Source organism: Pristis pectinata, chromosome 1 (genome assembly GCF_009764475.1).
Source record: "Pristis pectinata isolate sPriPec2 chromosome 1, sPriPec2.1.pri, whole genome shotgun sequence".
Classification (NCBI taxonomy): domain Eukaryota; kingdom Metazoa; phylum Chordata; class Chondrichthyes; order Rhinopristiformes; family Pristidae; genus Pristis; species Pristis pectinata.
Genome location: NC_067405.1, coordinates 1,148,308 through 1,213,536, shown reverse-complemented (window position 1 = coordinate 1,213,536; position 65,229 = coordinate 1,148,308). Strand labels below are relative to the sequence as shown.

The 65,229-nt window shown below is 51.6% G+C and overlaps 2 protein-coding genes across 5 annotated transcripts; one reads left to right on the top strand and one right to left on the bottom strand.

Moving 5' to 3' along the window:
- The first annotated feature begins 33,599 nt into the window (after positions 1–33,599).
- Positions 33,600–49,056, top strand: LOC127575895 (basic phospholipase A2 acanthin-1-like). The gene is made up of 4 exons (XM_052026113.1): positions 33,600–33,729; positions 39,509–39,683; positions 47,241–47,365; positions 48,326–49,056. Exons 1-4 carry the CDS (start codon positions 33,690–33,692, stop codon positions 48,451–48,453), a joined length of 468 nt encoding a protein of 155 aa, XP_051882073.1. The 5' UTR covers positions 33,600–33,689; the 3' UTR covers positions 48,454–49,056.
- A 1,907-nt stretch (positions 49,057–50,963) lies between these two features.
- Positions 50,964–64,235, bottom strand: LOC127575853 (uncharacterized). 4 transcript variants are annotated; one of them, XM_052026047.1, is made up of 4 exons: positions 64,090–64,235; positions 62,020–62,248; positions 59,799–59,870; positions 51,537–54,670 (listed from the first exon to the last, which is right to left on the bottom strand). In XM_052026047.1, the coding sequence occupies exon 4, from the start codon at positions 54,662–54,664 to the stop codon at positions 53,363–53,365; it is 1,302 nt and encodes a 433-aa protein (XP_051882007.1). In that variant the 5' UTR covers positions 54,665–54,670; positions 59,799–59,870; positions 62,020–62,248; positions 64,090–64,235; the 3' UTR covers positions 51,537–53,362. The 4 variants fall into 4 exon arrangements, 3 of the variants coding, with proteins under 3 accessions (XP_051882007.1, XP_051882025.1, XP_051882017.1); XM_052026065.1 differs by having other exon boundaries at positions 59,799–59,866; XM_052026057.1 differs by having other exon boundaries at positions 64,104–64,202.
- Between the last annotated feature and the right edge of the window lie 994 nt (positions 64,236–65,229).

Below are 65,229 nucleotides of genomic sequence, written 5' to 3'. Positions count from 1 at the left end.
ACCACACTTGGAGTATTGTGTTCATTTCTGATCACCTCATTATAGGAAGGATGTGGAAGCTTTCGAGAGGGTGCAGAGGAGATTTACCAGGATGCTGCCTGGATTGGAAAGCATGACTTATGAGGAAAGGTTGAGCGAGCTAGGGCTTTTCTCTTTGAAGCAACGCAGGATGAGAGGCGACTTGATAGAGGTGTATAAGATTATGAAGGGCATAGACAGAGTGAACAGCCAGCACCTTTTCTCCAGGGCGGTAATAGCCAATACCAGAGAACATCCGTTTAAGGTCAGAGAAGGAATCTTTAGGGGGCATGTCAGAGGTAGGGTCTTTACACAGAGAGTGGTGGGTGCCTGGAACACACTGCCAGGGGTGGGGATAGGGTGGGGATACAATGGAGATATTTAGAAGATTCTTAGACAGGCACATGGATGTAAGAAAAACGGAGGGTGATGAGCTGTGTAAGGGGGAAGGGTTAGATTGATCACGGATGGGTTTATATAGGTCGGCACAACATGGTGGGCTGAAGGGCCCGTACTGTGCTGTACTGTGAGGTGCTGCCAGGTCCTAGCATCCACTGATTAACAGGTCATGCTGGATCCTTCTGCCAGGTGGATTATAGGATAACAACCCCTATTATGTCAGTGCCCAATTAATTACAGTGCAATGCTGGGTCCTAGTGCCAGCTGAGTTGGTGGGAAAGGACCCAACTGCAGGCAGGATTACAGGTGAACTGGCAGAATCGTGGCCATGGCCGTACAGCACAGAGACAGGCCCTTCGGCCCATCATGTCTATGCCAACCATCAAGTACTTATCCCTCCATTTCCCACCACTCCTGTAGCCTTCTCTGTCTTGGTGATTCAAGTGCTCATCCAGATACTACTTCAGCACTGTGAGGGTCTCTGCCTCCACCACCCCCTCAGGCAGTGTGTCCAGACTCCAACCCCCACCCCAGCGGAAATATCCTCCTCAGGCTCCATATATACCTCCTACCCTTTTACCCTCAACCTCCGCCCTCTAGTTTCAGACGTCGTTATGGACAATCCTCCCTATCTCTGCCCCTCCTGATTTTGTGCACCTCCATCAGGTCCGCACTCAGCCTCCTCTGCTCCAAACAATATTCTGCTGAATTTTCTCTGGGTCGTAGTGCCCTGCATGTTGCAGGGGAATGTGCTTTTCTGGGTCCTAGTGTCCACCTCAGCCCCGCGTTGTGCCGCGTGGGGACACCTGCCAGTGACTGAGAAATGTTGGGTCCTAGCCCTAGCTGTATTACAGGGGAAAGGGCTGCTCTGGACTGCAGAGCTGGCTGTGTTGCTGGGGAAAGAGCATGTCATAGCACCTATCGACTTACTGCAGATAGGTCCGTCCGGGGCTCCAGTGTCTGCATAGTTAATGGGCCATGTTGGGTCCTAGTGCCCACTGGATTACCGGACTGAGGGCTTGCTGGGTACTAGCAGCTGCCAGGCTACAGAGAAAAGAGCCAGTTGTGTCCTAGTGCCCACCAAGTTATGGAGGGGGGAAGGCCATGCTGGATCCTAGCACTGCCTTATATTCACTACTGGACAGGGATTATGAAGTCTGTGCCTCTCAATACAAATTTTAATTTGGCATTCTGTTTAGCACAGACATGGTGGGCCGAAGGGCCTGTTCCTGTGCTGTACTGTTCTATGTTCTAAATGCAAGTGCTCTCTCTCCAGAGGCAGATACTGTTGTAGTAGTTTATCTGCCTCTGTCCCAATGCCCAGCAGATTAATTACCAGGACATTTAGAATCATAAACAAACAGCAGAAGAGACCGTTCTGCCCATCGAGCCTATGCCAGTTCTTTGAAGGAACTCTCTCTCCAATCATTCCCACTTCCGGGACACCTACCTGTGGTGTGGGCCAGAATCGGACACAGGCTGAGCTGCAGGTAGACCAGTGAACTGATGGCCACCGGCAAAACGCTGCAGATGTTGTCAATCTGAGATAAAAAACTGAAAATGCTGGAGTGTCCAGCAGTCAGGCAGCAGCTGTGGGGAAACGTGTGGGGTTAACATTTTGAGACCATGACCTTTCATCACATACATTGCAGCAGTTGGGTTCAAGGGTCAATGGTCATTGTTGAGAAGGTGACCCAGAATAGAGGTCATTTTAGAACCATAGAACAATACAGCACAATACAGGCCCTTCGGCCCACCATGTTGTGCCGACCTTTAAACCACACCTATGACTCTCTAACCCCTTCCTCCCACATATCCCTCTAACTTAAATTCCTCCAAGACTCCTATCTTAAATTTTCTTGCCAAGTTGCATGGCAACGCTATCTTGTGTAAAACTGTATCTGCCCATTTCACCAGAAAAAGTCATCAAGGTGAAATGTTGATTCTGCTTCTCTCCCCACAGAGGCTGACTGACCTGCTAAGTGTTTCCAGCACTCCCTGTTTTATTTCATATTTCCAGCATCTGCAGGATATTACCTTTGAACTCTATAAGTTTCTGGCTGACTGTAAGCAGTGTAAGTGACCCTGCCAACCGATTGGCTGAGTTGGCAATGCCCAGTGGGAGCTGATTGGCTGAACTGGCCATGCCCAGTGGGAGCTGATTGGCTGATTTGGCAATGCCCAGCAGGAGCTGATTGGCTGAGCTAGCAGTGCCCAGTGGGAGCTGACAGACATGGATGTAACTTCAATATGTTCCCCCGACTAATTCCTCCCACACCAGACAGACAGTGCTGTCTCCACAGCTCTGTGGCAAAGCCCAGAAACTGCTGCAACTTCCTGCCGTTGACGTGGCTCCATCTCCTGCTGGTCAGGTCTATCTCTCTGCCTCTCCACACCCATTCATTCACTGAACCTTGTGAGCTGCTTCATCAGAATGCTTGTCTGCACCCGTCATTAACGGACTGAACGCAGTAGTTCGAACCAGGCTCTGTCACCAGGACAAGCTGGGGCTGAGAGAGTAAGTGTGCCCAGCTTGGGTGCGAGAGTGAGCTCGAGGGAGCAGAAAATATGGACAACACACACACACACACACACACACACACACACTCACACTCACACTCTCACACTACACACACACACACACACACACACACACTCACACACGGACACGGAGTCACAAACACACAGAAAATCACACACAAACCCACCCCCCCCCCCCCCACACGCGCACACACGCGCTCTGATTTCTCTCTCACTCCCTCCCTGTCGTCTCTCTCTCTCGGTCTTTCATCGCTCCCTCCCATTACCCCTGTCTGTCTGCTTTTTGTCACGACTTCTCTCAGTTCTAAGAAAATCAAAACATTCATAACTAATAATCAGAGAACAGCAGTTATCAGGATAATTCCAGCTTGTTCTAATAGTTATTGTTACAAGGGTGATAATTAAATAGTAAATGCACCTTGTTCACCCAGTTGGGAGACACCAGGTGGTAATTAACAAATACTTGCTTCAAAATTCAGCTCATTTTTTTTGAAAAATGTACCCGAATGATGACGGTGTACTTGCTCAACACTCTCAGCTTAACGTTCCTGAACTTTGGAACATTTACCAGTGTCAACAAATAATACTCAATGCAAACACCTGTTAAGCTCCCACCCCCACACACACCCATATATATACACACACACACACACACACACACACACACACACACACAGACGCGTGCACACACACACACGCACACACACATGTGCACACACACACACGCACACACACACACAGATGCACCCACACACACGCACACACACAGACACACTCAGACATGCACACACACACACACACAGACACACACACGAACACACACATGCGCGCACACACACGCGCACATACAATTTACAAGAATGGCTACTGGGATGAGGGGTTGGAGAGGCTGGGACTGTTTTCTTTGGAGAGGAAACTCTTTGCCGGAGGAAGTGGTTGGGCAGGTACAATAACAACATTTAAAAGGTAGTTGGACAGGTACATTGATAGGAAAGGTTTAGAAGGTTATGGGCCAAACATGGGCAAATGGGACTAGCTTGGATGGGACAGCTTGGTCCATGATTCTTGGAATCAAGCTGACAAAGTTGTTAATGTACCTGCCTCACCCACTTCCTCTGGCAGCTCGTTCCACATAGATACCACCCATTGTGTAAAATAAGTTGTCCCTCAGGTTCCTATTAAATCTCTGCCCTCTCACCTTAAACCTGCACCCTCTAGTTCTTGATTCCCCAACTCTGGGAAAAAGACTGAGTGCATTCATCCTATCTGTGTCCCTCATGATTTTATACACCTCTTTAAGATCACCACTCAGTCTCCTACACTCCAAGGAATAAAGTCCCAACCTGTCCAACCTCTCCCTATAACTGTTGTGTGAAATCGTTCTTTACAGTCTTAAGGATCAAGGACTCTGAACACGAGCTTTGTAGACCAAAAACTAGTTTAATCACAAAGGTAAATGCGGGACAGAATAGATGGGAACAGACACACGCTCACTCACGCACAGGATATCACGAACACAAGAGGAAAATACACTCACTCACACACACACACACACACACACACACACACACACACACAGATACAAACAAGCACACAATAACAATATACAACTTCAGGATATAACATCCCACACTAGCATTGGCCCTTAACGCTCCCTGAGTCTGAGTGAAATGCTCCCTGACCATGTGGTGATGCACTCTTACCAATGATCTCTGCAGCGTTGTCTCACTACTCCTGGGGTCGTCAAAAGAGGAAGGGCTAGTGGATGCAGCCCTTTTTATGGTGCCAGGAGGTTAGGTGGAGCCTCACTGTTGTGATTTAAACGAGCCAATGGTGTGGGAGTCAAAGACAAAGGTTCCTGCCACAGCCAATGGTCAGGCAGGTTCAGAGACAAAAGGTACTGGTCAGGCAAGTTCAGAGGCAAAAGGTACTCTCACACCTGAGGGGTGGGTGGAGCCACACCTTGATTGACAGTGGTATCACTTCCGATCAGAGGAGCAATGCTGTCCTCTGGTCAGCGGGGTCAGTGTCGTTACTGTCACGTGACAGCCATGTGGATTTCTCACTACGTTCCACCCCTTGGAAGTTAAACGACGTACCAATCAAGGGAGGAGCAATCAGGGTACACAGAAACCATAATCAACAAAAGGAGGGCATTGGCCAGTGGGTGACAGTAGCCCAACATCCCCCAGTGACCCAAACGGCCACTTGTTTCCCATAAGGTGTCGTGCTGGAGGAGCTGGTTCCTTGGTTCTTTGAGTTTTGGCCACCGAGTCCCTGAAGTGAGCAGCCAGGTTGGAGGGGTTGCTGTAATCACCGCACATGTACCAACATTCGCAGCGAGTGGACCATCCAGGGCCGTCTGATACCACCCGGTTACCAGCCGGACTGCAGCCAGCTCCGCTGCCGTCGTCGTTTCTCATGGGACAGTCTGGCCGTGCAATACAGGGGGGCAGGCTATCCTCTCGAGCCTCTCCGCCTCCGCGATGGCCCTGCTATCCCTGTACCCGCTGTGTGCTGGGTGCTCCCTTTGTTCATCGAGTGTGGATTCAGGTCACCGTCAAACACTGGATGACAGCAGCTGTACCAGCCCATGGGGCGCCACGGGTAGGTACTGCAGCCGGAGATTCAGTGGGTCACGTTCGGAATTTAGGGAGCCCCAGCTTAGCGGCACCATCAGCAGTGGTCATGGGGCACCTGGACACCAGTCTCGCTCAAACTCACAATGGCCAACTGAAAAGGTGGAACTGTGCTAATCCAGGAGTCTACACCAGCATTCCCTTGGCGTGCTCAGTAACTGCGGAATACTCTGAGGTCAGCACTCGCGTGGAGGTCAAGTTGTATGAAGGGAAATACCAGATCCTAAAACACCCACCCCATTCGGAATCCCTGGAAGGAATGTGCAGTGGTGGGGGAAATGATGAGGAACTGCCATCCAGCCCCCCCAGAACACAGACATAACGAGCCCGACCGGCGCAGCAGCGAGACTGAACCGCACAGCCCCGACGCAACAAAGGTGAAAGGAAAACTGATAAAAACAAGAGAGTCCATGTAAACAGTCCATTCTGACAAGTAGCCGAAGGAATCAATGTCGATGGCATGAACGGCATGTGCCAGGATTCAGGGGTAGGTTCAACCGTTCCACATGCTCCATGGTTCCATCTTGAGGTGCTGGCGGATCTGTGAGTAATTTCAAGGGAAGGTTGAGCAGACATCTCATCAATCATCACAGTCAGCAGAAAGAGATGGAGGGTGGAGGGAGCAGTGCCATCGTCCTGTAGCAGGGGAAACAAACTCATTCCTGGTGGGTCAGGTGTCGGGTCAGGGACAGGACAGGTTAGTTCGACCCGGAATTGCGACCCAACAAGTGTCCCCAGGACTGCGCGCAACGACTTCCCCCTTCTGAGGGGGGCCTTGTGGCTGTGGGACCCAGACCCTCCCGGACTCCTCAGTCCCGGGGGATTCGGGGTGTTGCAAGTCGGATGGTGGGGAGTGAGCCAGATGGCGGGATAATAGAGACCCCCCTTGGCCAGTGGGCTGTGTGTTCAGCTGATCGACGGCCTGCTGTAGCACGCCCAACCACCCCTGCAGTGTGCGGGAGGGTGTCAGCGTGCGTATCGTCTCCTTCAGCAGGCCGTTCATCCTCTCGATCAGGCCCGATGCCTGGGGATGGTAGGGGATGTGAAACAGCCATGAGATCCCCTCCTCTGCCACCCAGTTTTGTACCTTGGCCCCCACGAAATGGGACCCCTGATCAGACTGTACCTCCCACGGTACTCCATAGATGGAGAAGAGGTACTGCAATCCCTTGATGGTGCTGTTCTGGTCGGCCCTTTCACAGGCACTGCCACCAGGACACCTGAGTACGTGTCCACCATCGTTAGGGTGTATTGCTTTCTGTTATGGCGTGGGAGCGGTCTGATATAATCTATCTGCCACACGCAACCCGCTCCCGTGTCGCGGCGAATATGGCCCGGTGGCCCCGTCGGCCAACCGCGTGGTTTTACCTGCTGGCAGGTGGGGCAGCTCACGGCCGTGGTCATGCTCTGGTCCATTGTAAGGGCGACCCCGAACTGTTCTGCCCAGCGACGTGTACCGTCGGCCCCTAAGTGGCCGCTCTTACGGTGCACCCATGCAGCTAGGGAGCTGAAGTCAGGTTCATCGGGCGAAGGGTAGCGCAACATATCTGGGCAGCCTGGTCCACCGTGGCATTATGGATGGCCTCCTGGGTCTTTCTGTGTGTTTGGGCATCCACGTGGTGGACCGATATGCGTCTCTGGGCCACTCGGTCCCAGATATAGCGCCAATGTTCCTCGCCCCAGAGGGGGCGTCCATGAATTTCCCACCCCGTTTCGTGCCACCGCGCCATCCACACTGCTGTACCGTTGGCCACTGCCCAAGAGTCGGTATGGATGTGGACCAGCCCGGTGGAGTTCCGTAGCGTGAGTGCCACTGCTGGCTTGGCCAATTGACTGGACCCTCCCGCTCCCTCTTTTGTCACTGTTTTCCCCGTGGCAGGATGAGGTGCCGCCGCCTTCCAATGTTGCTTCCCATTTTTCCAGAGGCTGGAGCCGTCTGTGAACCAGGCATGTCGCTTCTGCTCGGGATTGAGGGATTCGAAAGGTTGGCCCCAGGACACGGGGAAGGGCGTGATCTCGAGAATGTCTGGGAGTGATTCCTGGGATTGGGGAAAGGACATGACCTCTTCGTGGAGGCGGCTGACCCCTTCCGGACTGGGCTCGGCCTGGTCTGCGACCTACCGCTTCCACTTCACCACCGAGGACCCCTGGGCTCGGCCCTCTTTGTGAGTGGAGTCGGGGGACTTGACCCATTGCATGATGGGCAGATGGGGGCGAAGGATGATGGGGTCAGTGCCAGTTTGGTGTTCTGTGGCGAGGAGCACCAGGTAACAGGCCAGCAGCTGGCACTCGAAAAGGCTGTAGCGGGTAGCAGCCTCCGGCAAGGACTTTGTCCAGAAGCCAAGCAGGACTCTGCGCCCCTGGGTCCTTTGCCAGAGGCGCCATTCAGCGACCGACTCGCTACTGGAGACTTGTAATTCAAAGGGGACCCCTTCCTGATGGGGGGCAAGGGGCAGAGTTTGCTCCACAGCTTGCTTCACTATCTCAAAGGCAGCCTGCTGTTCAGGCCCCCAGGAAAAGGTGGCCTTTTTTCGGGAAACCCTATGGAGGGGTCTCAGGATCATAGTAAGGTGCAGGATATGCTGTCTCCAGTAACCCAAGGAGTCCCACAAACCTCTGTGTGTCGGTTTTGTTCTTGGGGATGGCAAAGTTCAAAGTTTTGTTCCGTGCGGGCTCAGGGATCTCTCTCCCGCCAGCGTGCCATCGGATTCCCAAGAACAATACATCCTGGGCTGGGCCTTGCACCTTTTCTATATTAATGGCCCAGCCCCGCTCTCTGAGAGAGGAAATTACCATGTCAAGGGCTTCTGCAACAATGGCCTCAGAATGGCCTTGCAGCAAGACATCATCGATGTAATGGGTGGCTACCACCCCTGGGGGGAGTTCAATGGTCTGCAAGTAATTTTGCAATTAACCCATGGCATATGGTGGGACTGTGGATGTACCCTTGGGGGAGGCGTCTAAATGAATATTGCCTCCCGTCCCAGGTAAAGGCAAACTGATCCTGGGAGGTATCGTGGAGGGGGATGGAGAAGAAAGCATTGGCCAGATCTATAATGGCGTACCATGACTTGTCTGGGCGCCCTGACACATTCTCCACGAGGGTGACTATATCGGGTACTGCGGAAGCGAGGGGGCTCGGGGGCAGCCTTGTTCAACTGCCGGTGGTCCACCCTCATGCACCAGGTCCCATTCTTTTTCCGGACGGGCCAGACGGGGCTATTGAAAGGGGAGGCTGCGGGCCCAATAACTCCCTCCCGCAGCAAGGCTCGCACAGCCTCTGTGATATCCTGGTGTCCTCCCCGTACCCTATACTGTCGCCTGTAGACTACCTGCGAGGGAGGGGGATGACAACCGGCTCCAATTTAGCCGCCCCGACTACCACCGTGACTCAGGCGACTCCGAAAGTAAACTTGCCCCGACTAGTGTGTAGGGACCGTCCCTTTAGGACATTTATCCCTAGTATACACTCGGGCGAGTCCGCAATTAAAACGGCCACCGTTCAGGAGGGGGGTTGGTTCCCGACAGCCATGCGGACCTTGACTTCCTTTGCTGGCAAAAGGGAACCCCCCAAACCCTCAATTTGCATCTGTGGCCCCTTCCAAATCGCGGGCTTCCCTGGTACGATGGTGTGCTGGGCACCCGTGTCGACGAGTGCCATCCACCTCTGGACGTTCCTTTTTCCCCAGTGTATTGCTACAGGTATGTGTGGCCTCAGATCCCCCGGGCATGGAAGAGTGACGGACCAGACCCGCTGGGGACCCTGGCCTTCCATCCTATGGGAGGGGGCTGGGGGTCTGCCACTCCGTGGGTGAGGGCTCTTGTGGGTAGAACTGGGCCATCTCCTACTGCAACAGGTCCCGTAGCTGAGCTATGAATGCAGGAGAGACCGTTTCAGGTAAGGGAGGAGCAGAGGCAATGTCACCCTCTGCAGGGGCAGCCCACGTGGCCCGGCGGTTGGGGGCACCCCGAGTCAGGCTTTGAGCCGGGGTGGCCCCGGGTCTTTCTGTGGCCGGGCTTCTCCCCGCAAAGTTCCTTCCAGCCCGCGTGGAGAGCGGAGATCAGAGCTCCATCTATACTCGTGCCATCAACACCTGCGCGCAACAGATCTAAGTACAGCTGCCTGCGCGCGGGACAGGGGGGAGGCGTCCCCGGCCCTCATCTCTGCTCTGCAGACCTTGGCAGGCATCCCCCGCTTCATGTACTCCAATCCCTCCAGGAGGGTGATGGCATCCCGTACGGTCTTCCCCCCGATTGGTCCCATGAGGGACAGGACCACTGGTCTCAATTCGGGGCACGCGGTGGCGACTAGGTAGCCTGCTAGCGCACTGGTCGCCACGGTATTTTCTAAAAGCTCTAGGTCACCTGCCCTCTCGTAAATACCTGTCACCCGCGCCCACTCTCTAACGACCCCTGTGCCCTCGCTGACTGTACTCCACTGGGGTCTCCCAAATAGCTCCCATTCTAGGAGGGTAGGGTACCGGGTCCTTACTGCAGTCACTACCTGGTTCCACAGCATGGCATCGCTCCCAGCCCTCCCCGGTGGCACCCGCAGGGCGTTGTTGATGCTTTGCTGGTCGGACAGGCTCCCCAGGGCACACGCCTCCTGGTGGGAGGGGCTCACGTTGGAGGACCCCCCATCCCACAGCCAGAGCAACCACGCGGCCAGGTGCTCGCCCAGCTGCTGGAGGTACCGGTCCGCCAGCTGCGTTAACGCCTTGACGGAGAAGTCCCGGGACTCCGTGACCTCGGAGGAGCTCCTTGCATTCTCCCCCGGGGCTGCCTCATCCCCGTTCCCCTCCCTCGTGGTGCGGACCCGGGACCGTGTTCGGACGGGTCGAGCCTGCAAGGGCTCGGGGGCACAAGGTGGTGGTGGGGCTTGGAGGGGCTCCTGCTCTTCAAGCGCCCCTTCCTCGTCCGTGTCCATCCATATGTCCCCGTCCCCAAGCCATGTGTCTAGCCGGTCGCCGCGCCAGACCAGGGCTCCGATTTTAAAGGGATCTGGCTGCCAGCCAGCTCTGGGGGCAGCTTGTGTCTGCTGCACCTGGACCAGCCGGCAGGCGACCTCGGTACCCCGGACCTCAAGGTCATTGACAATTTGGACCGCCTCCTGGAGTGTGCAACACCATTGTTGGAGGGTCTCTATCTCTCTTTCCCTCTGCAGGCAGGTATCCTGCAACTGGCCAGTAATCTCGACCTAGAGCCTCAGGACGGATGCTAGGAGCCGGATGGCACCCCTCAGGCTCCCTCTGGCACTGGGGAACCCTAACTGCTGGAGGAGGGCCACCACGTGGTGTCCCAGTTTCTTACCACATGGATCTAACTGCTCAGCCCAGTCCACGGGCTTGCCGTGGTTTGCCAGCAGGCCGGCCAAGCTCCCAAATCCCTCACTCTCGTCTGTCCACCCCGGGATCCTCTCCTCTGTATCTGCGCTAGCCTTGTATCCCCAGTTCCAAAACATTCTCCCCGCATTTGTGTCCAGCCAAAATCCTCAAGACCCTGCTCACTGCGCCAAATGTTGTGTGAAATCGTTCTTTACTGTCTTAAGGATCAAGGACTCTGAACATGAGCTTTGTAGACCAAAAACTAGTTTAATCACAAAGGCAAACGCGGGACAGAATGGATGGGAACAGACACACGCTCACTCACGCACAGGATACCACGAACATGAGAGGGAAATCGCAACGGGGGTAAAATACACACACACACACACACACACACACACACACACACACACACACACACACAGATACAAACAAGCACACAATAACAATGTACAACTTCAGGATATAACACTTCAATGCCTGTCCCACACTAACATTGGCCCTTAACGCTCCCTGAGTCTGAGTGAAACGCTCCCTGACCATGTGGTGATGCATTCTTACCAATGATCTCTGCAGCGTTGTCTCACTAATCCTGGGGTCGTCAAAAGAGGAAGGGCTAGGGGATGCAGCCCTTTTTATGGTGCTAGGAGGCTGGGTGGAGCCTCACTGTTGTGATTTAAACGAGCCAATGGTGTGGGAGTCAAAGACAAAGGTTCCTGCCACAGCCAATGGTCAGGCAAGTTCAGAGGCAAAAGGTACTCTCACACCTGAGGGGTGGGTGGAGCAGCATTTTGATTGACAGTGGTATAAATTCCGATCAGAGGAGTAATGCTGTCCTCCGGTCAGTGGGATTCAGTGTCGTTACTGTCACATGACAGCCATGTGGATTTCTCACAACAATAACTCAGTCCCTCATCTGGGCAGCACCTATCTAAATCTGCTCTGCACTCTCTCCAGTTTATTAACATCTTTCCTGTAGCAGGGCGACCAAAACTGAACACAATACTCCAAGTGCGGCCTCACCAGTGTCCTGTACAACTGCACCATGACCTCCCAACTTTTATATTCAATGCCCCCTGACTTATGAAGACCAGCATGCCAAATGCCTTCTTCACCACCCTGTCCACCTGTGACTTCACTTTCAATGAACCATGTACTTGTACTCCAAAGTCCCTCTGTTCTACAGCACTTCTCAGGGCCCTATCGCTCACTGTGAAAGATCGCTTACTTTCCAAAATGTAACTCCTCATACTTATCAGAATTAAACTTCAGAGAGTCACAGGGCACTACAGCACAGAAGCAGGCCCTTTGGCCCATCTAGTCCATGTCGACCTGATCTTCTGCCTAGTCCCATCTACCTGCGCTCAGACCATATCCCTCCAAACCCCTCCCATCCATGTACCCATCCAAACTTCTCTTAAATGTTACAACTGAACCCACATCCACCACTTCCGCTGGCAGCTCTTCCCACACTCGCACCCGAAACCTATGTCCTCTAGTTCTAGTCTCACCCAACCTGAGGGGAAAAAGCCTGCATGCATTCACCATATCTATACTCCTCATAATTTTGTACACCTCTGTAAGATCTCCCCTCATTCTCCTGCACTCCAGGGAATAAAGTCCTAACCTATTCAACCTTTCCCTGTAACTCAGGTCCTCAAGTCCCGGCAACATCCGTGTAAGTTTTCTCTGCACTCTTTCAAGCTTATTGATATATCTCCTGTAGGTAGGTGACCAGGACTGCACACAATACTCTAAATTTGGCCTCACCAACCACTTGTACAACCTCAGCATAACATCCCAACTCCTGTATTCAGTGCCCTGATTTATGAAGGTCAATGTGCCAAAAGCTCTCTTTATGACCCTCTCTACCTGTGATGCCACTTTCAAGGAACTATGGATCTGTATTCCCAGGTCCCTCTGTTCTACCGCACACCTCAGTGCCCTACCATTCATTGTGTGAGTCTTACCCTGGTTTGTCCTCCCAAAGTGCATCACCTCACACGTGTCTGCATTAAATTCCATCTGCTGTTTTTCAGCCCATTTTCCCAGCTGGTCCAGATCACGCTGCAAGCTTTGATAGCCTTCCTCGCTGTCCACTACACCACCAATCTTGGTGTCATCCACTAGTCACAGGCCGCCAGTCAGAGAGACAACCATCTACTACCACTCGCTGGCTTCTCCCGCTAAGCCAACGTTGAATCCAATTGGCTACTTCATCCTGAATGCCAATGACTTAACCTTCTGGAGCAGCCTCCCATGCGGGACTTTGTCAAAGGCCGTGTTAAAGTTCATGTAGACAACATCTACCGCCTTCCCTTCATCAACCTTCCTGGTAACCTCCTCAAAAAACTCTATAAGATTGGTTAGACATGACCTGCCACACACAAAGCCATGTTGACTATCCCTAATTAGGCCCTGTCTATCCAAATACTTATATGTCCTGTCCCTCAGATTTACCCACGACTGATGTCAGGCTCACCAGCCTATAATTTCCCGGCTTATTCTTAGAGCCTTTCTTGAACAACGGAACAACATGAGCTATCCTCCAGTCCTCTGGCACCTCACCCGTGGCTAAGGACGTTTTAAATATCTCTGTCAGGACGCCCTGCAATTTCTGCACTAGCCTCCCACAAGGTCCGAGGGGATACCTAGTTAGGCCCTGGAGATTTATCCACCTTCATTCGCCTCGAGACAGCCGGCACCTTCTCTTCCGTAATGTAGATACAGTCCATCACCTCACTACTCCTTTTCCTCAGTTCTATAGACTCTGTGTCTGTCTCTCGAGTAAACACAGGTGCAAAAAATTGCTGATCCAGTTTACCACATTATCATCTAAATCATTAATATAGGTGATATACAACAACAACCTCCCCATCTCTCTCGGCTCCATGCAGAGATATCCACGCTGATCTTCAAGAGCACCAATTTTGTCCCTTGCTACCATTTTGCTTTTAATATAGTTATAGAAACCCTTGAGATTCTCTTCCACCCTGTCTGCCAGAGCAACCTCATGTCCTCTTTTTGCCCTCCTGATTTCCCTCTTAAGTGTTCTCCTGCATTTCTTATGCTCCTCAAGCGCCTCTTTTGATCCTAACTGCCTGTACCTGATCCTAACAGCCTATACTCTTTTTTCTTTACCAGGGCCTCAATATCCCTCAATAACAAACGTTCCCTAAACCTGTTAGCCTTGCTTTCCATTCTAACAGGAACATACAGATTCTGTACTCCCAGTGTTTCACTTTTGAAAGCCTCCCACTTACCAAGCATCTCATAGCCAGAAAACAGCCCATCCCAATCCACGCCTGCCAATCCCTTCTGATGCCATCAGAATTGGCCTTCCTCCAGTTTAGAATCTTAACCCGAGGACCAGTCCTGTCCTTCTCCATAATTATCTTGAAACTAATAGAATTATGATCACTGGATCCAAAGTGTTCCCCTACACACACTTCTGTTACCTGCCCTGTCTCGTTCCCTAAGAGGAGATCCAGTATCGCGCTCTCTCTAGTTGGGACCTCTACATATTGAGTAATGAAACTTCCTGAACACATCTGTAGATAAGATAAGATGAGATGAGATATCTTTATTGGTCACATGTACATTGAAACACATGATGAAATGCATCTTTTGTGTAGAGTCTTCTAGGGGCAGCCCACAAGTGTCGCCACACTTCCGGCATCAACATAGCATGCCCACAACTTCCTAACCTGTACGTCTTTGGAATGTGGGAGGAAACCGGAGCACCCGGAGAAAACCCCCACAGACTCAGGGAGAACGTACAAACTCCTTACAGACAGCAGCCAGAGTTGAACCCAGGTCACTGGTGCTGTAATAACGTTTTACACTCTGGGAGTCCCAGTCGATATGTGGAAAGTTAAAGTCACCTCCTATCACAACTTTATATTTCCTACAACTGTCTGCTTTCTGTCTACAAATTTGCTCCTCTAAATCGCACTGACTATTGGGAGGTCAATAATACAGTCCCATTAACGTGGTCATTCCTTTCTTATTCCTCAGTGCACCCAAAATGCCTTGGTAGTGAGCCCTCCAGTATGTCCTCTCTGAGCACTGCCGTGACATTTTCCCTGATGAGTAATGCCACCCCTCCCCCTTTAATACCTCCCCCTCTATCATGTCTAAAGCATCGGAATCCCGGAACGTTGAGCTGCCAGTCCTGCCCCTCCTGCAACCAAGTCTCACTAATGGCTACAACATCATTTAATTCCACGTACGGATCCACGGTCTAAGTTCATCTGCCTCACCTGCAATACTCCTTGCGTTGAAATAGCTGCATCTCAGGACATTAGTCCCACCAGGCTCATCAACCAGTCGATTTCTGTCTCTGCTTGTCGGCTGAACATCTACTTTCCCCACAGCCCCTCCACTTGCTGCCTGCCGCTCTGGTTCCCACCCCCTGCAACTCTAGTTTAACTCCACCCCACCCCCCTCACGAGCAGCACTAGCAAACCGTTTCACTTGCGTCCTCGGCCCACTTACTCAGCTGATCAAGATCCTGCTGTAATATTTGATAACCCTCTTCATTGTCCACTATACCACCTATTTTAGTGTCACCTGCAGACTTACTAACCCTGCCTTGTACATTCTTATCCAAATCATTGATATAGCTGACAAACAACAATGGGCCCAGCACCGATCCCTGAGACACACCACTAGTCACGGACCTCCAGTCCAAGAAACAACCTTCCACCATCCCCCTCCGCTTTCCACCATCAAGCCAGATGTGTATCCTACCAGCCAGCCCTCTCTGGATTCCACACCATCTAACCCAGAGCAGCCTATCATGTGGAACCGTTTCAAAGGCCTGACTGAAGTCCAAATGAACCACGTCTACTGCCCTGTCCTCATCAACTGTCTTGGTCACCTTATCAAAAAACCCAATCAGGTTCAGAAGACATGATCCCCCACACACAACACCTCCCCATTTACTTTTCCTAGTTCTGAGGTCTTCGTCTCTTTCTCCACAGTAAAAAACAGAGGAGAAATGTTCATTAAGGACCTCACCCATCTCCTGCGGCTACAAACAAAGTGTCCCCTTTGGTCTTTGAGGCCCCTATTCTCTCTCCAGTTACTCTTTTTTCCCTTAATATATTTATAATATCTCTGGATTTTCCTTGATCTTCTCTGCCAAAGCGATCTCATGCCTCATTTTTGCCCTCCTGATTTCTTCCTTGAGCAGACTACTACATCCCCTGTACTCCTCCAGAGATTCGCTTGATCCCAGCTGCCTGTACCTGACCCACGCCTCCTTTTACCTGGCCAGGGCCTCAAGATCCCTCATCATCCAGGGTTCCCTACTCCTGCCAGCCTTGCCCTTCACTCTAACAGGAACACACAGACCCTGAGCTCTCACTATCTCAACTTTAAAAGCCTCCCACTTGCCTCTGGTCCCTTTGCCCATAAGCAGCCTACTCCAATCAACCTTTGCAAACTCCTGTCTCTAATCGTTAAAATTCACCTTGCCCCAAATTCACCTTGCCCCAGTTTAGAGCTTGAACCTGTGGACCAGATCTGTCCCTTTCCATGGCTATTTTAAAACTAATAGAACTATGGTCACTGGTCCCAAAGTGCTCCCCCACTGTCACCTCAGTCACCTGCCCCACCCTATTACCCAAGAGTAGGTCGAGCTTTGCCCTCTCCCTGATAGGGCCCTCTATATATTGCCCAAGGAAACTTTCCTGAATGCATTTGACAGATTCCACCCCATCGAAGCCCTTAACAGTACGGCAGTCCCAGTCTGCGTTGGGAAAGTTAAAATCCCCACTATGACAGCCCTATTATTCTGACAGCTCTGCACAATCTGCCTGCATATTTGTTCCTCTAATTCCCGTTGACTATTCGGGGGCCTGTAGTACAACCCCAACGATGTGAGCATCCGCTGCTTATTTCTCAGCTCCACCCATAAAGCCCCACTCGATGATCCTTCAGCAATTTCATCTCTGACCACTGCTGTGACATTCCCCTTAAACAGAAATGCAACTGCCCTCCTCTCTTTCCTCCACCCCTACCCTGCCTCAAGCACCTGTACCCCAGAACGTTGAGCTGCCAGTCCTCTCCCTCCCTTGGTATGTTTCTGTAATGGCTGTAATATCCCAGTCCCACGTAGCTATCCATGCCCTGAGTTCATCAGCTCACCTGTCAGACCTCTCGCATTGAAATAAATGCAATTTAACCCAACAGGCTTTCCTTGCTCCCGGCCATTCTCCTGCCTGTCATGCCCATTCAACTTGCTGTCACTGACTTCTGCATCACTTTCCAGCCTCTCATTTGCCTCCCTGGTGCGTGAGATCCCACCCCCTGCCAATCCAGTGTAAACCCACCTTAGTAGCACCAGCAAATCTGCCTGCCAGGATATTGGTCCCCCTCCAGTTCAGGTGCAACCTGTCCCTCTTGTACAGGTCACCTCTCCCCCAGAAGAGACCCCAGTAGACCAAAAATCTGAAACCCTGCCCCCTACACCAATTTTTCAGCCATGCATTCATTTACCATATCCTCCTGTTCTTACCCTCACCAGCACATGGCACTGGAAGTAATCCAGAGATTACTACCCTCGAGGTCCTGCTTTTTAACTTCTTCCCCAGATCCCTATATTCACTCTGCAGGATCTCATCCCTTTCTCCTCATGAAACAAGCTGCCAGAGGAAGTGCTAGAAGCAGGTACAGTTATGCTTAAAACACACTTGGACAGGTACATGGATAGGAAACGTTTAGGGGAATGTAGGCTAAACGCAGGCAAATGGGACTAGCCCAGGTGGACACCTTGGTCAACATGGACCAGTTGTGCTGAAGGGCCTGTTTCTGTGCTGTGTGACACGATGGCTTTCTGACTTCAAGGAAGGAGCAGAGGGAATGGAAGGTCCGGTGTGGGAGTCGGAGTGGGGGTCACAGTGAGAAGACACACAAAGTTAGAGAGCCTTAAGGAACAAAGTAATTAATTCATGGAATCGAACAATGTAAAATACATCCTATTGTAGCTGTTGTTGTACTTGATAAGTGCTAGTGATCTGTGTTAGGTCTAATATTAACAACTGAAAACACTTAAACAATGTACTATGGTGATGAATAATCCTGGAGAAAGTTGTATTAAGGTCACCAATGCTCCTGATGTGGAGATGTATCTCCAGAGAGGTGATCTACTGGAACTGCTGACACTTCAGAGATGGCAATTATAGCTCATGAAATGCTTTCTGAAAAGAGGGTGTAAAGGTGTGTTTAGATAGATTTATACCTCTGTAAAAACATAGCGATGATTTCATGTCTGTACAGAGTTAACTGATGATATAATTTTCTGTCTGTCAATACACGTTGCATTCAGTTCTTGCCACCCCGTTACAGGAAGGATGTGGAGGCTGTGGAGAGGGTGTAGAACAGGTTCGCCAGGATGCTGCCTGGATTAGAGGGCATGTGCTCTCAGGTGACGTTGGTCAAATTTGGGTAGTTTTCTCTGGAGCGGTGGAGGCTGAGGGGAGACCTGAAAGAAGTTTATAAGATTATGAGAGGCATCGATAGAGGAGACAGCCAGTATCTTTTTCCCATGGTCGAACACTAGACGGTAGCATTTAAGGTGAGAGGGGGAAAACTTAGAGGAGATGTGCAAGGCAAGTTTTTATACAGAGCAGTGGGTGCCTGGAACAGGCTGCCTGGGGTGGTGGTGGAGGCAGGTACGATAGAGGCATTTAATAGGCTGTTAGATAAGCAAAGATATATGCAGAGAATTGAGGGATATGGACAATGTGCTGGCAGAAGGGGTTAGGTGTCATTATCTTAATTAGTTTGACACAACATCATGAGGCAAAAGGCCTGTTCCTATGCTGCACTGCTCCATGTCCTATGATAAGGGGGGCAGTGTAGTGGACATGTGATAATATGACTTTGGATGCATTGTTGTACCAGTCACTGCTGTAAGTGTAGAGTTGACTGCCTTCAGTAAAAGATGTTTGTTGATAGTTCGGTCTCTGTTATTTACCTTCTTGAGAAAAGCACCAAGGAACTTACATCTTAAACTTTTTCGAGGAGGTTACCAAGAAAGTCAGTGACGGGAAGGTGGTGGACGATGTCTACATGGACTTCAGCAAGGCCTTTGACAAAGTCCTGCATGGGAGGCTGGTCCAGAAGGTTAAGTCGCTTGGCATTCAAGATGAAGTAGCCAGTGGCTTTGCTGATCAGGGACAGTGTCACAGCTGTAGAAAGGCAGGATGTCCTGGAGGGATCGTCTACTGAGTCAGTGTGGGTGGAAGTCAGAAACAGGAAGGGAGCGATCACTTTATTGCAAGTATTCTACAGACCCCCCCCCCCAGTAGCAGCAGAGGCACTGAGGAGCAGATCAGGAGGCAGATTTTGGAGAGGTGCAAAAATAACAGGGTTGTTGTCATGGGTGATTTCAACTTCCCGAATATTGATTGGTACCTCCTGAGTGTAAAGGGGATAGATGGGGCGGAGTTTGTTCGGTGTGTCCAGAAAGGATTCCTGACACAGTATTGGACAGGCCAACTAAAGGAAGGGTCATACTGGACCTGGTACCAGGCAATGAGCCTGATCAGGTTTCAGATCTCTCGGTAGGAGAGCATTTAGGAGACAGTGACCATAACTCCTTGGCCTTTACCATAGCCTTGGAGAGGGATAGGAGCAGATGATATGGGAAAGTATTTAACTGGGGAGGGGGAATTATGATGCTATTAGGCAGGAACTTGGGAGTGTAAATTGGGAACAGATGTTCATGGAGAAGTTCACAATGAAAGTGTGGAGGTGGTTTAGGGAGTACACTCTTGGGGGTCTGGAAAGGTTGGTCCCTTTGAGGCAGGGTAAGGATGGTAGAGTGAAGGAACCGTGGTTGACGAGAGACGCAGAATATCTTGTCAAGAGGAAGAAAGAAGCTTAGCTGAGGTTTAGAAAGCATGGATCAGACAGGGCTCTGGAGAGTTACAAGGTAGCCAAGAGGGAGCTTAAGAATGGACTTAGGAGAGCTAGAAGGGGGCATGAGAAGTCCTTGGCGAGTAGGATCAAGGAAAACCCCAAGGTGTTCTACACGTATGTGAAGAACAGGAGGATGACTAGAGTGAGGGTAGGACCGATCAGGGATAAAAGAGGAAACATGAGCCTGGAGTCGGAAGAGGTAGGGGAGGTCCTTAATGAATACTTTGCTTCAGTATTCACCAGTGAGAGAGACCTTGACATTTGTGAGGATGGCGTACGACAGGCTGATACGCTGGGGCATGTCGACGTGAGGAAAGAGGATGTGCTGGAACTATTGAAAAACATTAGGATAGATCAGTCGCCGGGGCCGGACGGGATAATATCCAAGGTTATTACGGGAAGCGAGGGAAGAGATTGCTGTACCTTTGGTGATGATCTTTGCATCCTCACTGGCCACAGGAGTAGTGCCAGATGATCAGAGGGTGGCAAATGTTGTTCCTTTGTTTAAGAAAGGGAGTAGGGACAACCCTGGAAATTACTGAGCAGTGAGTCTTACTTCAGTGGTGGGCAAATTACTGGAGAAGATTCTTAGAAACAGGATTTATGGGAGTTTGGAGAAGGATAGTTATGATACATCTCTATAGAACTCTGGTTAGGCCGCATTTAGAGTATTGCGTGCAGTTCTGGTCACCTCACTACAGGAAGGATGTCAAGGCTTTAGAGAGGGTGCAGAGGAGGTTTACCAGGATGCTGCCTGGATTAGAGGGCATGTGCTATCAGGAGAGGCTGGACAAACTTGGGCTCCTTTCTCTGGAGCAGCGGAGGCTGATCTATTGGAGGTGTATAAAATTATGAGGGGCATAGATAGGGTGGACAAGCAATATCTTTCTCCCATTATTGAGCGATCCAATATCAGAGGGCATGCATTTAAGGTGCGAGGGGCTAGGTTCGGAACAGACATGAGGGGTACGTTTTTTACTGAGAGAGTGGTGGATGCCTGGAATACATTGCCTGATAGGGTAGTGGAGGCAAATTCTTTGGGGGCTTTCAAGAGGGGCTTGGATGGGCACATGAATGAGAGGAAGATAGAGGGATATGGGCATTCTGTAGGTAGGAGGGAATAGCTATGTTGGCACAACATTGTGGGCCAAAGGGCCTGTTCTGTGTTGTACTGTTCTATGTTCTATGTTCATAGGCTGATTAGGGACAGCCAGCATAGCTTTATGAGAGGCAGGTCGTGACTCACGAACCTGACTGAATTCTTTGAGGATGTGACAAAGCACATTGATGATGGTAGAGCAGTGGATGTGGTGCACATGGATTTTAGTAAGGCATTCGACAAGTTTCCTCATGGAAGGCTTATTCAGAAAGTCAGGAGGCATGGGATCCAGGGAAACTTCGCTGCGTGGATTCAGAATTTGCTCACCCATAGAAGAGGGTGGTGGTAGATGGAGCATATTCTGCTTGGAGGTCGATGACCAGTGGTGTTCTGCAGGGATCTGTTCTGGGACCCCTGCTCTTTGTGATTTTTATAAATAATTTGGATGAGGATGTGGAAGGGTGGGTTAGTAAGTTTGCTGATGATACAAAGGTTGGTGGTGTTGTGGATAGTGTAGAAGGTTGCTGTAGATTACAACAGGATATTGATAGAATGCAGAGCTGGGCTGAGATGAGGTAGATGGAGTTCAACCCAGAAAAGTGTGAAGTGATACACATCGGAAGATTGAATTTAATAATAGAGGGATCTTGGGTTCACGTCCATAGGTCCAGAGGTCTCAAGTTTGCTGCGCAGGTTGATAGGGTTGTTAAGAAGGTGTATGGAGTGTTGACCTTCATTAGTTGGGGTATTGAGTTCAAGAGTCACGAGGTAATGTTGCAGTTCTATAAAACTCAGGTTGGACCACATTTGGAGTATTATGTTCAGTTCTGGTTGCCTCATTATAGGAAGGATGTGGCAGCTTTATAGAGGGTGCAGAGGAGATTTACCAGGATGTTGCCCGGATTGGAGAGCATGTCTTATGAGGATAGGTTGAGTGAGTTTGGTCTTTCTCTTTGGAGAGGAGGAGGATGAGAGGTGACTTGATAGAGGTGTACAAGTTGATAAGAGGCATAGATCGAGTGGACAGTCAGAGACTTTTTCTCAGGGCATCAATGGCTAACATGAGGGGATGTAATTTTAAAGTGATTGGAGGAAGGTATAAGGGGGATGTCAGGAGTAAGTTTTTTACACAGAGAGTGGTGGGTGCGTGGAACGCACTGCCGGCAGAGGTTGTGGGGGCAGATACATTCTGGACATTTAAGACACTCTTAGATATTCACATGAATGATAGAAAAATGGGGGGCTATGTGGGAGGAGAGGCTTAGATAGATCTTAGAGCAGGATAAAATGTTGGCACAACATTGTGGGCCGAAAGGCCTGTATTGTGCTGTAATGTTCTCTTTCGATTGAATTCAACACTGGCTTAGCGGGAGAAGCCAGAGAGTGGGAGTAGATGGTTGTCTCTCTGACTGGAGGCCTGTGACTAGTGGTGTGCCGCAGGGACCAGTGTTGGGTCTGTGGTTGTTTATCATCTATATTCATGATTTAGATGAGAATGTGGTAAGCTGGATCGGCAAGTTTGCAGATGACACCAAGACTGGGGGCATAGCGAGGAAGGGTATCAAAGCCTGCAGCGTGATGTTGACCAGCTGGGAAAAGGGGCTGAAAAATGGCTGATGGAATTTAATGCAGACAAGTGTGAGGTGAGAATGCAGACAGGATTCTAGAGCGGGAGGGAGAACAGCCAGAAGTCGTGGTTCATGTTGGTACCAACAACATAGGTGGGAAGAGGGATGAGGTCCTGAAAAGTGAGTTTAGGGAGCTAGGCAGAAGGCTGAAGAACAGGACCTCAAGGGTAGCGATCTCGGGATTGCTGCCAGTGCCACGCAATAGTGAAGGGAGGAATAGGAGGAGATGGCAGATAAATGTGTGGCTGAGAAGTTGGTGCAGGAGGGAGGGTTTTAGATTTTTGGATCATTGGGATCTCTTCTGGGGAAGGTGGCACCTGTACAGAGAGGATGGGTTATACCTGAACCTGAGGGGCCAATATCTTTGCAGCCAGGTTTGCTAGGGTGGTTCAGGAGGGTTTAACCTACATTGCGAGGGGGAAGGGAACTGGAGGAGTAGGTCAGAGGAAGAAGGGGATGGGGGAAAGTCAGATCTGACAGGTAGAGAGGCTTTCACGAAGGAGAAGCAAAGTACAGGCTATAAAAGTAGTAAGGTGGATGGGCTAAAGTGCATTTACTTAAATGCAAGAAGCATTAGGAATAAGGGAGATGAACTGAGGGCTTGGATAAGTACATGGGACTACGATATTGTGGCTATTACAGAGACATGGCTGACATCAGGGCAGGAATGGATATTGAATATTCCTGGTTTTCAGTGTTTTAAAAGGGATAGGGAGGGGGGGAGAAGAGGAGGAGGGGTGGCGATACTGGTCAGGGACACTGTTACAGCTGCAGAAAGGGTGGATAATGTAGAAGGATCCTCTCGAGAGTCAATATGGGTGGAAGTTAGGAATAAGAAAGGGGCAGTTACTCTACTGGGAGTATTCTATAGGCCCCCTGGTAGCAGTAGGGATACTGAGGAGCAGATTGGGAGGCAGTTTTTGGAGAGATGTGAAAATAACAGGGCTATTATAATGGGAGACTTCAACTATCCAAATATTGATTGACACCTGCTTAGTGCCAAAGGTTTAGATGGGGCGCTGTTTGTTAAGTGTGTCCAGGACGGATTCCTGACACAGTATGTTGACAGGCCGACTAGAGGGAATGCCATATTAGATCTAGTTTTAGGTAATGAACCAGGACAGGTGACAGATCTATCGGTGGGTGAGCATTTGGGGGACAGTGACCCCCAAATTCTCATGGACAAGGAGAGGAGCAAAGAGGACGGGAAGATATTTAATTGGGGAAAGGCGAATTATGAGGCTATAAGGCGAGAACTTGGGAGTGTAAATTGGGGTGAAATTTTTAAAGGGAAATGTACTATGGAGATGTGGTCGATGTTCAGGCATCTTTTGCAGGATGTTAGGGATAAATTTGTCCCGGTGAGGCAGAGAAGGAATGGTAGGGTGAAGGAACCGTGGGTGACGAGAGAGGTGGAACAACTAGTTAGGAAGAAGAGGGCAGCATACATTAGATGTAAGCAGCAAGGATCGGACAGAGCTCATGAGGAATATAGAGTAGCAAGGAAGGAGCTTAAGGGCTGAGGAGAGCGAGAAGGGGACATGAAAAGGCTTTGGCGAGTAGGGTTAAGGAGAATCCCAAGGCTTTTTTCTAGTATGTGAAGAGCAGAAGGATGGCTAGAGTAAAGGTGGGTCCGATTAAAGACAAAGGTGGGAGGATGTGTCTGGAAGCTGTGGAAGTGGGTGAGGTTCTCAATGAATACTTCTCTTCAGTATTCACCAAGGAGAGGGATCTTGATGATGCTGAGAACAGTGTAGGTGAGGGTAATGTTCTAGAGTATGTAGATATTAAGAGAGGATGTGTTGGAGTCGTTAAGAAATATTAGGACAGGTAAGTCCCCGGGGCCTGACAGAATATTCCCCAGGCTGCTTCATGAGGCAAGGGAGGAGATTGCTGAACCATTGGTTAGGATCTTTTGAGTCCTCGTTGTCAATGGGGATGGTACCGGAGGATTGGAGGGTGGCGAATGTTGTCCCCTTATTCAAAAAAGGTAGTAGGGATAATCCAGGGAATTACAGACCAGTGAGCCTTACGTCTGTGGTGGGTAAGTTGTTGGAAAGGATTCTAAGAGATAGGACCTATGAGCATTTAGAGAATCGTGGACTGATTAGGGACAGCCAGCATTGCTTTGTGAAGGGAAGATCTTGCCTCACAAGCCTGATAGGGTTCTTTGAGGAGGTGACCAGGAAGATTAATGAGGGTATTGCAGTAGATGTGGTCTACATGGATTTTAGTAAGGCGTTTGACAAGGTTCCACATGGTAGGCTTCTTCAGAAGGTCAGAGGCCAAGCGATCCAGGGAGGCTTGGCTATGTGGATTCAGAATTGGCTTGCCTGTAGAAAGCAGAGGGTTGTAGTGGAGGGAGTGCATTCGGATTGGAGGGTTGTGACTAGTGGTGTCCCACAGGGATCGGTTCTGGGACCTCTACTTTTTGTGATATTTATTAATGACTTAGATTAAGGGGTGGAAGGGTGGGTTAGCAAGTTTGCAGATGACACAAAGATCGGTGGTGTTGTGAATAGTGTGGAGGGCTGTCGAAGCTTGCAGAGGGATATTGATAGGTTGCAGAGCTGGGCTGACAAGTGGCAGATGGAGTTCAATCCGGAGAAGTGTGAGGTGGACAAACTCCAAGGTGGAGTACAAGGTAAATAGTAGGATTCTGGGCAGTGTAGAGGAGCAGAGGGATCTGGGGGTTCATATCCACCGATCACTGAAAGTTGCCTCACAGGTGGATAGGGTAGTTAAGAAAGCTTATAGGATGTTAGCTTTCATGAGTCGGGGGATTGAGTTTAAGAGCCGCGAAGTGATGATGCAGCTTTACAAAACTCTGGTTAGGCCACACTTAGAGTATTGTGTCCAGTTCTGGTCGCCTCATTATAGGAAGGATGTGGAGGTGTTCGAAAGGGTGCAGAGGAGATTTACCAGGATGCTGCCTGGATTAGAGAGTATGGATTATGAGGAGACACTAAAGGAGCTAGGGCTTTACTCATTGGAGAGAAGGAGGATGAGGAGAGACATGATAGAGGTGTACAAGACATTGAGAGGAATAGATAGAGTGGACAGCCAGCGCCTCTTTCCCAGGGCACCAATGCTCAAAACAAGAGGACATGGCTTTAAGGTAATGGGTGGGAAGTTCAAGGGAGATGACAGAGGGAGGTTTTTCACCCAGAGAGTGGTTGGTGCATGGAATGTGCTGCCTGGGGTGGTGGTGGAGGCTGTTACATTGAACAAGTTCAAGAGATTTTTCAATAAGCATATGGAGGAATTTAAGTTAGAGGGATATGTGGGAGGAAGGAGTTAGATAGTCTTAGGTGTTGTTTGAAGGTTGGCACAACATGGTGGGCCGAAGGGCCTGTATTGTGCTGTATTGTTCTATGGTTCTATGCACTTTGGGAGGACAAACCAGGGTAAGATTTACACAGTGAATGGTAGGGCACTGAGGTGTGTGGTAGAACAGAGGGACCTGGGAATACAGATCCATAGTTCCTTGAAAGTGGCGTCACAGGTAGATAGGGTCGTAAAGAGAGCTTTTGGCACATTGGCCTTCATAAATCAGGGCATTGAGTACAGAAGTTGGGATGTTATGTTCAAGTTGTACAAGATGTTGGTGAGGCCAAATTTAGAGTATTGTGTGCAGTTCTGGTCACCTACCTACAGGAAAGATATCAATAAGCTTGAAAGAGTGCAGAGAGAATTTACACCGATGTTGCCGGGACTTGACGACCTGAGTTACAGGGAAAGGTTGAGTAGGTTAGGACTTGATTCCCTGGAGCACAGGAGAATGAGGGGAGATCTTACAGAGGTATACAAAATTATGAGGGGTATAGATAGGGTGAATGCATGCAGGCTGTTTCCCCTCAGGTTGGGTGAGACTAGAACTAGAGGTCATAGGTTTAGGGTGAAAGGTGAAATATTTAAGGGCAATCAGAGGGGGAACTACTTCACCCAGAGGGTGGTGCGAGTGTGGAACGAGCTGCCAGCGGAAGTGGTGGATGTGGGTTCAATTGTAACATGTAAGAGACGTTTGGATAGGTGCATGGATGGGAGGGGTTTGGAGGGTTATGGTCCGGGCGCAGGTAGATGGGACTAAGCAGAAGATCAGGTCGGCATGGACTAGATGGGCCAAAGGGCCTGTTTCTGTGCTGCAGTGCTCTATGAGTCTATGACTCTACACAAGAGCCACTGCAAAACTCCAGCAACCTCTCAATCTCCTAAACTCCAGTGAGTATTGGCCCAGCCTGCCCACTGCTCTTCATACATCAACAGTGTCACCTCTGCCCCCAGTATAAGTTTACAGATAACACCAAGCTGCTGGTGTTGTGGATAGCAAGATTACAGCAGGATATAGATCAGGGGGAAAGCTGGGCAGAGTGTTGGCAGACGGAATTTAATTCTGAAAGTGTGAGGTGATGAAGTTTGGGAAGAAACACACAGTAAATGGTCGGGCACTCAGGAATGCTGATGAGCAGAGGGACTTGAAAGTGGCAACACAGGTAGAAAGTGTGGTGAACAAGGCATTTTGTTCACCTGCCTTCATTGGTCAGGGTATAGAATATAAGAGCTGGGATGTTATGTTGCAACTTTACAAAGCACTGGTTTGGGCCACACTTGGAGCACCGTGTGCAGTTCTGGACACCACACTGTAGCAGGGGTGAGGTTACACTGGAGGGAGTGCAGAGGAGGTTCACCAGGATGTTGTCTAGATGGGAGGACTTGAGTTGTGAGGAGAGACTGGACAGGCTGGGCTTGTCTTTGCTGCAGCGAAGGAGGCTGAGGGGTGACCCGGAGAGTTATATAAGATTATGAGATGGTTTGACAAGGTAGATAGTCAGAATCTTTTTCCCATGGTAGGTGTGTCAAAAACAAGGGGGCACAGGTTTAAGGTGAGTGGAAGGAGTTTTAAATGGGATTTGACAGATAAGTTTTTTTATGAGGAGAGTGGTTGGTGTCTGGAATTTGGAGATGTCCACCTTTGACCCTGTTACCCTGCCCACTACTCTTTCTCCTGTGATGGGGACGTTTTAAATTCCTCCCTCCTGATTAGCCGTTATTATTGTGAAGATCAATGCAAAATAATTATTTAGAATCCCTGTTATTTCTCTGCTTCCCATTACCAATTCCCCAGACGTCGTCTTAAGGATCGTTTACTTAAGCTGCTCTCTCCCTTTCAATGTATCGGTGGAAGTTCTTACTCGTTTCCTCTCGTGCTCCATCTTCTCTCATGTTATAATTTACTGAGTCATCCGTTGCTGGTTTCTCAAATTTCCCAGGCCTCTGGCCCACCACCAATCTTCCCAACACAGTCGCCTTTCCCTTCAGTTTGACCCTCCATGTCCCGTGAGCCACAGACAGTGCGTCCTTCTCCTGGATTGTCCTTCCTCACCAGGGGTACCCTTCCTGAGATTTAGAACACAGAACGTAGAAGAGGACAGCACAGGAACAGGCCCTTCGGCCCACAATGTTGTGCTGAAATAAATTAGTGATCAAATGTCCAACTAAACTAATCCCTTCTGCTGACACACTGTCCATGTCCTTCCATTTCCTGCACATCCATGTGTCTATCTAAAAGCCTCTTGAACACCTCTATCATATCTGCCTCCACCCTCACCCCAGGCAGTGCATTCCAGGCACCCACTGCTCTCTGTGTAAAGAACTTGCCCCACACATCTCCTTTGAATTTACCCCCTCTCTTCTTAAATGCATGTCCTCCAGTATTAGACATTTCAACACTGGGAAAAAGATACCGGCTGTCTGTGCCTCTCATAATTTTATATACATTTTTCAGATCTCCCCTCAGCCTCTGCCGCTCCAGAGAAAACAACCCAAGTTTGTCCAAACTCTCCTTATAGCTCATGCCCTCTAATCCAGGCAGCATCCTGGTGAACCTCTCCTGCACCCTCTCCTAAGCCTCCACATCCTTCCTATAATGGGAAGACCAGAACTGAATGCAATACTTCAGATGCAGCCTAACCAGAGTTTTATAAAGCTGCAACATAACTTCCTGACTCTTGAAAATACCTCGACTAATGAAGGCAAGCGTGCCATATGCTTTCTTCACCGCCCTATCAACCTGTGCAGTCACTTTCAGGGAGCTATGGAGTTGGACCCAAGATCCCTCTGTACATCAGCACTGGTAATGATCCTGCCATTAACAGTGTCCTGTCCCTTTACATTGGATCTCCCAAGGTGCAACACTTCACATTTGGCCGGGTTGAACTCCATCTGCCATTTCTCTGCCCATATCTACAACTGATCTACATCCCACTGTATCCTTTGCCAGCCTTCTACACTATCCACACCACCACCAATCTTCGTATCATCTGCAAACTTACTAACCCACCCATCTACGTTTTCATCCAGTTCGTTCACATTCGTCACAAACAGCAGAGGTCCCAGTACAGATCCCTGCGAGATCTGTACTGGGACCTCCAGCCAGAATAAGTCCCATCAACCACTACCCTCTGTCTTCTATGAGCAAGCCAATTCTGAATCCAAACAGCCAAATCACTATGGATCTCATGCATCTTAATCTTCTGGATGAGCCTCCCATGAGGGAGCTTGTCAAACGCATTACTAAAATCCATGTAGACAACATCCACAGCTCTACCTTCATCAATCACCCTTGTCACCTCCTCGAAAAACTAAATCAAGTTAGTGAGACACAACCTGCCTCGTACAAAGCCATGCTGACTGTCCCTGATTTAGCTGTGGTTTTCCAAATGCTCATTAATCCTAACTCTAAGAATCCTCTCCAGTAACTTGTCCCACTAGGGGCCCAAACATCTCTGACCATTGCTGTACAACCATCAAAGATGCCTTCCAAGCCACCCCTCGCCCTCACTTGGGCAAGTCGGATCACCAGGCTGTGCTCCTCCTCACTGCATATAAACAGAAACTGAAACGGGAGGATCCGGCACAGAGAGTGGTTCAGTGCTGCTCTGAGGAAACAGATGAGCTTCTACGCCACTGCTTTGAGACAGTGGACTGGTCCATGTTCAAAGGCTCAGCTGCCAGCCTAGATGAGTTTGCCACCACCATCATGGACTTTATCAGCAAGTGTGTGGTGGACTGTGTACCAAAGAGGACAATACGGGTGTTCCCAAACAGGGAACCATGGATGAACCAGGAGATCCACTCCCTACTGAAGGAGCACACCCGGTGCTTAGACCAGGGGGGAAGGAGGTGATGGTGACCGCTGTATTCCAATCAGGTGACCCTGACCTTTACAAGAAATCGAGATACAACCTCCATAAAGCTGTCAGAGATGCCAAGAGACAATATCAGTCCAAAATCAAGTCCCAGACCAGCTGTCAGATGTGGCAGGGCTTACATGCTATAATGGGATACAAAACAAAGTCGGGCTGCATCGCCAAAAACAGCGCATCCCTTCCAATGAGCTTAATGCATTCTATTCACGTTTTGAACAGAAGGGGAGTGGTTTGTCACCACCCACCCCGACAGCCTCCAATGCACCTGGATGCACAGTCACCATCGAGGATGTAAGATCAGTCTTCCGGAGAGTGAACCCATGGAAAACATCTGGCCCGGATTGTATCCCTGGCCATGTCCTCAGATGTTGTGCTGATCAGCTGGTGGGGGTGTTTGCAGACATACTTAACCTCTCCCTGCTTCAATCTGAGGTTCCCACCTGTTCTAAGAAGACCACTATCATCCCGGTACCTAAGAAAAACAAGGTAACATGCCTTAATGACTACCACCCAGTGGCTCTGACATCCACCATCATGAAGTGCTTTGAGAGGTTGGTCATAGCACTCATCAACTCCAGCCTCCCAGACAACCTAAACCCACTGTAATTTGCCTATCGTTGTAACAGGTCTACAGCGGATGCCATCTCCCTGGCCCTGCACTCAGTTCTGGAGCATCTGGACAGTAAAGACACCCACGTTAGACTATTGTTTATTGACTACAGCTCTGCCTTCACTACTGTAATTCCAAGCAAACTCATCACCAAACTCCGAGACCTGGGACTCGACACCTCCCTCTGTAACTGGATCCTTGACTTTCTGACCAACAGACCGCAATCAGTGAGGATAGGCAGCAATACCTCCAGCACGATTATTCTCAACACTGATGCCCCACAAGGCTGCATCCTCAGCCCTCTACTCTACTCCCTGTACACTCCTGACTGCGTGGCCAGATTCTGCTCTAACTCCATCTACAAGTTTGCAGATGATACCACCGTAGTGGACCGTATCTCAAATAACGATGAGTCAGAGTACAGGAAGGAGATAGAGAGCTTAGTGGAATGGTGTCACGACAACAACCTTTCCCTCAATGTCAACAAAACAAAAGAGCTGGTCATTGACTTCAGGAAAGGGGGCGGTGTACATGCACCTGTCTACATCAATGGTGCTGAGGTCAAGAGAGTTGAAAGCTTCTAGTTCCTGGGAGTGAACATCACCAACAGCCTGTCCTGGTCCAACCACGTAGACGCCACAGCCAAGAAAATTCACCAGTGCCTCTACTTCCTCAGGAGGCTAAAGAAATTTGGTTTGTTCCCTTTGACACACCAACTTATATTGATGCACCATAGAAACATCCTATCTGGATGCATCCCGATTTGGTATGGCAACTGCAGAGAGTTATGGACACAGCTCAGCACATCACTGAAACCAGCCTCCCCTCCATGGACTCTGTCTACACTTCTCACTGCCTCGGTAAAGCAGCCAACATAATCAAGGACCCCACCCACCCCGGACATTCTCTCTGCTCCCCCCTCCCGTCAGACAGAATATACAAAAGCTGATAGCATGTACCACCAGGCTCAAGGACAGATTCTATCCCACTGTTATAAGACTATTGAACCGTTCCCCAGTACGATAAGATGGACTCTTGACCTCACAACCTACCTTGCGCCTTATTGTCTGCCTGCACTGCACTTTCTCTGTAGCTGGGACACTTCATTCTGCATTCTGTTATTGTTTTACCTTGTACTGCCTCAATGCACATTGTAATAAATTGATCTGTACGATCGGTGTGCAAGACAAGTTTTTCACTGTACCTCAGTACAAGTGACAATAATAAACCAATTCCAATTCCAGTTCCAATCCCTATCACTGATGTGAGAGTCACCGATCTATAGTTACCAGGATTATGCCTGCTTCCCTTCTTGAACAACAGAACAATGTTAGTTACTCGCCTGTCCTCTGGGACCTGGCCTGTGGCTGGAGAGGACACAGAGATCTTGGTCAAGGCCCCAGCAATCTCATCTCTTGCTTCTCTCAATAACCTGGGGTGCATCCCATCAGGCCCTGGGGATTTATCCACCTTAATGCTCTTTAAGAGACCCAACACTGCCTCCTTCCTTATCTCAAAATGCCCCAGCACATCAGCACGCTCCCCACTGATCTACCTGTCCTCCACATCCTTCTCCTTGGTGAATACTGATGCAAAGTACTCACTTAGGACCTCACCCACATCCTCCACCTCCAAGCACATGTTCCCTCCTTTATCCTTGAGTGGCCCTACCCACTCCCTAGTTATCCTCTTGCTCTTGACGTGTGTACAAAATGCCTTGGGATTCTCTTTAATCCCACTTGCCAAGGACTTTCCATGGCCCCTCCTGGCTTTCCTAATTCCCTTCTTGAGTTCCTTTCTGGCTTCTTTATAATCCTCAAGTGCTCCTTTTGATCCTCATTTCCTAAGCTTCACATATGTTTCCTTTCTCTTCTTGACTAAATTTACCACCTCTCTCGACATCCAAGGTTCCCTTCCCCTGCCAACCTTGTCCTTCCTTCTTCCTGGAACATCCCTGCCCTGTACTCTGTGCAGTTGGCCTTAAACACCCTCCACAGGTCCTCAAACATCCTCTGCTGCTGATCTCCCACCTTCCACATCCACTTTGCTAATTCTGTCCACAACCATCAAATTACCTTTATCGAAATTTAGCACATTGGCTTCAAACCCAAGTTTCTCACCCTCAAGTTGAGTTTCAGATTCTACCCACTGTGATCACTCTGTCCAGGGAGATCCTTTACTGGGAGATCATTAATTAATCCAATCTGCTTATAAAGTCTGATTGGTTCCTCAACATATTGCTCTGAGAAACTATCCCAAATATACCCCATAAACTGATCCTCACAGTTCTAGTTGTCATTGATTTTGTCCGGTTTATATGTGGATTAAAGTTGGTCATGTTTGTTTCTGTGTGGAGGGAGCCTCACCCTGTGTCTGACTCCGGGAGTGTGTGATGGGACGGTGTAGAGGGAGCTTCACTCTGTGTCTGACCCCGGGAGTGTGTGATCTGACGGTGTGGAGGGAGCCTCACCCTGTGTCTGACTCCGGGAGTGTGTGATGGGACAGTGTAGAGGGAGCTTCACTCTGTGTCTGACTCCAGGAGTGTGTGATGGGACGGTGTAGAGGGAGCTTCGCTCTGTGTCTGACCCTGGGAGTGTGTGATGGGACGGTGCGAAGGGAGCTTCACTCTGTGTCTGACCCCGGGAGTGTGTGATGGGATGGTGCAGAGGGAGCTTCACTCTGTGTCTGACCCTGGGAGTGTGTGATGGGACGGTGCAGAGGGAGCTTCACCCTGTGTCTGACCCCGGGAGTGTGTGATGGGACGGTGCGGAGGGAGCTTCGCTCTGTGTCTGACCCCGGGAGTGTGTGATGGGACGGTGCGGAGGGAGTTTCACTCTGTGTCTGACCCCAGGAGTGTGTGATGGGACGGTGCAGAGGGAGCTTCACTCTGTGTCTGACCCGTGCTGTCCCTGCCCTGGGAGAACTGGATTTAGTGTGTGGTTCCTGGATGGGGATGAGGTAGTTGCACAGTGAACACGTTACGGGTGCAGGCTGTGACCTGATCGGTGAAGCAGGCAACTCACCTCAGGTTCCAGCACGCCGTGTGCTCTGGCTGGGATCTGGCACGATTTAACGGCAGCTGCACATTCCTTACTCCTTGCCTCATGAGCTTGGACTGATAACAAGGGTTGGTTGCCATGGTTGCCAGGGAGAATGTAATTGTAGCCTTCGGCAGCCTGGGTGTTGTAGTCTATCTTCAGAGAGTTGTTGCCTGGGAAGTGGTCCACAGGCCATTGGAACTACAACTCACAGCATCCACCTCCAGCACTGGCACGTCTATCAGTCCTGCATCATGAAGACTGGCTGGCTGCTCACCCTCTCCATTCTCCATGGTAACGTGAACAGATCTTCTTGGGCAAGTCTGGTTTACTGATGTTCTCTGTTGGTGTTTGTTGAATCTCAGGGCTCCATCCTGCAGCAGATCTCTGCTCCTCTGTCTCACAGTGGATCTTTGCTCCTCTGTCTCTCACTGAACCTCTGCCCGTCTCATAGTGAACCTCTGCTCCTCTGTCTCTCACTGAACCTCTGCTCCTCTGTCTCTCACAATGAACCTCTGCCCCTGTCTCACAGTGAACCTCTGCCCATCTCATAGTGAACTACTCCTCTGTCTCACAGTGAACCTCTGCTCTCTCTCACTGAACCTCTGCTCCTCTGTCTCACAGTGAACCTCTGCCCCTGTCTCACAGTGAATCTCTGCTCCTCTGCCTCACAGTGAACCTCTGCCCATCTCATAGTGAACTACTCCTCTATCTCACAGTGAACCTCTGCTCTGTCTCTCACTGAACCTCTGCTCCTCTCTTACAGTGAACCTCTGTCTCTCACAGTGAACTTCCGCTCTGTCTCAGTGAACCTCTGCTCCTCTGTCTCACAGTGAATCTCTGCTCCTGTCTCACTGAACCTCTGTCTCACAGTGAACCTCTCCTCCTCTGTCTCACAGTGAACCTCTCCTCCTCTGTCTCACTGTGAATCTCTTCTCCTCTGTCTCACTGTGAATCTCTTCTCCTCTGCACTCTGAGCTCCTCGCTGACACACTGTCACCTCATTCCCACCTGAGGACCAGGGCAGATGTTGTCCCCACACCCCTCACCATCCCGTGGGATGTGAGAGAGGTCTCAGAGAATGTCTGAGTGTCAGGCTGTGGGCACCTGCGGTGGAGATACAGATAACGGACTCACTGAGCGCTGGGACAGGTTGGAGGTGTGAGTGTCCTCCTCCTGTTCCACTGTTCCAAAATGTTCAACAGGGTGTGTGTGTTGTCCAATGTGAACACCTCTGTGTGTGTGTGTGTGTGTGTGTGTGTGTGTGTGTGTGTGTGTTTGTGAGGGGGTAAATGTGTGTGTGGTGTGCGTATGGGTGTATCTGTGTGTGTGTGTGTGTGTGTGTGTGCATGTGGTGTGACGTGTGTGCTGTTTATGTGTGGTGTGTTGTCCATGTTTATGTGTACATGTGGTGTGTGTGTGCAGGGGGTAAATCTGTAGTGTATTTGCGTGTGGAGCAGGTATTCATGTTGGTTTGTTATTGTCACATGTACCGAGGTCCAGTGAAAAACCTGCCTTGCATATCGTTCATACAGATCAATTCATTACACAGTGCATTGAGGTAGTACAGGGTAAAACAATAACAGAATGCAGAGTAAAGTGTCACAGCTACAGAGAAAGTGCAGTGCAGGCAGACAATAAGGCACAAGGTCATAACGAGGTAGATTGTGAGATCAAGAGTCCATCTCATCATATAAGGGAACTTTTGAATAGTCTTATGATCATGGGATAGAAGCTGTCCTTGAGCCTTGTGGTACGTGCCCTCATGCTCCTGTATCTTCTGCCTGATGGGAGGGGGAGAAGAGAGAATGTCCCGGGTGGGTGGGGTCTTTGATTATGCTGGCTGCTTCACCAAGACAGCAAGAGGTAAAGACAGAGTCCAAGGAGGGGAGGCTGGTTTCCATGATGCGCTGGGCTGTGTCCACAACTCTCTGCAGTTTCTTGCGGTCCTGGGCACAGCAGTTGCCGTACCAAGCCGTGATACATCCAGATAGGATGCTTTCCATGGTGCATCGATAAAGGTTGGTGAGAGTCAAAAGGGAAATGCCGAATTTCTTTAGCCTCCTGTGGAACTAAAGGCACTGGTGAGCTTTCTTGGCCATGGTGTCTACGTGATTTGACCGGGACAGGCTGTTGGTGATGTTCACTCCCAGGAACTTGAAGCTCTCAACCTTCTCGACCTCAGCACCATTGATGTAGACAGGTGCATGTACACCATCCCCTTTCCTGAAGTCAACGACCAGCTCTTTTGTTTTGTTGACATTGAGGGAAAGGTTGTTGTCATGACACCATTCCACTAAGCTCTCTATCTCCTTCCTGTACTCCGACTCATCGCTGTTTGAGATACAGCCTACAATGGTGGTATCATGTGCAACTTGTAGATGGAGTTAGAGCAGAATCTGGCCACACAATCATGAGTGTACAGGGAGTAGAGTAGAGGGCTGAGGACGCAGCCTTGTGAGGCACCAGTGTTGGGAATAATTGTGCCGGAGGAATTGCTGCCTATCCTCACTGATTGCGGTCTGTTAGAAAGTCAAGGATCCAGTAAGGTGTTGAGTCCCAGGTCTCAGAGTTTGGTGATGAGTTTGCTTGGAATTATAGTATTGAAGGATGAGCTGTAGTCAATAAACAACAGTCTAACGTAGGTGTCTTTACTGTCCAGATGCTCCAGAGCTGAGTGCAGGGCCAGGGAGATGGCATCCGCTGTAGACCTGTTACAACGATAGGCAAATTGCAATGGGTCCAGGTTGTCTGGGAGGCTGGAGTTGATGAGTGCCATGACCAACCTCTCACAGCACTTCATGATGGTGGATGTCAGAGTCATTGAGGCATGTTACCTTGCTTTTCTTTGGTACCGGGTTGTGTGTGGTTGGTGTCTATCTGTGTTTGTGTGGTGTGTGTGTGTGTGTGAGTGTGTGACTGTGTATATCTGTCTGTGTGAGTATGAGTGACTGTGTGGTTTGAACATGTTTGACTTTGTGTGTGTGTGTGTCTGTGTGTGTGTGTATGTGTTTGTATGTGCCTGTAAATGTGTGTGTGTGTGTGTGTGTGTGTCAGTGCATGTCAGATTGTGAACGTGTGACTGTACATCAGTGTGAGCACGTGTGTGAGTGAGTGTGTGCACGTGTGTTGCTGCCCGTTTATCGAGAACCCAGCAGCCGGGACACACATCAATCAGCTGTTGAACTATTCAGCACAACCCTGGATCAGTGGCAGGATCCTGGGGCAGGGCGACTAAGAGGCAGAGGCTTCACTGAGGGATGTGACCCTGGGGAATCCCCGCTCATTTCAGGCCGGAGCCTGGGGAACGGGTGTGGGGCAGAGGCTTCCCTGAGGGATGTGACCCTGGGGAATCCCTGCTCATTTCAGGCCAGAGCCTGGGGAACGGGTGTGGGGCAGAGGCTTCCCTGAGGGATGTGACCCTGGGGAATCCCTGCTCATTTCAGGCCGGAGCCTGGGGAACGGGTGTGGGGCAGAGGCTTCCCTGAGGGATGTGACCCTGGGGGATCCCTGCTCATTTCAGGCCGGAGCCTGGGGAACGGGTGTGGGTGCCAGACCGGGGCCCTCTCTGATCCAGCAGCAGCTGTGATAGGAGGTTAAGGAGTGACCTCTCCAACTCTCTTGAGCTCCCACTCCAGTCCAGGGGGTTGGGGTGGGAACAGGGAGAGTGACTGACCCCCAGTTCTCCCACCTTTCACCCTGCTCCATACCACCCACCGCACCATGCTGTGTCCTGAGGCCGAGATTTATTTATGCTAATTCATTTACGGCTGAGCCAGTGGTTAATTGCCCCTTCCTAGTTGCCCACTGCAGTCCCTGAGGTGTGGGTGGACCCATGGTGCTGTCAGGGAGGAAGTTCCAGGATTTTGACCCAGCGACGGTGAAGGAACGGCGAAATATTTCAAAGCCGGGACGGTGTGTGACTTGGAGGCAGCTTCTAGGGGGGGCTGTTCCCCGTGTGTTTGCTGCCCTGTTCCTTCCCGCTGGGAGAGGCGGAGGGTTTGGAAGGTGCTGTCCTGGTGAAGTTGCTGCAGTCCATCCAGAACCTAGTTACAATAGAATCAAAGAAATCTATGGCCACAGAATGAGGCCATTCAGCCCATCGACCATGCTCCTGTCCACACTGCACAGGTCACCTGCTCAACGTCACAGAGCAGTTTGTGGGATCTTGCTCTGCCAGAATTGGCTGTTCCCTTTGCTATGTTGCGACAGTGCCTCAGGACAGTGCCTCACTGGTTGATACGCTCACTGGGACCCCTCAAACTTCCCCGGGACCCCTCACAGACTGCACCCCCCACCCCCAGAACCCCTCACAGACTGCACCCCCCACCCCCAGAACCCCTCACAGACTGCACCCCCCCACCCCCCAGGACCCCCCGCCCCCGGGACCCCTCACAGACTGCACCCCCCCACACCCGGGACCCCTCACAGACTGCACCCCTCACCCCACCCCTGGCACACCACATGGCCGGCCTTGGCAGCAGTGCCCTGTCCACTGTCCCACTGACCCTCTGGGAAGTTACCGCAGACAGGTGGGGCACAGACCCGGCAGACAGCTGGGGCACGGACACCACAGACAGGTGGGGCACGGACACCGCGGACAGGTGGGGCACAGACCCGGCGGACAGGTGGGGTACGGACCCCGCGGACAGGTGGGGCACGGCAGCGAAGGAAGTTTGCTGCGTTAGCCGGCCAGTGAAGCAGGTCTGCTGGGTTTGTGTAGACGGGTGGGGGGGTGGGGGGGGGGGGTGAGCTACAAACTGGAATAGTGATGTCATCCTCTGCCCCTTCTCCCTTCACTCCCTCTCTCACTCTGTTCAGCTCCCCACCCTCTCCCCCTCACTCTGTCTCAGTCTCCCTATTTCTCTCTCTTTCCCCCTCACCTCCCTCCCCCTAATTCTCTCGTTGACTCTTTCCTGGTCACTCTCCAAACCCCACTCCCCCCACCCCATGTGTGCGCCCCTCCTCCCCTTCTGTGCCCCCCCTCTGTCTGTTCCTCCTTCTGCTCCCCCCCATCTGTGCCCCCATCTGTGCCCCCTCTTGTCTGTTCCCCCAGCTGACCTGCTCTCTGTTCTCCCCTCTCTTGCCCCCCGTCTGTGCCCCCCGTGTGCCCCCCCTCTGTGTCCCCCACCTCCCTCCTCGTTATGCTCTGTCCCTGACTCTTTCCGGCTCCCCACCCCCTCCGCGTCACCCTGTCGCCCTCTCATCTGTCTATCTCCTCCTGCTCCTCTCTCCCCGTTCCGCCTTCTCTCCCTCCGCCTCGCTCCCTCTCCCTCCATTCCTTCCCCATTTCCCCCTCCCCCTTTATCTCTCCTTATCCCTGTCTGTCGCCCTCCCTCTCTCCCCACCTCTCTCCCTCCCCCTCCTTCCTCGTCCCTCGCTAACACTTCTACCATTTCTGCTTCCCTCCCTCCCACTCCTCCCCCCTCCCTCTCCCTCTCCTTCCTCCTCCCTCCCTCTCCTTCCTCCTCCCTCCTTCCCCCCTCCCTCCTTCCCCCTCCCTCCCTCTCTTCCCCTTCCTCCCTCCCTCCCTCCCTCTCCTCCCCCTCCCTCTCCCTCTCCTTCCCCCTCCCTCCCTCTCCTTCCCCCTCCCTCTTCCCCCTCTCTCTCCCTCTCCTTCCCCCTCCCTCCCTCTCCTTCCCCCTCCCTCTTCCCCCTCTCTCTCCCTCTCCTTCCCCCTCCCTCCCTCTCCTTCCCCCTCACTCCCCCTGTTCCCTCCCCCATCTGCTCTCTCCCTCCCTGTACCTCTCTCCCTCCTTGACCCCTCCCTCTCCTTCCTGCTCTCTCTCCCTCTGCCCCCTCCTTCTCCCTCTCTTCCCCTCCCTACTGCCCCTCTCTCTCCCCTTCCCCCTCTCTCTCCTCCCTCCCCCTCCCTCTATCTGCCCATCCTTCACTCTGTTCCCCCCCCGCCGCCCTCCCCCTCCCTCCCTCTGCTCCTCTCCCTCCTTCTCTCCCCCTCCTTCCCTGCTCCCTCCCCCCTTCCTCTCTCCCTCCCTCTCTCTCCCTCTCCCCCCACCCCCCCCCCCCCCCCCCCCCCGTTCCCTGTCAGTGACACGGTTGCCTGTATCTGCAGGTCTGGTGCTGCCTGTAGCCGCTGGGGGCCGTTGGAGACGTCACCTGGACCAGCTGGGGAGTATGATCGAGTGCCGCGTGGGTGACGGCCGCTGGCTGACCTGGCTCGATTACTTCGACTACGGCTGTTACTGTGGCTTTGGTGGTCAGGGCAAGCCGCTGGACGCTGTGGACGGGTGAGGGAGCAGCACCTGGTCAGCGCCCAACTCCCACCCATGACACAGCTCGACACGGTCACACAGCCTGCCCAGCACCACCACACGGCACGGGGTTCACCCTTCACCCCTGCGGCACCGCCACACAACATGGGGTTGACCCCTCACCTCTCCGGCACCGTCACACGACATGGGGATGACCCCTCACCACACTGCCCCATGGAAGAGGGTTGGGGTGGGAGGGTTTGGTGAGGGGAGGGGGTGGTTTGAACTGAGAGATGGAGCAGTAGCTCCTGGGAGAGGTGGCAGCAACTCCCTGGGGGGAAGGCACAGGAAGATCCCAGCTGGGAGGAGGGTTCCAGCCCCTAGCCCCAAGCTCCCAACACGCCAGCAGTCTGTTGGGACCTTCCACCACGCTCTGTACCTCCCCAGACCGAGTCCCCTCTGGATATCTGATGCAAATCTCCTCACAGAGGGTGAGGAACCTCTGGAATTCTCTGTCCTGGAGGGTTGTGGAGGCCAGATCAATCACTGGGAGGAGAGAGAAACATTTTTGAAAGATCAGGAAACTGGGGGGGATGGGGAACTGGCACAGAGGAGGAGATGAGACCTGGGGCAGATCAGACATGGTCACATTGAATGGTGGGGCAGGACTGAGGGGCCGAGTGGCCTCCTCCTGCTTTCATTCAACTTCCATAGTTCTTGCTTCAGACATCCTTCAGACCCACTGTCTTGCTCATCCCCACCCACCAGCCCCTGTCAGAACCCCTGAGCCCCCAATGGGCATTGCCTGTCCAGTAACATCCTGTCCTGTAACAGCCTATCCTGTAACAAGTCCTGTAATGGCCTGTCCTATAATGGTCTGTCCTATAATGGCCTGTCCTGTAATTGTCCTGTAATAGTCTGTCCTGTAATGGGCTATACTGTAACAGCTGTCCTGTAATGGTCTGTCCTGTAACAGCCTATCCTGTAACAAGTCCTGTAATGGCCTGTCCTATAATGGTCTGTCCTATAATGGCCTGTCCTGTAATTGTCCTGTAATAGTCTGTCCTGTAATGGGCTATACTGTAACAGCTGTCCCGTAATGGTCTGTCCTGTAACAGCTAGCTTGTAATGGTCAGCCCAGACCCTGAAGCGTGAACAGTCAGCTCTCAAGTCTGAAACAGCAGGTTAACAGAGCTGCTCTTGACTGATGTGTCCCAGCTCCCTGCTTTCAACACTTCATACTTTGCGGCATCGCCCACATTGATGAACGTTCCCTGGCCTCCCTCATTGACTGACGCTCCCCAGCTCCCTACATTGATTGACATTCCCTATCCCCCTGCATTGACACACTCCTTTGCTTCATGTATTGACAAACATTGATGGACATTCCCTAGTCCTTTGGGAGGTTCCCCTTATTGACTGACACTCTCTCCCTGCATTTAGTGATGCTCCCTAGCTCCTTGCATTGACTGACATTCCCTAATTCCCTACATTGACGAGCAATCCATTACCCCTGCATTGACACGCTCCACTGCTCCCTGCATTGAGTGATGCTCCCTTGACAGGTGTTCCCCAGATCCTTGCATGTTCCCTGCACTGACAGATGCTCCCTAACTCAGTGCATTGACTGACGCACTCTACCTCCCTGCATTGACTCCTTAGCTTCCTGCATTTGCTGACGCTCCCTAGCTCCTTGCAATAGAACTTGTCAGGATGAAAAGCTGTGCGAAGGGTGGGAATGTGTGGACCTCATGGAAAGTGATGGGGCAGGTGGGGGCAGTGGGTGAAAAGCCCCTGGGATCCCAGGCTTCAGAAACAGGGGCACAGGGGACAGGAGCGAGGAGGTCACGGTGAACCTTGGTAAACACCGGCTCAGCCACAGCTGGAGGGGTGAGTCCAGTTGTGGTCAACAGCTGGAGGGCTGTCCAGTTGTGGTCAACAGCTGGAGGGCTGTGTCCAGCAGTGGGCCACAACTGGAGGGGTGTCCAGTTGTAGGCCACAGCTGGAGGGGTGTGTCCAGCAGTGGGCCACAGCTGGAGGGGTATGTCCAGCAGTGGGCCACAGCTGTAGGGGTGTCCAGTTGCAGGCCACAGCTGGAGGGGTGTGTCCAGCAGTGGGCCACAGCTGGAGGGGTGTCCAGTTGTAGGCCACAGCTAGAGGGGTGTGTCCAGTGGTGGGCCACAGCTGGAGGGGTGTCTCCAGCAGTGGGCCACAGCTGGAGAGGTGTGTCCAGTTGTCCACAGCTGATGGAGGGCTGTGTCCAGTTGGCCACAGCTGAACCAGTACAAACTCGATGGGTTGAATGGCCTCTTTGCTATCTGCAAGTGTTCTGTGATGACCCCCAGCTCCCTTGTACCACCTCAATGCAGTGTGTAATGAATTGATCTGTATGATCGGTATACAAGACAAGTTTTTCACTGGACCTCGGTACACAGGACAAAAATAAACCAACTTACGGTGGCTACCAGAGCAGGTCAGAGGGTGGGGATCCTGTGGGGAGTGACTCACTGCCTGACACCCTGAGGCCTCTCCACCATCTACAGGGCCCAGGTCAGAGTGTGACGGGACACTGTCCACCTCCCTGGGTGACTGTGGCTCCAACATCTCTCGAGAAGCTCGACACCATCCAGGACAAACAGCCCACTCGATCGGCAGCCACCCAGCCCCTCCCTCCACCACCGGCACACAGTGGCTGCAGTGTGCACCGTCTACACAACACACCACAGTTACTCACCCAGGCTCCGACAGCACCTCCCAAACCCACCCCCCCCCCCTCCCACCAGGAAGAATAAGGACAACAAAAGTATGGGAACACCACCACCCGCAGGTTCCCCTCCAGGTCACACCCCACCCTGACTGGGAAATCATCGCCGTTCCTTCACCATCACTGGGTCTAAACCCCAGAACTGCCTCCCCAGCAGCATCGTCGGAGATCCTTCACCAGAGAGGGTGCAACGGTTCAGGGAGGCGGCTCACACCCACCTTCTCAGGGGCAATTAGGGATGGGCAAGAAATGCTTGCCCATGACGCCCCGATCCTGAAAAACTATCGAAAATGAATTGTGAGGCTGACACGTCTGCATAACTAAGGTGCAGCGAATGGGCTGGAATTTGTCAGATTGAATGTAACGAGAAGTCCTCCGCTCTGCTGGAAAGAATAGAACAGCTAAATGTGTTTAATCAGAGGGACTGCCGATCACTGGGGTCCAAGGGGTCAGGGGTCCTCCCCTGTGGAACACACGAGAGGTGAACGTACAGGGACAGAGAAATATCAGGAGGCGAGTGGAGACTTGTCTTCATTGCAAGGGATGGAGTGTATGTGTGGGGAGGTCCAGGGAGGTCTGTGTACATGTGGGGAGGTCCAGGGAGGTCAGTATACGTGTGGGGAGGTCCAGGAAGGTCTGTGTACGTGTGTGGAGGTCTCACTACAGTGGGCCGGGGAGAAGTGTGTACAGTTTAGGTCTCCTTGCATATGCAAGGATGTACTTGCATTGGAGACGGTGCAGGGAAGGTTCGCTGGGTTGGTTCCTGCAGTGAAGGGGTTGATGTGTGAAGAGAAGTTGGGCAGGTTGGGCTGCTACACGTTGGAGTTAGGGAGAATCAGAGGATCCAGCTGAAGTACATAAGGTTCTGACTGGGACTGGCAGGGTGGCACTGAGGATGTTCCCATGGTGGGATGTCCAGTACCAGGGACCCAGTTATACAAGGGCTTCCCATTTCAGATGGAGATGGTGAACTGCTATCCTGCCTCCCCTGAGAGCCATTGAGGCTCAGTGTGTGAGTGCACAATATGCAGACATGGTCACTGTACATCGGTTGTGGGTCTGGGGGGGAGGATCAGGGGTGACACGAATCAGTGGACCAAGTGCTGAGGTCAAGGCCTGGTAATGCATGGGTTAAATGAATGGAGGAACAGACTAGAGGGGTTGAATGGCCTCCCACTGGTCTTGCTCGAAAGTTCTTGTCGATTGAAACTCCCTGCACTGCCTGACACTCCCTGCACTGCTTGACATTGCCTGACACACCCTGCACTGCCTGACATTGCCTGACACTCCCATCATTGCCATAGAACCATAGAACAATACAGCACAATACAGGCCCTTCAGCCCACCATGTTGTGCTGACCTTAAAACCTTGCCTAAGACTATCTAACCCCTTCCTCTCACATATCCCCCTATTTTAAATTCCTCCATATGCTTATCTAACAATCTCTTGAACTTGACCAATGTATCAGCCTTCACCACCACCCCAGGCAGCGCATTCCATGCACCAACCACTCTCTGGGCGAAAAACCTCCCTCTGACATCTCCCTTGAACTACCCACCCATTACTTTAAAGCCATGCCCTCTTGTATTGAGCGTTGGTGCCCTGGGAAAGAGGCGCTGGCTGTCCACTCTATCTATTCCTCTTAATATCTTGTACACCTCTATCATGTCTCCCCTCATCCTCCTTCTCTCCAAGGAGTAAAGCCCTAGCTCCTTTAGTCTCTCCTCATAATGCAGACTCTCTAATCCAGGCAGCATCCTGGTAAATCTCCTCTGCACCCTTTCCAACGCCTCCACATCCTTCCTATAATGAGGTGACCAGAACTGGACACAGTACTCTAAGTGTGGTCTAACCAGAGTTTTGTAGAGCTTCATCATTACTTCGCGGCTCTTAAACTCGATCCCATGACTTATGAAAGCTAACATCTCATAAGCTTTCTTAACTACCCTATCCACCCGTGAGGCAACTTTCAGTGATCTGCGGATATGAACCCCCAGATCCCTCTGCTCCTCTACACTGCCCAGAATCCTACAGGTAACAATTGCAGGTAATCACCTCTCCCAGTCCCACGACACCACCGACCTTTGTATCGTCTGCAAACTTGCTAACCCACCCTTCCACCCCATTATCCAAGTCATTAATAAATATCACAAAAAGTAGAGGTCCCAGAACCGATCCCTGTGGGACACCACTAGTCACAACCCTCCAATCCGAATGCACTCCCTCCACCACAACCCTCTGCTTTCTACAGGCAAGACAATTCTGAATCCACACGGCCAAGCCTCCCTGGATCCCTTGGCTTCTGACCTTCTGAAGAAGCCTACCATGTGGAACCTTGTCAAATGCCTTACTAAAATCCATGTAGACCACATCTACTACACTACCCTCATCAATCTTCCTGGTCACCTCTTCAAAGAACCCTATCAGGCTTCTGAGACATGATCTGCCCTTCACAAAGCCATGCCGGCTGTCCCTAATCAGTCCATGGTTCTCTAAATGCTCATAGATCCTAAGAATCCTTTCTAACAGCTTACCCGCCACAGACATAAGGCTCACTAGTCTGTAATTCCCTGGACTATCCCTACTACCTTTTTTGAATAAGGGGACAACATTTGCCACCCTCCAATCCTCCGGTACCATTCCCGTGGACAACGAGGACTCAAAGATCCTAGCCAATGGTTCAGCAATCTCCTCCCTTGCCTCACAAAGCAGCCTGGGGAATATTCCATCAGGCCCTGGGGACTTATCTGACCTAATATTTTCTAACAGCTCCAACACATCCTCTCTCTTGATATCTACATACTCTAGAACATTATCCTTACCAACATTGTCCTCAGCGTCATCAAGACCCCTCTCCTTGGTGAATACTGAAGAGAAATATTCATTGAGAACCTCACCCACTTCCACAGCTTCCAGGCACATCCTCCCACCTTTGTCTTTAATCAGACCTACCTTTACTCTAGCCATCCTTCTGCTCTTCACGTACGAGAAAAAAGCCTTGGGATTCTCCTTAATCCTACTCGCCAAAGCCTTTTCATGTCCCCTTCTCGCTCCCCTCAGCCCCTTCTTAAGTTCCTTCCTTGCTACTCTATACTCTCACGAGCCCTGTCTGATCCTTGCTGCTCAAGGTGTATGCTGCTTTCTTCTTCCTAACTAGTTGTTCCACCTCTCTCGTCACCCATGGTTCCTTCACCCTGCCATTCCTTCTCTGCCTCACCGGGACAAATTTATCCCTAACATCCTGCTAGAGATCCCTGAACATCGACCACATCTCCATAGTACATTTCCCTTTAAAAATGTCATCCCAATTTACACTCTCAAGTTCTCGCCTTATAGCCTCATAATTCACCTTCCCCCAATTAAATATCTTCCCGTCCTCTTTGCTCCTCTCCCTGTCCATGACAATGCTAAAGGTTATGGAGCAGTGGTCACTGTCCCCCAACTGCTCACCCACCGAGGGATCTGTCACCTGACCCGGTTCATTACCTAAAACTAGATCTAATATGGCATCTCCTCTAGTCGGCCTGTCAACATACTGTGTCAGGAATCTGTCCTGGACACACTTAACAAACTGCGCCCCGTCTAAACCTTTGGCACTAAGCAGGTGCCAATCAATATTTGGGAAGTTGAAGTCTCCCATAATAACAACTCTGTTATTTTTGCATCTTTCCAAAATCTGCCTCCCAGTTTGCTCCTCAGTATCCCTACTGCTACCGGGGGGCCTATAGAATACTCCCAGTAGAGTAACTGCTCCTTTCTTGTTCCTAACTTCCACCCATACTGACTCTAGAGAGGATCCTTCTACATTATCCACCCTTTCTGCAGCTGTAACTGTGTCCCTGACCAGTATCGTCACCCCTCCTCCTCTTCTCCCCCCCTCCCTATCCCTTTTAAAACACTGAAAACCAGGAATATTCAATATCCATTCCTGCCCCGATGTCAGCCATGTCTCTGTAATAGCCACAATATCGTAGTCCCATGTACTTATCCAAGCCCTCAGTTCATCTCCCTTATTCCTGATGCTTCTTGCATTTAAGTAAATGCACTTTAGCCCATCCACTTTTCTACTTTTATAGCCTGTACTCTGCTTCTCCTTCCTCAAAGCCTCTCTATCTGTCAGATCTGACTTTTCCCCATCCTCTTCTTCCTCTAACCTACTCCTCCGGTTCCCTTCCCCCTCACAATCTAGTTTAAACCCTCCTGAACCACCCTGGCAAACCTGGCCGCAAGGATATTGGCCCCCCTCAGGTTCAGGTATAACCCATCCTCTCTGTACAGGTGCCACCTTCCCCAGAAGAGATCCCAATGATCCAAAAATCTAAAACCTTCCCTCCTGCATCAACTTCTCAGCCACGCATTTATCTGCCATCTCCCCCTATTCCTCCCTTCACTATCATGTGGCACTGGCAGCAATCCCGAGATCACTACCCTTGAGGTCCTGTTCTTCAGCCTTCTGCCTAGCTCCCTAAACTCCCTTTTCAGGACTTCATCCCTCTTCTAACCTATGTCATTGGTACCAACATGAACCACGACTTCTGGCTGTTCTCCCTCTCGCTCAAGAATCCTGTGGATCCGATCAGAGACATCCTGGACCCTGGCACCTGGGAGGCAACGTACCATCCAGGATTCATGCTCACTGCCACAGAACCTCCTGTCTGTTTCCCTATCGAGTCCCCTATCAATACTGCCTGACACTCCTTGCACTGCCTGGCACTGCCTGACACTCCCATCATTGCCTGACACTCCTTGCACTGCCTGACACCCCCTTCATTGCCTGACACTCCCTGCATTGCCAGACACTGCCTGACACTGCCTCTGTCTCTCCCAGGTGCTGCCGCCTCCATGATATTTGCTATGGGAAGCTCGAGTCGGAGGGCCATTGTCACTGGTATCAGTCCCCCTACTGGACCCACTACACGTGGAGCTGTAGCCGTCACCAGTCGCTCAGCTGCTGTAAGTGCAGACTCCAGCCGAGGTCATTCACTGAAACTAGTGTGGCAGGGATTCTTCCCCTGAACAGGCAAACTGTCTGCCCCCACACCAGTGGGTTACACACCTCCCTCTGACTGTGCCAGTGTGTTACACACCAGTGGGTTATGCACAGTGGGTTACACACCTTGCTTCAACTATACCAGTGGGTTATACATCAGTGGGTTACACACCAGTGTGTTACACACCAGTGGGTTATGCACAGTGGGTTACACACCTCGCTTCAACTATACCAGTGGGTTATACATCAGTGGGTTACACACCAGTGGGTTACACACCAGTGGGTTATGCACCAGTGGGTTACACACCTTGCTTCAACTATACCAGTGGGTTATACATCAGTGGGTTACACACCAGCGGGTTACACACTAGTGGGTTACACACCAGTGGGTTACGCACCAGTGGGTTATGCACCAGCAGGTTACACACCTTGCTTCAACTATACCAGTGGGTTACGCACCAGTGGGTTATGCACCAGTGGGTTACACACCAGTGGGTTACACACCTCCAGCACAGCCCACACAGCCTGTGACATGACATGTTCAGGGGCTCAGCACAGTCTGTCAGGCGGTAACTGCTTTAAAGCAATAATTACTGATCACATCCAAGTTTACAGACCCAAGAAAGTGTGAAGTGATTCATTTTGGAAGATTGAATTTGAAGGCAGAATACAAGGTTAATGGCAGGATTCTGAGCAGTGTGGAGGAACAGAGGGATCTTGGGGTCCACGTCCATAGATCCCTCAAGGTTGCCGCGCAGGTTGATGGGGTTGTTAAGAAGGCGTATGGAGTGTTGGCCTTCATTAGTCAGGGTACTGAGTTCAAGAGCTGCGGGGTGTGCGGGGTGTGTGGACTGTGCTGTGCTGTACTTGAGGCAGGGTGTGGGCCTCCTGCACTAACACCTGTCCTCACTGTCACCCACCAGCTGACCCCAGCGACACATGTGCATGGGCCATCTGTACCTGCGACAAGCATCTGGCCGACTGTTTCTCCAGGAGCAGCTATGACCCTGAGCTGAAGGGCATCAACAAGGACGAGATGTGCCAGCCCTGAGCCCCCAGTGCTGGGACCACGGCCTGAGCTCAGAGCCGCCTCTACAACAGGACACTCCCTCCCATCCTGACCACAACAGGGTCCCGGCAGGGTGGGGAGGGGGAGCAGAACCTGACCCATGAGACTCTCCCCACCATACACTGACCAATCCAGCTCAACAACCCTTCTCCCCCTCCCCAACCTCCCATCTCCCCGCCCCACCCCTCATCTCCCCATCACCCCCTCATCTTCCTGCCCCCTCACACTCCTCCCCACCCCCCTCACCCACCACCTCGCACACCCACCTCTCCCTCACTTCCACCCCCTCATCTCCCCATCACCCTCATCTCCTCACCCCCTTGACCTCCTCCCCACCACCTCCTCTCCCAGCCCCACCCCCACATCTCCCCAGCCCCCTCATCTTCACCCCCCCTCCCCACCCCTCCTGTCACACCCCACCACCATACAAACCCAACCCCTTCTGCTGAACCCCACCCCCATCTCCCTTCCCCCTCTTGCCCTCCTCCCAACCCCCCTCTGTCCCTCCCCCTCGTCTCCCACCTTCTCACCTCCCCCCTCAAACCCCCTTCCCCTCATATTCCCCACCACCCCCTTGCCGTCCTCAACCACACCCTCCATAACCCCCACTCCGACCACCCTCCTCCAACCACACTCCCCCTCCTCCCCAAACACCCCCAGCCCCATCTCCCCACCCCAACCCCTCCACTCCCATTCCCCAACCCCACCTCCTCCACCCCCATCTCCCCACCCCCTTCCCCAACCCTCCCATCTCCCTACCACCGCCCCCAACCCTCCCATCTCCCTACCACCGCCCCCTCCACCACCCTCCCATCTCCCTACCACTGCCCCCAACCCTCCCATCTCCCTACCACCGCCCCCTCCACCACCCTCCCATCCTCATCCCCCACTCCCATTCCCCAACCCCAAACCCCACCACCCCCATTTTCCCACACCCACACCCGCCACCCTCATCTCCCCACCCCCACAGTCTCCCCATTCCCCAAACTCCATCCCACTCTCCACATTTCCCCACCCCACACCCTCATCTGGCCACCCCCTCCCCATCTCCCCACCCCACCCCATCCCACTCCCACTCTATCCCCACCCCCTCCCCTATATCCCCACCCAATCTCACCACCTTCTCCCCCATCTCCCCACCCCTTCCCCATCTCCTACCCCCACTTCCTCCATCTCCCCACCCTCAGCTCCCCATTCCCCCCTCCAAGCTCACCTCTGAAGCCCCCCTGCCCTAGGGAACCCCGGTACCACTCACCGATCGGTGGCCTTGGCCAGGCCTGGCTCTGTGTTCGACCGTGTCCCATGAGCTCTGCGTTCAGTCCTCGCTGTAACCGGTGTCGGTCCATGTCGACGGTGTGCTTCACCATTAAACACAAAGTCTCCCCGAAGCTCTCTGTCCCTCTCTGTGTGAGCCTCTCTCTCTCTCTGTGAGCCTCTCTCTTGCATCGGTCTCCCTGGTGGGGTCAGAGAACCTCAGGTCCCAGGTCTCTGCCGTTCCACATTCCCAGTGCCACACTGCCTGACCAACTCTTCCCTGGACTTGCAGGGATGAATCCTCAGGGAATTTCAATGGTTCCTGGAAGTGAGTGGGAGCAGTAGGAGGATGTCCACACACTGGAGTGTTCCGTCTGTGTGAACCAGGCAGCAGAGGGGGAAACATCTGCCCGGCATCCCTCCCTGATCTCACACCCTCTGGAATCTGTTACACAGGGACAGGGGAGACCATTCAGCCCCTCGAACCTGTCGAACTGACTCCATCCTCCTCCTTCGCTCTGGATTCCCAAAACCAGGCAAAGTTCATGGAGCTCAGTCTCTCAGTTGTAAGACCCCCCCCCCCCCCCAGGCAGCCCACCCCGGTTCTCCACAGTGTTCCGGGGAAGGCCCCTGAGCGGCCCGGCTGGAACGTGTACGGTCCTGGACTCCCAGTCCCCCCGCCGAAGGAAATCATTTCACTCCCTCCACAGGTGGAATAACGTTGCGAACTTTCAGAACCTGCATGGATGCCACCGGTTCTGGCCATGCTCGCCCATCTCCATTCTCCCAAGGATTTAATGGTCAATGCTGATAGTGGCACAGGTCACTGGGACAGAGGGGTGGTGGGGGGCTCGGCACTGGGATGTCCAGATGTTGGAAGGTCCAGACCAGTCGGTGGATGGCGTCCTGTGTAAATCTTATGAAGGGGATGTAATGAGTCAGTAAACAACTCGCTGAGATCACGGCACCATGGGCGCTGCCCAACTCCGTTTGTGAATCCGACACCACAGGGGTGCTGACGCATCGCTACTCCCTGGATTTAACAGACCCTGAGCATGGATTCAGGAGTGGCTCGGCCCCAGGATCTAGGGAACTGGAGACGGTCAGTGAGAGGATCCAGGGAGCAGGGGGACCGATGGTCAGTGACAGGTTCCAGGGAGCTGGGGGATGGACGCAGTGACAGGTTCCAAGGAGCTGGGGGACGGATGGTCAGTGACAGGTTCTGCTCCGTCCCTTGGTCCAGCCCTTCTGGCAGACAGAGCCCCTTCCTCCGCTGGTGGGGGTACGTCCTGACTGGAGGTGACCACATCCCAGACTCAGAAGGTCCCGGTAACAGACAGACAACTTGCACAGAGCAGCACGGCTGATGGTCACTGCTGGGAGCTGTGTGTCCTCCTGAAGTCCATGTCCCCGGTGGGAAAATACATCACCAGTGCACGGTATCTGGGAGGATGGTCACCGTACAGGGATCTCTGTGATGATCAGTGTGTGGGACCCGACCCAGTGAGGGTCAGTGTATGTGGGACCCGTCCCACGGTGAGGGTCAGTGTGTGTGGGACCATCCCCGAGTGAGAGTCAGTGAGTGTGGGACCCGTCCCACGGTGAGGGTTTGATGAGATTTACTGCTGGCTCTTTTCTCTCTCCTGCATCTTGTATCTTTCCCACTGAGCCTGCAGCTGCAGAGAGTGAAACAAAATAAAAGACTACAAGAATAGGGAGTTTACATCAGGTATATATCAGTTCTGACAGTTTCATCGGTCAGGGCACTGAGTACAGGAGCTGGGACATTATGTTGCAGTTGTACAAGTCATTGGTGAGGCCACACTTGGAGCACTCACATACAGTTTTGGTCACCCTGTTATAGGACAGAGGTGGTTAAACTGGACAGAGTGCAGAGAAGATTTACGAGGATGTTGCCAGGACTCGAGGGCCTGAGTTATAGGGAGAGGTTGGCCAGGCTGGGTCTTTATTCCTTGGAATGTAGGAGAATGAGGGGCGACCTTATAGAAATGTTTAAAATTATGAGAGGCAGAGATAAGGTTGACGGTAACAGTCTTTTCCCCGGGGAGGGGAGTCCAAAACCAGGGGGCACAGGTTTAGGGTGGGAGGGGAAAGATTTAAAAGGGAGCTGAGGGGCAACTTTTTCCACACACAGGGTGGTGAGTGTGTGGAACGAGCTGCCAGAGGAAGTGGGTGAGGCAGGTACAACAGTATCATTTAAGAAGCACTTGGATAGGTACATGGAGGGGCGGGGCTTGGATATGGGCCGAACGCAGGTAAGATTTCTTTATTAGTCACATGTACATCGAAACACACTGAAATGCATCTTTTGCGTAGAGTGTTCTGGGGGCAGCCCGCAAGTGTCGCCACACTTCCGGCGCCAACATAGCATGCCCGCAACTTCCTAACCCGTACGTCTTTGGAATGTGGGAGGAAATCGGAGCACCCGGAGGAAACCCACACAGACACGGGGAGAACGTACAAACTCCTTACAGACAGTGACCAGAATTGAACCCGGGTCGCTGGCGCTGTAATCACGTTATGCTAACCACTACACTACCGTGCCTGCCCTCTGGGTGGGCACCATGGTCGGCATGGACTGGTTGAGCCGAAGGGCCTGTATCTGTGCTGTATTGCTCTGTGACTCTATGACTATATGGGGCAGTGGTGAGAACGGTGAACAGAACTTGTCTCCGTACCTAAGGAAGAGTATGAATGGCTGCCCAGGCAGTCCACCTCTGTGAGGTTCAGTATTGCCAGTTACCATCCTGTCCCCAGTGTCTGCGGTGGGAGGGGAGGGGAAGTGAGGGGAGAGGGAGAGGGAGGGGGTCAGACAGGGAAGGGGAGAGGCACAGGATGGGGAGGGTGGATGGGGAGGGGTAGGGAGGGGAGAAGGAGGGGGTGGGAAGGCAGGAGGGAGGGGGTGGGGAGGGGAGGAGAGAGGTAAGGGGTGGGGAGGGAGAAGTGGAAGGGTGGGGAGGGGAGAGTTGCAAAGGAAGGGGAGGGGAGGGGAGTAGGGGAGGAGTCGGGAGGGGAGAGATGGGGTGGAGGCCAATTTCCACTGACAGTGTGAAGAAGAAGTTGCCGCTGAACAGGTCTAATTTTACCCCCTTTCTCTGGAACGCCCCTCCCCTCCCAACCACCACTCCCACATTTCTAATCCCTTTAACCTGATTGGACGTTATCTGAATTGAAGTGAATCAAACTCTGTCCTATGGATTGTGTGTTGACCCCCCACGCCCAGGTCCGCCTGGTGAACCCCCCTCTCAGGTTGATGCCTGCTCCCCAAGGAGGGGGCCAACTTCAGCACAGTCACTCAGGAGGGGTCTGCCCAAGGTTCGAAGCGCTGAACATCACTTCAGGCGGTTGTGTTCCAGCCCCAGGACACCACGGTAACTGTGCGGGAGCTCGGGGCACTGTTGCTGAGCTGTCATCAACGATTCTAGCCCGGGTCACCACGGTAACTGTGCAGGAGCTCGGGGCACTGTTGCTGAGCTGCTATCAATGATTCCAGCCCAGGACACCACGGTAACTGTGCGGGAGCTCGGGGCACTGTTGCTGAGCTGCTATCAATGATTCCAGCCCGGGACACCACGGTAACTGTGTGGGAGCTCGGGGCACTGTTGCTGAGCTGCTATCAATGATTCCAGCCCGGGACACCACGGTAACTGTGTGGGAGCTCGGGGCACTGTTGCTGAGCTGTCATCAATGATTCCCCATTTACCACGTCTGGGCAACGGATCAGAGCTGGTCGAATTTCCAGCTCCAGTAGCCAATCAGCTTGCAGTATGCTGTGGCGGTACTTTTCCAATGCCAGCTGCCTCTGCAGCTCCTTGACCTGTCTGAGCCTTGTCCTGTACCCACTGTCCACCATCTCCCCCTCGCATTTCTCCTTTACTTCAAAGTCATGCCTATGTTGCATCGTCCTGATTTGCCGGTTGGCCTGTTCCAATTGAGAATGGAGCTGGTGTACCCTGGATTCTGACTGCTGGGTCTGTTTCTTCAGGAAGTTCACACGACCCTCCCTGCTGAGGATGAAGTCAAACTCTTCCTGGTCCAACCTCACCATTGATCTGAAACCTTTAAAGACATCAGGAGGCCCACCGGAACTCGGCCAGGCCACCTGAAGTTGTTCCTGTAATTTCCCGTGGTTTGGTCTCCTGTGCTGAGGCTCTTCCTTCTGTCTGACTGAACACACCCTTCCTATTGCATGTGGAGCACCGGTGGTTACAGGGGCTGCTCGGTCCACCGCACCGTATCTACATTTGTGGAGATCCACCCACTGACCGGATAGCTCTGCAGCCAATAAACTCTTGTAGAAGATATCAGGTATCAGCCGTAAGACTTTGGTAAGATGCTGTGGGCAGTTTACTTTGTGGAGGTCAGCTATGCTTTGTGGATTGAAATGCTTGTCTTTGATGGTGTCGTTGATGAGAAGGAGAGCCCACCTTCTCCGCACATTGAACAGTTCCTTGGCCACCTTTGGGATTGAGTCTGTTGGTACATCAGGCTGACCTGGCGGGTGATCCCCAGATCCCACTGGTTGGAGGTGGAAGTTGGTCTGAGAAGACATTGATGAGGAGTTGCTGGAAACACGGAGGCTTTCAGTGTCCTCAGTGACGTACAGGTTTTCACAGAGAGGGATGACAATCTTTTCATCGAATATCTCTTTCAGCGTTTTCAGGTAATCCATGTAACTGTACAGCCACGATATGTAGCCATCAACGTTGGACACAGGGACATTCGACAGGAAACCTTTGCCTCTGTGGCTCCCCTGTTCTCTCACCCACTGGAGACTCTCGACACTCTCCGGAACGTCTCCACTCAATGCTAACAGAAACCGACTCAGGGTCACAAGGTCAAATGACTCTCTGCACCTCTGAACATGCTTCTCAAATATCCCAATCTCACTTCGGAGAGAAGAGTAAAGTGAATCCATGAGCTCCTGGTGAACACACAGACAGATTCCTTCAGACAGCTCGTGATGTGAGTCCAGGAAACACCCCAACACTGAGAAGGTTCCAGATAAATCCCCAACGTCACAAGGATTGATTAGCAGGTGTGGGGACATGCCCAACAGGAAGAAAGGAATTCCCAATGGACAAGGTGTTCTCTCCCGTGGTCTTGTTAACTTTTGGCATAACTGTTCTTCAAACAGAAACTCCTTGCAACCTTCCTCTGTGTCCAAACTTCAACCAACTCCCAATCACCCAACCCCTTCCGAACCCAACCGCCCCACTGAACCCAACCCTCCCAGAACCCAACCACCCAGACCCAACCCCTTCTGAACCCCCCTCTGAACCCAACCCCCTCTGAACCCAACCCTCCCAGAACCCAACCCACCCAAAACCCAACGCCTTCTGAACCCCCCCTCTGAACCTAACAGCCACTGAACCCAATCCTCTCTGAACCCAACCCCCCCACTGAACCCAACCCCCCCAGAACCCAACCCCTTCTGAATCCCCCTCTGAACCCCCCTTGGAACCCAACCCCCAATGAACCCAAACCCCACTGAACCCAATCCTCTCTGAATCCAACCCCTCTGAACCCAAACCCCTCTGACACCCCTGATCCACCCCTGAACCCCTTTCTCTGGACCCCATGAACCCAACCCTCTCTGAACCCCCCTGAACCCAACCCCCTCTGAACCCCCTGAACCCCCTGAACCCAACCCCCTCTGAACCCAACCCCCTCTGAACCCCCTGAACCCCCTGAACCCAACCCCCTCTGAACCCAACCCCCTCTGAACCCCCCCCAAACCCCCTGAACCCAACCCTCTCTGAACCCAACCCCCTCTGGTCAACCCCCTCTGCATCCTAACTTTCCACCAACTCCCAATCACACAGCCCCCTCCGCTCACTGACCCACACCATCCCCAGTTAAGTACATCGGCTTTAAAATTCCCATCTGTGTTCAAATCTCACTGTGGCCTCGACCCTCTGTATTGCAGTGGTCTCCTCCAGCCCAGGAACCCCCCAGCTTTCTGTGTTCCTCCAATTCCAGCCCCTGGATCACCCTGATTTTAACCTTTCACCATCAGCACCAGCGCTGGGAGTGTGGGCACCTCTCTTCAGCTGCCCACAGTCTCAGCACTGGCATTCCCTCCCTTAAACTTCCCACTTCCCACCTGTCTCTGCTCCAAAACTTCTCTTTGCCAACCTTGTTTTTATCTCCTTCAGAGTCAGAGAGTCACAGACATGACCTCTTGCCCTCTCAATCTACCTCACCTTGGCCCTTGCACCTTATTGTCCACCTGCACTGTACTTGTTCTGTGACACTGGGACACTTTATTCTGCCTTCTGTTATTGTTTTCCCTTGTACTGCCTCAATGTACCGATGTATGGAATGATCTCTCTGGACGGCACGCAAAGTTTTTCACTGCATCCTGGTACATGTGACAGTAATAAACCAATTACCAATTACACTTCACAGAAAACAGGCCCTTCGGCCCAACTCCTCCATGCTGACCATGGTGCTTACCTGAGCCAGTCCCACCTGTCCGTGTTTGACCCATATCCCTCCAAAATGTTCCTATCCATGTACCTGTCCAAATGTCTTTTCAATGTTGTTATTGTACCAGAGCACTTGCTGGCACTATGGTTAAGTTATTGAACTAATATCTGGGGTCTGGGTTATTGATAGAGTGACATATTTACTTATTACAACACAGAACGAGGCCATTTGTCCCATCAAGTCCATGCCAGCTCCTGGGGAGTAATCCCATCAGTCCTGTTCTCCCTCTCCTCTCTCTATACCTCTACAACCTATTCTCTCTCACTGGCCCAGCAACACCCCTTTGATTCCTTTGCTACTCATCCACATTTGGGGTAATTTTCAGTGGCCAGTTAACCTACAGCATGATGTCGGGAACATACAACATAGAACAATACAGCACAATACAGGCCCTTCGGCCCAGCATGTTGTGCCGACCTTTAAACCTCGCCTAAGACTATCTAACCCCTTCCTCCCACATATCCCTCTATTTTAAATTCCTCCATATGCTTATCTAACAATCTCTTGAATTTGACCAATGTACCTGCCTCCACCACCACCCCAGGCAGTGCATTCCATGCACCAACCACTCTCTTGGTAAAAAACCTTCCTCTGATATCCCCCTTGAACTTCCCACCCATTACTTTAAAGCCATGCCCTCTTGTATTGAGCATTGGTGCCCTGGGAAAGCGCTGGCTGTCCACTCTATCTATTCCTCTTAATATTTTGTACACCTCTATCATGTCTCCCCTCATCCTCCTTCTCTCCAAAGAGTAAAGCCCCAGCTCCCTTAGTCTCTCCTCATAATCCATACTCTCTAATCCAGGCAGCATCCTGGTAAATCTCCTCTGCACCCTTTCCAACGCTTCCACATCCTTCCTATAATGAGACGACCAGAACTGGACACAGTACTCCAAGTGTGGCCTAACCAGAGTTTTGTAAAGCTGCATCATCACCTCGCGGCTCTTAAACTCGATCCCCCGACTTATGAAAGCTAACATCTCATAAGCTTTCTTAACCACCCTATCCACCTATGAGGCAAATTTCAGTGATCTGTCGATATGAACCCCCAGATCCCTCTGCTCCTCCACATAACCCAGGATCCTGCCATTTACCTTGTACTCTGCCTTGCAGTTTGTCCTTCCAAAGTTACCACCTCACACTTCTCTGGATTGAACTCCATCTGCCACTTCTCAGCCCAGCTCTGCATCCTATCAATGACCCGCTGCAATCTTTGACAATCCTTCACACTACCCACAACACCACCAATCTTTGTGTCATCTGCAAACTCGCTAACCCAGCCTTCCACCCCATCATTCAAGTCATTAATAAAAATCACGAAAAGTAGAGGTCCCAGAACCGATCCCTGTGGGACACCACTAGTCACAGCCCTCCAATCCGAATGCACTCCCTCCACCACAACCTTCTGCTTTCTACAGGCAAGACAATTCTGAATCCACACGGCCAGGCCTCCCTGGATCCCATTCCCTCTGACCTTCTGAAGAAGCCTACCATGTGGAATCCTGTCAAATGCCTTACTAAAATCCATGTAGACCACATCTACTGCACTACCCTCATCAATCTTCCTGGTCACCTCCTCAAAGAACCCTATCAGGCTTGTGAGACATCATCTGCCCTTCACAAAGCCATGCTGGCTGTCCCTGGTCAGACCATGATTCTCTAAATTTCCATAGATCCTATCTCTAAGAATCCTTTCCAACAGCTTACCCACCACAGACGTAAGGCTCACTGGTCTATAATTCCCTAGACTATCCCTACTACCTTTTTTGAATAAGGGGACAACATTTGCCACCCTCCAATCCTCCGGAACCATTCTCGTGGACAACGAGGACTTAAAGATCCTAACCAACGGTTCAGCAATCTCCTCCCTCACCTCACGGAGCAGCCTGGGGAATATTCCGTCAGGTCCCGGGGACTTATCCGTCTTAGTATTTTCTAACAGCTCCAACACATCCTCTCTCTTGATATCAACATGCTCTAGAACATTAACCTTACCAACACTGTCCTCAGCGTCATCAAGGCCCCTCTCCTTGGTGAATACTGAAGAGAAGTATTCATTGAGAACCTCACCCACTTCCACAGCTTCCAGGCACATCTTCCCACCTTTATCCCTAATCGGTCCTACCTTTACTCTAGCCATCCTTCTGCTCTTCACATAAGTGAAAAATGCCTTGGGATTCTCCTTAACCCTACTCGCCAAGGCCTTTTCATGTCCCCTTCTTGCTCTCCTCAGCCCCTTCTTAAGTTCCTTCCTTGTTACTCTATATTCCTCATGAGCCCTGTCTGATCCTTGCTGCTTACACCTTGTATGCTGCCTTCTTCTTCCTAACTAGATGTTCCACCTCTCTTGTCACCCACGGTTCCTTCACCCTGCCATTCCTTCTCTGCCTCACCGGGACAAATTTATCCCTAACATCCTGCAAAAGATCCCTGAACATTGACCACATCTCTATAGTACATTTCCCTTCAAAAATGTCATCCCAATTCACACTCTCAAGTTCTAGCCTTATAGCCTCATAGTTTGCCCTTCCCCAATTAAATATCTTCCCGTCCTCTTTGCTGCTCTCCTTGTCCATGACAATGCTAAAGGTTATGGAGCAATGGTCACTGTCCCCCAAATGCTCACCCACTGAGAGATCTGTCACCTGACCCGGTTCATTACTTAATACTAGATCTAATATGGCATTCCCTCTAGTCGGCCTGTCAACATACTGTGACAGGAATCTGTCCTGGACACACTTAACAAACTCTGCCCCGTCTAACCTTTGGCACTAAGCAGGTGCCAATCAATATTTGGGAAGTTGAAGTCTCCCATGATAACAACCCTGTTATTCTTGCAGCTTTCCAAAATCTGCCTCCCAATCTGCTCCTCAGTATCCCAGCTGCTACCGGGGGGCCTATATTATACTCCCAGTAGAGTAACTGCTCCTTTCTTGTTCCTAACTACCAACCATATTGACTCTAGAGAGGATCCTGCTACATTATCCACCCTTTCTGCAGCTGTAATAGTATCCCTGACCAGTAACGCCACCCCTCCTCCTCTTCTCCCCTCCTCCCTATCCCTTTTAAAACACTGAAATCCGGGAATATTCAGTATCCATTCCTGCCCTGGTGACAGCCAAGTCTCTGCAAGAGACACAATATCATAGTTCCATATATTTATCCAAGCTCTCAATTCATCTCCCTTATTCCTGATGCTTCTTGCATTTAAGTAAATGCACTTTAGCCCATCCACCTTACTACTTTTATAGCCTGTACTCTGCTTCTCCTTCCTCAAAGCCTCTCTATATGTTGGATCTGACTTTACTGCATGCACTTCTTCCACTGACCCATCCCTCCGGTTCCCATCCCCCTCACAAACTAGTTTAAACCCTCCTGAACCACGCTAGCAAACCTTCCTGCAAGGATATTGGTCCCCCTCGAGTTCAGGTGTAATCCATCCACTCTGTACAGGTCCCACCTTCCCCAGAAGATATCCCAATGATCCAAAAATCTAAAACCTTGCCCCCTGCACCAATTCCTCAGCCACACATTCATCTGCCATCTCCTCCTATTCTTACCTTCACTATCACGTGGCATTGGCAGCAATCCTGAGATTGCTACCCTCGAGGTCCTGTTCTTCGGCCTTCTGCCTGAGTAAGATAAGATATCTGTATTAGTCACATGTACATTGAAACACACAGTGAAATACATCTTTTTGCGTAGAGTGTTCTGGGGGCAGCCCGCAAGTGTCGCCAGGCTTCCGGCACCAACATAGCACGCCCACAACTTCCTAACCCGTACGTATTTGGAATGTGGGAGGAAACCAGAGCACCCGGAGGAAACCTGCGCAGACAGGGGAAGAACACTTAAACTCCCTTTTCAGGACCTCATCCCCCTTGAGGATGCAGAAGGAAACCGGAGCATCAGGGGGAAACTCACAGGGTCACAGGGAGAAGGTGCAAACTCTGCATTGGAGGTCAGGGTTAAAGCCGGGTCAGTGCTGCTGGAATGCCTGCTGGAATACCTGCTGCACCACTCACAGTTTGAAACCCCTCACCTCCAAATCCATGTAATGAAATCGAGTCATACAGCATGGAGACAGGCCCTTTGGCCCAACTGGTCCATGCCGACCACGATGCCCATCTAAGCTGGTCCCATTTGCCCACATTTGGCCCATATCCCTCGAAACCTTTCCTATCCATGGACCTGTCCAAGTGCCTTTTAAATTTTGATAATGTCCCTGCCTCACCCACTTCCTCTGGCAGCTCGTTCCATACACTCACCACCCTCTGCGTGAAGAAGTTGCCCCTCAGGTCCCTTTTAAATCTTTCCCCTCTCACCCTAAACCCTTCCCTGGGAAAAGGACTGAGTGCATTGACCCGAGATGCCCCTCATGAATGTAACAACCTCAGTCTCCTACGCTCCACAGAATAAAGTCCTTGCCTGCCCAACCTTTCCCTATAACTCAGGCCCTTGAGTCCTGGCAACACTCGTCTTGCCACAAATTTTCACCCTGCTCTCCAATTCACTTGGGCTATCTCTGCCACCTCTCTCTCCTTCCTCGATCTTTCCGTCTCCATTTCAGGAGATTCCTTATCCACTGACATCTTCTACAAACCCACTGACACCCACAGCTACCTCGATTACAGCTCCTCCCACCCTGTCTCTGGCAAGGATGCCATCCCTCTCAATTTCTCCACTTCCGCTGCATCTGCTTCCATGATGAGGCTTTCCACTCCAGGACATCCGGGATGTCCAACTTCTTTTCTAACCAGGGCTTACCCCGACTGTGGTTCAGAGAGCTCACACCCGTATCTCTGCCATTTCCCGCACCTCTGTTCTCACCCCCACCCCTCCCAGACCCAACAGGGATAGGGTCCCCCTTGTCCTCACATTTCATCCCACCAGCCTACGTATCCAACACATCATTCTCCACCACTTCCGCCATCTCCAACGGGACCCCAGCACATCTTCCCCTCCGCACGCCTTTGCCTTTCGCAGGGACCACTCTCTCTGTGACTCCCTAGTTCACTCCTGCCCCCCACTCATCCCACTCCCACTCCGGGGACTTTCCACTGCCCCCACCATAGGTGCAACACCTGTCCCTACACCACCTCCTTCCAGGGACCCAAACAGTCCTTTCAGGTGAGACAGAGATTCACCTGCACCTCCCTTAATATCATCTACTGCATTCGGTGCTCTAAGTGTGGCCTCGTCTACATCGGTGAGACCAAACGCAGACTAGGTGACCATTTCGCAGAACACCTGCGCTCCGTCCGTAACCGCGATCTGCATCTCCCCATTGCCGGTCACTTCAACTCCCCCTCCCACACTATCGCTGAGATGTCAGTCCTCGGCCTCCTCCACTGCCGGGAGAATTCCAAGCGCAAACTGGAGGAACAGCTCCTCATTTTCCATCTTGGAACCTTGCAGCCTAACGGCATGAACATTGAATTCACCCACTTTAAGTAACCCCCTCAACCCCTCCGCAACACCCCCCACCCCCCCCACCCCCCACCCCCCCCACCGTGCTTCTTCTCTTCTTCCCTTTCCCAGACTCTCTCTTTTTTCTACCCCCTTGTTTTCCCCTCTCTCTCCTCACCTTTGACCCCTCCCCTGGTGGATCTGCTCTCCCCTCCTCCCCCACACCTGCCCATCACCATCTCTTACCTGCATCTACCTATCACCACCCTGTGCCCACCCCGTCTCCCCCCTTTTGTCCACCTATCACTGCTCTGCTTTCCCCTCCTATATATCAGGCTTCCCCTTTTCCTATCTTCAGTCCTGAAGGGTCCTGACCCGAAACGTTGACCGGCTGCTTTTCTCCACGGATGCTGCCTGGCCTGCTGAGTTCCTCCAGCATCGTCGTGTTTTCCATCTATATTCCAGCCTCTGCTGACCTTTGTTTCTCTAACACTCTGGTAAATCTTCTTTGCACTTTTTCCAGTTTAATGATGTCTTTCCTATAGCAGGGCGACCAACACTGTGCACAGTGCTCGAGGTGCATCCTCACCAAGGTCTTGTAGAACTGCAACATTGATAAAGCATAGAACATAGAACAGTACAGCACAGTACGGGCCCTTCGGCCCACGATGTTGTGCCAACCTATATAAACCTCCTCCATGATTAATCTAACCCTTCCCTCCATAGAACCATAGAACCATACAGCACAAAACAGGCCCTTCAGCCCACCATGTTGTGCCATCCATCAAACCACCCTCACACTACCTAACCCCTTCCTCCCGCATATCCCCCCATCCCACACTCCTCCATATGCCTATCCAGCAAGCTTTTGAACCTGTTCAATGTATCTGCCTCCACCACCACCCCAGGCAGTGCATTCCATGCACCAACCACTCTCTGAGTGAAAAACCTCCCCCGACATCTCCCCTGAACCTCCCACCCATAACCTTAAAGCCATGACCTCTCGTCTTGAGCATTGGTGCCCTGGGAAGGAGGCGCTGACTGTCTACTCTATCTATTCCTCTCAGTATTTTATATACCTCTATCATGTCTCCTCTCATCCTCCTTTCCAGTGAATAAAGCCCTAGCACCTTAAGCCTCTCCCCATATTCAGTACTCTCTAATCCAGGCAGCATCCTGGTAAATCTCCTCTGCACCCTCTCCAACGCCTCCACATCCTTCCTATAATGAGGCGACCAGAACTGAACACAGTACTCTAAGTGTGGCCTAACTAGAGTTTTGTAAAGCTGCATCATAACCTCGCGGCTCTTAAACTCAATCCCGCGACTTATGAAAGCCAACATCCCATTGGCCTTCTTAACTGCTCTTTCCACCTGTGAGGCAACTTTCAATGAACGGTGAATATGAACCCCCAGATCCCTCTGCTCCTCCACACTGCCAAGTACCTTGCCGTTTACCCTGTACTCTGCCCTGGAGTTTGTCCTTCCAAAGTGGACCACCTCACACTTCTCCGGATTGAACTCCATCTGCCACTTGTCAGCCCAGCTCTGCATCCTATCAATATCCCTCTGTAAGCTCCGACAGCCCTCCACACTATCCACAACACCGCCTACCTTAGTGTTGTCTGCAAACTTACTAACCCAGCCCTCCACCCCCTCATCTAAGTCATCTATAAATATCACAAAAAGTAGAGGTCCCACAACCGATCCCTGCGGGACACCACTAGTCACTGCCTTCCAATCCGAGGGCACTCCCTCCACCACAACCCTCTGCTTTCTACATGCAAGCCAATTCCTAATCCACACAGCTAAGCTTCCATGGATCCCTTGGCCTCTGACCTTCTGAAGAAGCCTACCATGAGGAACCTTATCAAACGCCTTATTAAAATCCATGTAGACCACATCCACCGCACTGCCCTCATCAATCTTCCTCGTCACCTCCTCAAAGAACCCTATCAGGCTTGTGAGGCAAGATCTTCCCTTCACAAAGCCATGCTGGCTGTCCCTAATCAGTCCGTGATTCTCAAGGTGTTCATAAATCCTATCCCTTAGAATCCTTTCTAACAGCTTACCCACCACAGACGTGAGACTCACCGGTCTATAATTCCCTGGCCTATCCCTATTACCTTTTTTGAACAAGGGGACAACATTCGCAACCCTCCAATCCTCTGGCATCATCCCCGTGGACAACAAGGACTCAAAGATCCTTACCAGTGGTTCAACAATCTCCTCCCTAGCCTCTCGAAGCAGCCTGGGGAAAATCCCGTCAGGCCCCATAGATTTATCTGTCTTAATATTATTTAACAACTTCAACAGCCCATAACCCTCCATTTTCCTACATCCGTGAGCCTGTCTAAGAGTCTTTTAAAGTTTATTGTATCAGCCTCCACCACCACCCCTGGCAGTGTGTTCCAGGCACCCACCACTCTCTGTGTAAAGAACCTACCTCTGATATCTCACCTAACAGAGGAACAGAGGGATCTTGGGGTCCACGTCCATAGATCCCTCAAGGTTGCCGTGTAGGTCGATAGGGTTGTTAAGAAGGCGTATGGAGTGTTGGCCTTCATTAGTTGGGGTACTGAGTTCATGAGCCGCACCCTTTCTAAAGCTTCCACATCTTCCTATAATGAGGCGACCAGAACTGAACACAATACTCCAAGCAGAGACACAAGAGATTCTACAGATGCTGGAATCTGGAGCAACACACAAGGTGCTGGAGGAACTCAGCAGGTCAGGCAGCATCTGTGGTGGGAAATAAACAGTCACCGTTTCGGGTCAAGATGATGAAGGGTCTCGGCCTGAAACGTCGACTGTTTGTTTGTTTCCACAGATGCTGCCTGACCTGCTGAGTCCCTCCAGCATTCTGCGTGTTGCTCCAGTACTCTGTGCAGTGTAACCAAAGTTTTATGAAGTTGCAACATTACCTCACGTCTCTTGAACTCAGAAGGATGTTGACCTTTACGCGGTGCGGTTGGTAAATGGGTGCAGTGACGCTGTTTGTTCTGAGAGTGAATGAGAACTGTCATTCCCCAGGCTGGTGAGGTCGAAGATGTGACTACAAAGGTCACATGTTGTACTGCCCTTATGCCATCGGGGGGGAGACATCGAGCCAAACAGCACAGGCCCTTCAGCCCATCATGCAGGTCAGAACCAGAACCAGGTTTATTATCACCGACGTACGTCGTGAACTTTGTTGTTCTGCGGCAGCAGTACGGTGCAAGGCATGAAATTACTACAAGTAAATAGTGCAAAGGAGGAATAACGAGGGAGTGCACATGGGTTTCTGCACCCATCTGTACTGCACTAATCAGTACTAATCACACATCAGCACAAGATATTTCCTGGATGCTGTGAAAATCTCTGGCTCCACCACCCCCGCAGGCTGTTGTTCCAATTCCAACCCCCCCGCCCCCCCGGGTGATAAACTCCTCAGTTCCCCTGCTCCTCACCTTAAACCTCTGCCCTCTGCCCTCTGGTCTCAGACACCTCTGCTGCCTACCCTATCACCGTCCCTCAGAATTCTGTACGCCTCCAACAGGTCACCCCTCAGCCTGCTCCGCTCTGAGGAAAGCGAACCCAGCCTTGC

Coding starts and splice junctions, on each gene's coding strand:
- LOC127575853 (XM_052026047.1), bottom strand. CDS start 54,664: ATGGATTCACTTTACTCTTCTCTCCGAAGTGAGATTGGGATATTTGAG.
- LOC127575895 (XM_052026113.1), top strand. CDS start 33,690: ATGAAGACTGGCTGGCTGCTCACCCTCTCCATTCTCCATG. Junction 33,730..39,508: donor CACCCTCTCCATTCTCCATG/GTAACGTGAACA, acceptor CTGTATCTGCAG/GTCTGGTGCTGCCTGTAGCC. Junction 47,366..48,325: donor TCACCAGTCGCTCAGCTGCT/GTAAGTGCAGAC, acceptor GTCACCCACCAG/CTGACCCCAGCGACACATGT.